Source organism: Mustela nigripes, chromosome 7, assembly GCF_022355385.1.
Source record: "Mustela nigripes isolate SB6536 chromosome 7, MUSNIG.SB6536, whole genome shotgun sequence".
NCBI classification, from domain to species: Eukaryota; Metazoa; Chordata; class Mammalia; order Carnivora; family Mustelidae; genus Mustela; species Mustela nigripes.
This window is the reverse complement of record NC_081563.1, coordinates 43,838,148-43,910,236: the sequence shown is the minus strand read 5'-3', so window position 1 is coordinate 43,910,236 and position 72,089 is coordinate 43,838,148. Positions and strand designations below refer to the sequence as shown.

General features: G+C 34.5%; 1 pseudogene; it reads right to left on the bottom strand.

Moving 5' to 3' along the window:
• Window positions 1–33,444: 33,444 nt before the first annotated feature.
• On the bottom strand, window positions 33,445–36,506 carry LOC132022339 (WASH complex subunit 3-like; annotated as a pseudogene).
• Between the last annotated feature and the right edge of the window lie 35,583 nt (window positions 36,507–72,089).

Below are 72,089 nucleotides of genomic sequence, written 5' to 3'. Positions count from 1 at the left end.
ATTTTCTCTTATGTCTTGATTTAACATTTTTGTAACAGTATCTTTCAGGGTGAAGTATTTTAACCTCAAGGAAAAGTCTAAGACTTTTCTTGTATATTTTCTGAGTGCTTTCTGTTCATTTTAATTTTTGTGTATCATGTGAAGTAACACTTGAGGTTCTTCTTCCTTCCAATATACATATCTCTTGTTCTGGCAACATTTGTTGAAAAGAATATTTTTTTCTCGAGTTTAGTTAAAATTAATTATTCACATAATGTGTGTGTATTTCTGTTTCATTGGTTTGTCTTCATGCCAATGCCATGCTGTGTTGATTATTGTAGTTTTATAGCAAATCTTGAAATCAGGGAGACAAACTTCATTCTTTTTTCTCAAAACTGATGTGGCTCTTTTAGGTTTTGCATTTTCATACATATTTGATATTCAGCTTCTCAATTTCTTCAACATGCTGCTAGAAATTTGGATTACATCCTAATTTATACATCAATTTGAGAACTGCCATTTTAGCATGCAAGTCAGTCTTTAATGTTTCTTAGCAAAGTTTTCTGTTCTGTAGGTTTTGTATTTCTATGTATATTTCATGCTTTTGGTATAAATGTAAAAGATATTTTGAAAATTTAATTTACAATTTCCTTGCTAATATATAGAAACACTATTACTACATATTGATTGTAAATCTTGTAAGTATACTAAACTCCTATCAGTTCTGGTAGCATTGTTATAAACACTAGGATTTTCTATTTATATTTGCAAGTAAAGAAGGTTTTACTTGCTGTACTCTTTTCATTTTTCTTTTTTTGCATGTGTCTTATTGATTAAAACTCCCATACAATCTTGAATAGAAATGTTAAGAAGGCAACTTCCTGCTTTGTTCCAGTAAGCTCTGTAGTAAAGTCCTCTATTTCATTTCTGATATCAACTATTTGTTTCTTCTTCTTTTTTTTAAAAATCAGTCTATCTAAAGATTTTTCAGTTTTTACTGATCTTTTCAAATGAGTCCCTGATTTCATAGATACCCTACATTACTCTGTTCTCTATTTAATTAATTTCTACTTTTAATCTTCAATATTTTCTTTCTGCTTCATTTGGGATGAAGTTATTCATCTTTTTCTTTGTTCTTTATTTCTTTCTTCTTTTTTAATTTATTCTTTTTTTTTTTTTTTTTTTTTTTTGAGAGACAGAGAAAGAGCAAGAAGGTTTGAGCAGGGGCAGAGGGAGAGAGAGAGAGAGAGAATCTTGAGCAGACTCTACACCCAGTGTGGAGCCTGACATGATGCTTTATCTCAAAATCCTAAGATCATGACCTTGAGCCTAAATCAAGACTCAGACACTTAACCAACTAAGCCATCAAGGTGCCCCTTTTTCTACGTTCTTAAGTTAAAATCTTAAATAATTGATTTTAGATCTTTATTTTTTTTCTAATATACTGTGGATATAAATTTTCCTCTAAGCACCACTTAAGTTGCATCATACATATTTTCCTATTTTGTGTTATCATTTATTTTTTAATTTCAAATTATTTTATGATTTTCCTCATGAATTTGTCTTTTAATCATAGATTAGGTAGCTATGTGCTGTTTAATTTTGAAATTTTAGGAATTTTACAGATTCTTTCTATGATTAATTCTAGTTTAATCCCATTGTAGTAAAGGAAAATGTTTTTTAAAGAATATTTTTAAACTTAAGACATTTTTATGGCATAGGCTATGTCTTTCTTGATGAGTTTTTCATGTGAACTAAAAAAGAATGTGCCCTATGTTATTATCTTTAAATGGCAATTAAGTAAAATTGTTCAATAGTGTTGTTCCAGTCTTTTAGATACATACTGATTTTCTGTCCACTTGTTCAATCAATAACTACAAGAGTAGTGTTTAAATTTTAAACTATACTTGTGGTTTGGTCATTTTCCTCTGTTATATTAGTGTTTTTGTGCTGTGATGATAAATGCATAAACATTTAAGATTGGTATATATTTTAGATTAATTGCCCCTTTATCATTACAAAATATTCTTTGTCTTTCCTGAACCTTTCCTTATTGTCAAGTCTACTCTGACTCATAGTAATATAGTCACTCATATTTTCCTTAGGATACAGCTTTTAGGTTATAAATTTTCCAATTATTTTAATATTAAGAAAGCTATATTTTTATATTTTAGTGTATTCCTTGGTGAATACCGTATATTCTGGTCTTGCTATTTTTATGTTAAGTCTGTATTTTTTAAATGTATTTAAGTAATTTACATTTAATGAAATTTTTTATATGGTTGGGTTTTTATTTTACATCTTGCTTCTAGATTCTTATTTGTCCCAAATACTCTTTGTTGCTTTTTTTCCTGAAAACTTTTGAATGACATATATTTTATATTTCCATCTTTACTATTGGCTAGTTGGTTAAAGTCTTATTTTTAGGGGATGTTATGGGGTTTCTGGCTACATTTTAAGCTTATAACTATCTTAATATTATACCACTACCTATATTATATAAAAACCTGGAAACAATATATTTCTAGCTCTTCCTTCTAACACTTTTCTTAATATCTGAATCAAAAGGCTACAACCTCTTACCTTCTTAGTTACCAGGTAGTCTACTTTTTTTTTCCAAAGTTTCCCACCTTACCTCTTCTTGATACCTTCTGGGGTTACCTACATTAATCCTGAGTCCCTTATTCTTGTTATTAAACAGGTATGCTGTTTGGAGTCCACGATAACTATTGGGACTTTGGGAGAAAAATTACTTATTTGCTGTTTTTTAACCTGTGATGGTACCTCAAGTTTTACAAGTCAGTGAAGTTCTGATAATGCAAACAGGTGTGTCATATCCTAGTATTTTCATTGCATCAGTCCTTTATCCTGTTGCTATTAGTTTAATTTTTATTTAATAAGTAATTTTTAAATTTGAGAAATAACTCACACATTATAAAATTGACCATTTTCAAGTGCACAGTGGGTTTTAGTATATTTAAAATGTTGTTCGCTGATGGCCATTTGCTAATCCTTGAATATTTTGATTACTCTTCTCCCCCATAAGGCCTCATACCTATTAGCAGTAATTATCCTTACCCATCTCCATTCAGGCCTTGACAACCACGAATCCACCTTCTGTCTCTATGGATTCTGTACAGTTTGTATAAATGAAATCATACCATGTGTGGCATTTTTTAACTAGCTCATATCATGTAGCATGATGTTTTCGAGGTTTGTTCATGTTGTAGCATGTAAGAGTACTTAATTCCTTTTTATGGCTGAAAAATATTCCATTATATAAGCAATCAGAGGATAGATTGTGGAAGAATCCATGGTCACCTGTTTGTCAGGTCATCACAACCTATACAATACAGAAGACATTACGCTACATGAATTTTGCAGCTAGATTATAAGTATGCTATTAAGTTTTGCCTTTGCTTAAAAATCAGCCACCATCCTTTGGAGAAGCCGAGAGTCCACAAGAGAAATATTCATTTCCAGTGTGGTAGCACTGAGAGGTCACGTATAGGAATTCTGGACAACAACTCAGCTAAGACTTTAGCTGATGTCTAGAATCAACTGCTAGACAAGACAATAAAGATATATCCAGATAATTACAATAAAGGCTGAGTAATCACCAGCCTTTGAGTTTTCCCAAATGAGGTTCCAGACTTTGTGGAACAGAAGTAAGCCATTTCTACTGTTCTCTCTCTGATTTCTGATTTGGGAATGCAACAAAATGCAATAAATGTAATGTAATATAATAAAATAATTGTTTATATTTCTAAGCTTGCTGTAACAAAAAACCAGCTAGAAATAAGGAAGGTGGAAATTGACCTTCCAGGAGATTCTACCTTCCTCAGCAACTTTTAAAACATTTTTAAACTCTTCAGTGTTCACTGGAATAGTATAGATAACAATACATTGCTTAATTTTATCTATTTATATCACAGTACAACTTTTGTCCAGCTGAACTTTTGTATTTCATATATACATGCACACACATCCCCTCTTTTTAAACTCCATTATTCTGACCATTACCTCTATTACATACACAATATCCCATTCAAAAAAGGCAAAGGCAATCTAAAAACTTCAGATATTTTTGAGTATGCCCCCAAAAGGCTAGCAATATTGTTGAGAATCTATGAATGGAAATATAACTTCATATTAAAAATGGGGTGGGAAAAAAGGACAGGAGACTGGATGGGTGGAATTTAGAAATATTTCTGTAACAAAATCTTTAAAAAGTGCAAAAGAAACCCAGACTATTAAAAACATAAACAAACCCGAGATACCTTGACCTAAGTGTAGATGGACATGTATGAAACCATGGGTCAGTTGTCTCATACATATTCTGGTAGATCTAGGAGTAATCTGTTCAAAAACCAAAACCACTGAGTTAATCTATACAGGCCTATCTGGCTCTAATAGTCTCTTTGTGGTCAATGGGCAATTACTAATACATAGGAGAATGGGATGAAATATATATGAACTTGGTTGAACTCTGGCAAATGAGCAGAATAATCATCAGTATGCTTAATGAATACTCTTACTATTCAAGTAAGAGAAGAATTCTAAGTTCCAAAATGTGTAGCCATCTGCCCTATAACATCTGTCAGTGACGAATACTGCCTGATAGAAATGGTACAACTGATACTAAATCTAGCAGGGATTACAGAGAACAAGTCTTTTTTAACCAATCTCCATTTCTTCTCTAACAGTCTTAACCTTCTACTGTGACACAGATTCAATTATACAGTGCTGAGTTCCAGTGAGGCAGTTGTCACAGTCCCTTGTGATAGTCTAGTCTGTAACAAGGACTGGCTGGAATGGTGGTAATGTGGAACATAATCCAGTCCAATAACCATTCAAATGGTCCTGGCTAACAGAGCACTCACTATCAATCTGAGTGATGTTTCTGAACATTTGTCTCAGGGTTGTGACCTCCACCCTGTCCTGTCCACATCAATGATTTAGATGACCATATATAAATGTGTCAAAGGACAAATATGTTAGATAACAGAAAAAGGATTCCAAAAGTCCCTGACAAGTTGGGATAAGATGTAATTTCAGTAATATACATTTTAACAAAAATTTACTTGATCTATTGAATCCAATTACTATAAAGACTAAAGAAGATATATCTTAGCAGATAAAATTCACTACAGATTTTTAGGAATAGTAAATACAGTGTAAATCAGCATGGTGATATGGCCACTCCAAAACCATTTTTGGTGTCCACATCCCAATTGGACCAATTCTTAAGGATGCAGCAAAGGATAAAGGAATAAATAGGGCTTTGTAATAAAGTTGTGTAATGGTATTTACATAATAAATAGTATCTATGAAATGGAATTCCAAACAGCACTGAAAATTCATGAAAAAGCTACATGCAACAGAATTAATGAATCTCAAGAATATAATATTTAGTGAAACATTTTCAGATTATAGAAAAATGGAATATAATTCAATTTATATGACTCTTCAAAATTGTCAAAACTGTAATATATTGCTTAAGATAAATATATAGTTATTTATATTTTAAAAAGAATGGTAATCACATACTAAAGACCAGGAGATGTTTCTGAGTGAGGATAGAGTGAATAATATTACAGAACCATAAACTAAATGTAAAAATATATTTTTAAAAACTGTCTGATAAATGAGTTTCACTGAAATGTTATCCTTTATTTCTTACAGATATTTAATGGTATAGTTTTGCCCCTTTTATATGGTAAAACAATTATAAAAAATAATTGGTAAAATCTTAGGACATCTAAAAACCTCTTATATGATTAATGATTAAACACTCTTTTGGGGTAAGAATTTTGTTAGGATTATTTCACCTCAGTTAATGGTAAATTATGTTAAGTAACTTATTTTTGTAAAACATGAGTTACCAAAAAACACTGTAAAATCCTCCAAAATCTTAGAGAAACACAATATGACTCAGGATGTTGCACAGGTCTAGGGACCCAGGGAACTCAGTATCCTTGAAGCACTGAGGATATATTGTACCTGCTCAAGATTTCCTCCATTGCAGGCCCAGCTGATCTTTGGCTCTGCTTATTTACCTTACACTACTACATACCTGGCTCTGCATGTCCTCTCATCCCAAGATAGACACTCCCAGAGAAAAGCTTCTGATTGTTTGGAAGGACACTGTCCAATATGGATGGTCCCTGAAAAAAGGCTACTTCCTAGAATTTGGGTAATCAGCAGAACTTTTTTCAAGTCAAGCCTTGTCCTTATTCTACTTAGTAATACACAGTCATTTTTTTTTCCACAAAAGGGGATTGCAAATTTACTGTCATTAAAGGTCATATGCTGACATAGAAATACATATATTAGTTATTAGAAAAAAATGGTCTATATTCAACTTAGGGCTTGGTAAATGCAAGAGTTAATAGATGAACATTTAATCAAATAAATAATTCATTTAATTAAGGAAGACTATTATAGCTAGAAGACATTAGTAATTAATACATCAGCCCTTTTTTTTTGTTTTTGAAGAATGGTCCATTTCATAACCACAAGCAACTCTACATACAGCTGCCTGGACAAGCTCAGTTTTAGTACAGGGACACAGTATCAGGGAAAGTCCAAGATATATTGGAATCAAGGAAGGAAAAACCATATTCTGCAGGTCAGCCTGAAAACATCATGAGTTCTGTTTTCACAAGACATTTTTTCATCCTGAACCAAAAAATTATACTAATAGGAAAGCTCATCCCATCTGCAGGTCAAGTTCAGATAGCACAGCTAAAATACTAAGTAGTGGGGAGATGTCAAGATGGATGAAAAGTAGCAGGCTGAGACAACACAGGTAGCAGGAGATCAGCTAGATAGCTTATCAAACCACTCCAAACACCTACAAATCCAACAGGGGATCAAAGAGAAGAAGAGCAACAATTCTAGAAACAGAAAATTGGCCACTTTCTGAAAGGTAGGCCCAGCAGAGAAGTGAATCCAAAGTGACAGGAAGATAGACCACGGTGGGAGGGGTTGGCTCACGGTAAGCAGTGGAGCAATGGAGCACAAAATCAGGACTTTTAAAAGTCTGCTCCACTGGGGGACATCGCTCCAGAGGCTAAACTGGGGTGAAGCCTGTGTGGGAACAGCATGGCCTCAGGTCCCATGGGGTCACAGAAGGATCGGGGGTGTCTGAGTGTCGCAGAGCTTGCAGGTATTAGAGCGGGGAAGCTGGCTACAGAGATAGAGCCGAGGAATGAGCTCTCAACTCGGGGTTACCTTGAACAGTAATCTGTGGCACAGGCTGGTGCTCTGTAAGTGGGGTCCCCACAAGATCCAGGGAGACCCTGACCCGGAAGAACTCAGGGATCTGTGGGGTTTGGAGACTCCAGGTGGAGCTAAGTGCCAGAGACAGAGATGCTTGGTCACAGGCTGAGTGAGCTCGGAGCTCAACAGGAGGCCAGGGAGACGGGAGTGATTAAATGCTTTTCTCAAAGCACAGTTGGAGGCCAGGGAAAACAGGAGTAATTGAGCAATTTTCTCTGAGGGTGCACTGAAGAGTGGGGCCCCAAGTTCTTGGCTCCGCCAGGGCTGAGCTAGGGAGACCGCCATTTTCATTCTCATCCTCCAGAACTCTATAGAAAGCATTCAAGGAACAAAAGCTCCCAAAAGCAAACCGGAGGGGATTACTTAGCCTGGCCCCTGGTAAGGGCGGTGCAATTCCGCCTTGGGCAAAGACACTTGAGAATCACTACAACAGGCCCCACCCACAGAAGATCAACAAGAAAACCAGCCAAGACCAAGGTCACTTACCAAGGAGAACAGCGGAATTCCAAGGGGGAGAAAGCAAAGCATGGAATTCATGCCTTTCTCCCCATGAATCTTTAGTCACGCAAAGTTAATTAATTTTTAATTTTTTTCTTCTGCTAATTTTTTTAAACTTTTACCCTTTCCTCTTTTAACATTTTTAAACTAGTTTATCTTAATACCTTTCAAAAAACTATTTTTTGAATTTTTATTATTATAGTCATATTTTATCCTTCATTGTATCTAACTTTATTTTTTGTAAACACATAGAGTTTTTTCTTCTAAAAAAATTTGGGGTACAACTTCTTCTAATAGATCAAAATCTATTATAAATCTAGAACCAGGTTGGATCTAGACTCCAGCTTGAGAAAATTCTCTCCACTTTCTTTTTCTTTTTTCTCCCAACCAACTTCCTTATCAATTCCTTTATTAGAAATTAAAGAAAAAATTTTTTTTCATCTTTATAATCATATTCCATCCCTTCATTGTGTATCCCCTTCTATTTTCATTCTTTAAAATTTTGGGAGGTAGTTTTTTTTAAGAGACCAAATACGTCCAAAATTAAGTGGATTAAACATAGATAGTCACCAGTCTAATTAATATATATATATATATATATATATATATATATACTTTTTTATATTTTTTATTTATTTTCTTTTTTTAAATTTTTTTTCTGAACTTCCTTTTACCCTCTTTCCCCCCATCACCACCACGATTTGGGGTCTCTTCTGATTTGGTTAAAGCATATTTTCCTGGGGTCTTTGCCACCCTTTTAGTATTTCATTTACTCCTTCATATATTCTTATCTGGACAAAATGACAAGGCTGAAAAACTCACCACAAAAAAAAAAAAAAAAAAAAAGAACAAGAGGCAGTAAAGAAGGCTAGGGACCTAATCAATACACATATTGGTAATATGTCAGATCTAGAGTTCAGAATGATGATTCTCAAGGTTCTAGCCGGGCTCGAAAGAGTCATGGAAGATATTAGAGAAACTCAGTCCGGAGAAATAAAAGCCCTTTCTGGAGAAATAAAATAACTAAAATCTAATCAAGTTGAAATAAAAAAAAGATATTAATGAGGTGCAATAAAAAATGGAGGCTCTTACTGCTAGGATAAATGAGGCAGAAGAAAGAATTAGGGATACAGAAGACCAGATGACAGAGAATGAAGAAGCTGAGCTAAAGAGAGACAAACAACTACTGGACCATGAGGGGAGAATTCGAGAGATAAGGGATACCATAAGACAAAACAACATTAGAATAATTGGGATTACAGAAGAAGAAGAAAGAGACAGGGGAGCGGAAGGTGTATTGGAGAGAATTATTGTAGAGAATTTCCCTAATATGGCAAAGGGAACAAGTATCAAACTCCAGGAGGTGCAAAGAACCCTCCTCAAAATCAAAAAGAATAGGTCCACATCCCATCACCTAATAGTAAAATTTACAAGTTTTAGTGACAAAGAGAAAATCCTGAAAGCAGCCCGGGACAAGCCCGGTAACATACAATGGTAAAAATATTAGACTGGCAGCAGACTTAACCATAGAGACCTGGAAGGCCTGAAAGAACTGGCATGATATATTCAGAGCACTAAACGAGAAAAACATGCAGCCAAGAATGCTATATTCAGCTAGGTTATCACTGAAAATAGAAGGAGATATAAAAAGCTTCCAGGACAAACAAAAACTGAAAGAATTTCCAACACCAAACCAGCTTTACAGGAAATATTGAAAAGGGTCCTCTAAGCAAAGAGAGACCCTAAAAGTAGTTGATCAGAAAGGAATAGAGGCAATATATAGTCTCCTTACAGACAATATATCTCCTTACTCCAAACAGTCACCTTACAGGCAATACAATGGCACTAAATTCATATCATTCAATAGTTACCCTGAAGGTAAATGGGCTAAATACACCAATCAAGAGACACAGGGTATCAGAATGGATAAAAAAACAAAACAAAACAAAACACATCAACATGCTGCCTACAAGAAACTCATTTTAGATCTGAACACACCTCCAGATTTAAAGTGAGGGTGTGGAAAACAATTTACCGTGCCAATGAACATCAGAAGAAAGCTGGGGTGGCAATCCATCTATCAGATCAATTAGATTTTAAGCCAAAGACTATAAAAAGAGATGAGGAAGGACACTATATCATACTCAAAGGGTCTGTCCAACAAGAAGATCTAACAATTTTAAATATCTATGCCCCTAACATGGGAACAGCCAACTATATAAACCAATTAATAACAAAATCAAAGAAACACATAGACAATGATACAATAATGATTGGGTACTTTAACACTCCCCTCTTTGAAATGGACAGATCATCCAAGCAAAAGATCAACAAGGAAATAAAGGCCTTAAATGACACACTGGATATATTCAGAACATTCCAGCCCAAAGCAACAGAATACACATGCTTCTCTAGTGCACATGGAACATTCTCAGGAATAGATCACATCCTCGGTCATAAATCAGGTCTCATCTGGTGTCAAAAGATTGGGATCATTCCCTGCATATTTTCAGACTACAATGCTCTGAAGCTAGAACTCAATCACAAGAGGAAAGGAGAAGGGAGTTGAGGGAAATTGGAAGGGGAAGTGAACCATGAGAGACTGTGGACTCTGAAAAACAATCTGAGGGTTTTGAAGGGGTGGGGGTGGGAGGTTGGGGGAACCAGGTGGTGGGTATTGGAAAGGGCACGGATTGCATGGAGCACTGGGTGTGGTGCAAAAACAATGAATACTATTACACTGAAAATGAATTTTAAAAATTAAAAAAAAAAGAAAAAAATGAGAACGATATGTGTATACTTGCCTAATAAAGTAGAAAATTACTGTAATAAAATACTGTGGTGTTGGGAGAGAAAACCTAAGTAATGGAACAAAAAAAAAGAGTCCAACATTGGAAAAAAAATACATAAATAAACTCAATAATGTTAAAAAAAAAAAGAGGAAAGTTTAAAAGAACCCAAATACATGGAGACTAAACAGCATCCTTCTAAAGAATGAATGGGTCAACCAGGAAATTAAAGAAGAATTGAAGAACTGAAAAAATTCATGGAAACAAATGATAATGAATACACAATGGTTCAAAATCTGTGGGACACAGCAAAGGCAGTCCTGAGAGGAAAATATATAGTGATACAACCCTTCCTCAAGAAACAAGAAAGGTCTCAAATATACAACCTAACCCTACACCTAAAGGATCTGGAGAAAGAACAACAAAGAAAGCCTAAACCCAGCGGGAGAAGAGAAATCATAAAGATCAGAGCAGAAATCAATGAAATAGAAACAAACAAACAAAAACAAAAAACAAAACAAAACAAAAACCAATAGAACAAATCAACAAAACTAGAAGCTGGTTCTTTGAAAGAATTAGTAAGATTGATAAACCCCCAGCAAGACTTATCAAAAAGAAAAGAGAAAGGACCCAAATCAATACAATCATGAATGAAAGAGGAGAGATCACAACCAACACCAAAGAAATACAAACAATTATAAGAACATACTATGAGCAACTCTACGCCAACACATTTGACAATCTGGAAGAAATGGATGTATTCCTAGAGACATATAAACTACCACAACTGAATCAGGAAGAAATAGAAAACCTGAACAGACCCATAACCAGTAAGGAGATTGAAAGTCATCAAAAATCTACCAACAAACAAAAGCCCAGGGCCAGATGGCTTCCCAGGGGAATTCTACCAAACTTTTAAAGAAGAATTAATTCCTATTCTCCTAAAACTGTTCCATAAAATAGAAATGGAAGGAAAATTTCCAAACTCATTTTATGAGGCCACATACCTCAATATTATCAAAGCCATCTATGAAAACCCACCACAAATATCATTCTCAATGTGGAAAAAATGAAAAAAAAAAAAAAAAAAGCTTTTCCTCTAAGGTCAGGAACACGGCAGGGATGTCCATTATCACCACTGCTATTCAACATAGCAACTAGGAGTCCTAGTCTCAGCAATCAGACAACAAAAGGAAATTAAAGGCATCCAAATGGGCAAAAAAGAAGTCAAACTATCACTCTTTGCAGATGATATGGTACTATATGTGGAAAACCCAAAAGACTCCACTCCAGATCTGCTAGAACTTGTACAGGAATTCAATAAAGTGTCAGGATATAAAATCAATGCCCAGAAATCAGTTGCATTTCTTTACACCAACAATAAGACAGAAGAAAGAGAAATTAAGGAGTCAATCCCATTTACAATTGCACCCAAAACTGTAAGATACCTAGGAATAAACCTAACCAATGAGACAAAGAATCTGTACTCAGAAAACTATAAAGTACTCATGAAAGAAATAGAGCAAGACATAAAGAAATGGAAAAATGTTCCATGCTCATGGATTGGAAGAAAAATATTGGGAAAATGTCTATACTACCTAAAGCTATCTACACATTTAATGCAATCCCTATCAAAATCCCATCCATTTTTTCAAAGAAATGGAACAAATAATCCTAAAATTTATATGGAACCAGAAAAGACCTCGAATAGCCAAAGGAATGTTGAAAAAGAAACCCAAAGTTGGTGGCATCACAAGTCCAGATTTGAAGCTCTATTACAAAATGTAATCATCAAAATAGTATGGTACAGGCACAAAACAGACACATTTGTCAATGGAACGGAATAGAGTGCCCAGAACCACATGATACTCTCAATAGTTGCTTAACGGCATTTGACAAAGTACAGCACCCTTTCTTGACCAAAACTCTTCAAAGTGTAGGAATAGGGGATACGTACCTCAATATCATCAAAGTCATGTATGAAAAACCCACAGCGAATATCATTCGCAATGGAGAAAAACTGAGAGCTTTTCTGCTGAGGTCAGGAACACGGCAGGGATGTCCATTATCACCACTGCTATTCAACATAGTAACTAGGAGTCCTAGCCTCAGCAATTAGGCAATGAAAAGAAATTAAAGGCATCCAAATCAGCAAAGAAGAAGTCAAACTATCCCTCTTTGCAGATGTTATGATACTTTATGTGGAAAACCAAGAAGACCCCACTCCAAAACTGCTAGAACTTATACAGGAATTCAGTAAAGTGTCAGGATATAAAATCAATGCACAGAAATCAGTTGCATTTCTCTACACCAACAGCAAGACAGAAGAAAGAGAAATTAAGGAGTCAATCCCATTTACAATTGCACCCAAAATCACAAGATACCTAGGAATAAACCTAACCAAAGAGGCACAGAATCTGTACTCATAAAACTATAAAGTACTCATGAAAGAAACTGAGGAAGAAACAAAGAAATGGAAAAATGTTCCATGCTCATTGACTGGAAGAACAAATATTGTGAAACTGTCTATGTCAACTAAAGCAATCTACAAGTTTTATGCCATCCTTATCAAAATACCATCCATTTTTTTCAAAGAAATGGAACAAATAATCCTAAAATTTATATGGAACAAGAAAAGACCTCGAATAGCCAGGAGAGTGTTGAAAAAGAAAGCCAAAGTTGGTGGCATCACAATTCCAGACTTCAAGCTCTATTACAAAGCTGTTATCATCAAGATAGTATGGTACTGGCACAAAAACAGACACATTGATCAGTGGAACAAAATAGAAAGCAGAGAAATAGACCCTTAACTCTATGCTCAACTAATCTTCGACAAAGCAGGAAAGAATGTCCAATGGAAAAAAGACAGCCTCTTCAACAAATGGTGTTGGGAAAAATGGACAGCCACATGCAGAAAAATGAAATTCGACCATTTCCTTACACCATACACAAAAATAGACTCAAAATGGATTAAGGACCTCAATGTGAGAAAGGAATCCATCAAAATCCTTGAGGAGAACACAGGCAGCAACCTCTTCGACCTCAGCCGCAGCAACTTATTCCTAGGAACATCGCCAAAAGCAAGGGAAGCAAGGGCAAAAATGAACTATTGGGACTTCATCAAGATCAAAAGCTTTTGCACAGCAAAGGAAACAGTTAACAATACAAAAACACAACTGACAGAATGGGAGAAGATATTTGCAAATGACATATCAGATAAAGGGCTAGTATACAAAATTGATAAATAGCTTAGCAAACTCAACACCCAAAGAACAAATAATCCAATCAAGAAATGGGCAGAAGACATGAACAGACATTTCTGCAAAGAAGACATCCAGATGGCCAACAGGCACATAAAAAAGTGCTCCACATCACTTGGCATCAGGGAAATACAAATCAAAACCACAATGAGATACCACCTCACACCAATCATAATGGCTAAAATTACCAAGTCAGGAAATGACAGATGCTGGCGAGGATTCGGAAAAAGGAGAACCCTCCTACATGGTTGGTGGGAATGCAAGCAACCACTCTGGAAAACAGCATGGAGGTTCCTCAAAAAGTTGAAAATAGATCTACCTTATCACCCAGCAATTGCACTACTGGGTATTTACCCTAAAGATACAAACATAGTGATCCGAAGGGACACGTGCACCCGAATGTTTATAGCAGCAATGTCCACAATAGCCAAACTATGGAAAGAACCTAGATGTCCATCAACAGATGAATGGATAAAGAAGAGGTGGTATATATACACAATGGAATACTATGCAACCATCAGAAGAAATGAAGTCTTGCCATTTGCGACGACGTGGATGGAGCTAGAGGGTACTATGCTTAGTAAAATAAGTCAATAAGAGAAAGACAACTGTCATATGATCTCCCTGATATGAGGAAGTGGAGATGCAATGGTGGGAGGTGGATTAGGAAGGTAGGAAAGGAATCAATGAAACAAGATAGGATTGGGAGGGAGACAAACCAAAAGAGACTCATAATGTCACAAAACAAACTGAGGATTGCTGGGGGCAGGAGTGTAGGGAATAGGGCTATGGACATTGGTGAGGGTTGTGCTATGGTGAGTGCTGTGAAGTGTGTAAACCTGGTGGCTCACAGACCTGTACCCCTGGGGCTAATAATACATTATAGGTTTATTAAAAAATTTAAAAAATTAACAAAATAAAATAATGTGTAGTTTGGTGATAACAATACAAAAGTATGTTTATGTTCCTATCTTATTTTAAATTTTAATTCTCATAAATTTTATTGTGTTACATGTTTAATTATGTATGTGTTTTCAGGGTCCTAGGATTTTAAGTAATCTTGCATCATAAGAAATTGGACCAAATTTCTCTTCTTTTTGGTCTTTCTTCAGTTCATACTTTTAAAAAATATCAGAATGAATATTTTCCAATGGATTATAACTAGTGAACAGAACTCCTGTCAGTTAGTTTCTAAGCCATGGCTGTCAGAGAAATACCTCAAATTTTACATTGTCAAAATTGATTTTGTTTTGCCTGTCACAACCTCCTCTACTGAAATACCATTCAATTTAACAACTTCAGGGTTCAGATGTAGTAATGGAAGACTATTATCACATTGCTCTAATTCCTCAGTAAAAGATCAATCTTAAATATGCACACTGGTTTCAATGAGATGGCACAGTGTCTAGTACAGAGTAAGAGATTAACTTCATGGAAACTATTCAGAAATGCAGATCCTGATACTTGGTATTAGTGAGATATATATTAGTGTAATGGGTGAAATTAATTTTTAATTTTTTTGTACTGTGGATGGATGTTATTGCCTGGAAGGGAGCTGGATCTACAGGCAGAAGTCATGATATTTCAGTTCTGGGACAAGAGATGAACAGGTAGGAGCTCAAAAATAAGCAATGCTTTAGTAACAGTTTCTCAAAAATTTGAGTATCAAATGAAGCTATCTAAAGAAAAAAACTTTCATTTCATGAACCTAGTTTATATATAATAATTTTCAAGTTATTACTGTTACAATTATAGGAAAATTTTTTTGCATGGTGTTAAGTACCACCCCTTTTTCCATTTGATATCTATGTATCACTATGATAAACTGAAAGTAAGTAGAGGAAGATTTAAATATCTTATAGATGTTGACAGACAGATAAGCAAACACATGGTAGACAGAGATTTGAATAATGTGGTAATGTGGCATGTTGATGAGACCAAAAGGGACCCTACTGCTCTAAAAATTATAGGTACATATTGAGGAGCCAATTTGAATGGACTCCCACTGACCAGATTTATATCATATATATGATATTTATCAGTGTCATTTAAGTATAGTTATATATCAATTTATATATCAATATATACCTAAGAATATCTAAGAATATATATCTATATATACAAATATGTATCTAAGAATATATGTGTGTTTATGTGTGTGTGTGCGTGTGTGTGTGAAGACAGAGAGAGAGAAGAAAAATATACAAGAAAAGATGCTCAACATCATTCATTATCAGGGAATTGCACATCAAAACTACAATGAAATATCACCCCACACCTGTCAGAATGTCTAAAATCAAAAACTCAGGAAACAGATGTTGTTATGTATTGGATCTGTATGAAATAGCTGAGGATGGTAGATATAAGATCTTCATTTTGAGGAAGTCAAAAAATATTTACTATGTTTGTATGATACACAATTTTATACGGTTTGTGTGTTTGGGCTCTCTGGCCCATTTCAAATGTACTTGCCTGATTTCACAACATATTACAATAACCCAATTTAAAATAATATGTGGAGATTATGGGGCTTTTCCATTTTGTTTGCAGAGAAATCCATATAGTAATTCTCTATGGGGTGAGGGAGAAATTCAAGTGGAATAATTTAATCAAGAAATACCATGTCTAGTACTAGCTAAGTAGTAATTAAGTACTCTAATCCTCATCTCCTTCACCTATCAAATGGAGATAATATCTACTTGCCTTCATCAAGTGAACATTCCATAAGCAAAGAAGAAAGATGGACTGAACATGTAATATCATGACAGTGAGAAGCCTAGTGTATTTGACAGGAAGTGAACATACCAAGTATTATTCATTATCCTTTTGATCACTCAGCAAATAATTACTAAGTTGAACTTGTCCCCCATAATATGCTAGAGTCTGGTGTTACACAAAACAGATACAATCATTGCTGTCATTGAGCTTACTATCTTCCTGGCCAGCGAGAGAAAATAGTAACACTAAAAACAAGGGAAATTTGAGGTAAATGAGTATGTTGTCAAAAATTATGAATGTGATAAATGTCATGAAAATAAAAGAACTTTATGGGAATAAAGACAATATTGTCAGGGAGATAAGGTGTAACTACAGAGTGTTTTGCATGCTAGCTAGAGAACTTCAGATTTAATGGACATGTAATTAGGGTCCTCTTAGATTCCTAAGTAGGATACCAAGTTTCATGGGTTTAAATGTCTTCTCTAAATTAAGAGATTTGAGGTAATTTCTGAAAGTATATTGAGCTCTGGCATCCTATGGTTTTAACACAGATAACCATGCATGAAAGACTTTGGAGGCAGAGGTGGATCAGGTGCGTGTTTTGCTGACAGGTGGTAGTGGCAAGGACAGTGCAGCATATGCCAAAATGCTGGAGAATTAGTTGTCTGTGAAGAGGATGCTGGGAGACTGAATGAGGAGCTATGAGAGGATCAAATGAGATCATGTATGTAAACGTTCTTTGAAAAAGAAAACATAACGGCCTGTACAAGTGTATCATCATTTGCAAACCTGACCCTCTTGCAGTACATATGTACACATGACCATCTTAGAGTTTTCTGACTATAAAGGCCCTTATAAAATGAAGGAGTTATTTTTAGAGTGAACAAAAATAGTACCTGTCCGTGCTTTGGAATCTGCAAGCTAAGTGGGATAGAAGTAGGCTTGATCTTCCCGACTAAAATTCTCAAGGACCAGAGGTGGAACAGACTCTCCAGCAAAGTAGAAAGACACAGTTTGCAAAAACATATTCTATTCTATTATGTTTATATTATTTATAATGACTATATTATTACGCATTGTTTTAGAATAATTCTAATATCAGTAAACATAATTATCTTTTTTACGAGTTTTATATGCCTTTAAAAAATAGCATCAGGATAAAACAGCACATATTTAAAGTATAAAATTTCATACATTTAAGTTCTGACATATACAGGTACTTATAAAACCATCACGACAAAAAAATAATGAACATATTCATGACTTCCTAAAGTTTACCTGTGTCTCCTCGTAATGTCTCTTGGTTGCTTTCCCTCCCCTCAACCCCAGACGATCACTAGCATGCTTTCCCTCAATACACATTCGTTTGGATTTTTCAGACATTTTAACAGATGAAGTCATACAGTATGACTTCTTATATTATCTGGCTTATTTCTGCATAACTATTTTGAGATTTATCTGTGTTGTTTTAGATATTAATAATTCATTCCTTATATAGTGCTGAGTAGTTTTCCATTGTATGGATATACTACAATTTGTTTATCCATTTATCTGTTGATGGAGAATTTGAGTTGTTCTACAGTTTAGCTATTACAAATAATGCTGCTCTATGTGTACAAGTTTTTGTTCGGACATATGTTTTCACTTAGGCAACTATACAGGTGTGGAAAGTCTGGATCATATAGTAGGTGTATGTTTAATTTTTTATGCCACTGACAAATTGTTTGTCAAACAGTTGTACCATTTTACATTCCCCTCTAGAAGTATACAAGAGCAGTGCCTCCTCACCAGCACGTGGTTATGGTATTTAAAACTTTAGTCATTCTAATAGGTATGTTGTTCTATCTTTGTGGTTTTAGTTTTTGAATTTTATTTCCCCAGTAACTAATTATGTTGATCACCTTTTCATATCTGCATTTTCTATCCAAACATCGTATTTGGTGAAGTATCTACTCAAGTCTTTTGTCTATTTTCTTATTGGGCTATTTATTATTACTGTATTCTGAGACTTTATATATTCAGGATATAAGTTATCTTCTGTATGACTTTCAAGTCATTTCTCCCAATCTATTGGTTCTATTTTCATTCTCTCTGCAGCATCTTTCAGAGAATAAATGTCTTAAATTTTGATTAAGTCCAATTTACCAACATATTCTTTTAGGGTTCATGTGTTCCATATCTAGAAATCATTGTCTAAGTTTATAGAGTTTTTCTCCAAATTTTCTTCTAGAAATGTATACTTCTAAGTGTTACATTTACAACTATAATCCATTTTGAGATAATTTTTTGAACATGGGGCAAAGTAAGAATCAGCAATATAGATATCTAATTTTCCCAGTTCCATTTGCTGATAATAATCTAATTTGAAATTTTAAGTAATAGTAAAGAAGGTCATTGATTTTTTTTAATCAAAGTGAGGACAGAGTAGAAAGTGCTGAAATACACTAGTCTAGTTTATGGAATAAATGTTTAGTGGCATGTAAATATTTAATAACATTCACATCTAAATGAAAAAGTAGCCACTATTTTAATTATTTTTAATATTCCTTCTTTCTCAGTCTGTAGCTTAGATAGTCTATTTGTTTAAAATGGACTTTTTTATAATTGCCCATATCTAACACACTATTAATTATATAAATTTTATATATTTTTTTAAATTTGGTAACCTTCATAGCAAAAGTAATCACTTCATTTATTAGTTCTTTTTGCTAATTCATTCATTCAACTAAAAAACAAAAACATCATTATACATTTACTAAGTACTGGGTTTTAAAAAAGGATATTGTTTCAAATAGCACAACTGCCAGGAGTACAGGTAGGAGTGACAGATGTGACTCAAATCATTCAACCTTTCTAGAAAGTGGAGATGATACTGCCATCATTGTACAGATATGAGATTTAAACTAGACAGTATATATAGGGCTTAATGCATTACCTGACACAGTTAGGACTCAACCAGGAGGAACTATATTTATTTCCATTAATGATAATAGCAAAGCTTCTTATAATTTTTAATAGATTTCAAAGACATTGGATATCTTAGCAGAGTCCCTGAGACCTTTAATGTGTTCACGCGGTCAGTAGGTATCCATTCATACATCACTGATGTTCTAGAAGCAGTCTTTTAGATACATCATAGATTGATACTTGAATATGAAGAACTGAATAGAAGACTACAGGAGTCTCAATACTGGATAGTAAAGAAGAACAAATCTTTGTTTTAATAATTCCGTTCTCCAAATAGCCTTTAAGACATGGGAGTAGAGGGCCTTCTTAGTTCCCTTTAACTCTAAGACACACTGGAAAAATTCAAAACTCAGTAGTGTATTCAATTCAAAGAATTTCTACATTTTCTTAAGTTTCATAAGAAATAACTTATATATGGATTATAATAATACCTCTTTTTGAACCGGTATATATATATATATCAGTCTTACCACTGTAAAGAACAGTAGAAATATCTACCCCTTGGACTCTTAGGTCTATTTTTAACATTTCTAGTGTCAAAAGAAATAATTTGGGAGCAAAAATGTTCCAAGTACAGAAATTTCCCTTCATAAAGTATTTCTGGAGTCACCAGACTCATCATCATCATCATCATCAACAACTTTAAATGCGTTTGTATTTAAACATCACAAGAACGCTGATCTATAGGTACTATTTTTATCATTTTCCATGAGAATAAATTCAAAAATCAGAGTTTCATTTACTTATTCAAGATTACAAAGTAACAAAACCAGTAATCAGACTTAAGAAATGTGATTACAGAATATTTATGTTCAACCATCCTGCTAGGCAACAGATATTAGTTAAGAACTGCTTGAAGTTTGAATAAAGGTTAAATGGAGAAAAATCAAAGCAGAACTGGGGAGATGTTTACATTAAACATATTATGCTATGGTATCTGATTGAAAATCCATAATTTTTCATATATTCCTATAAGAAGCATGGTTGATCTCCATGATATAAATTGAATACTATTTTTTAAAAATTATTATCATTCTGAGGCCTTGGAGTCAAAATAGTAACTGCGACTATTGCCCTTTTCTCAGCATTGACATTTTAAAACATTGATGGAGAGGAAAGGGAGTTAAGTCCTAATCCCAGTAAGTCCCCAGGAGTTTTTGTCTTTTCCCCAAAACATACCATCTGATATTGTGGAGGCATCTGCTGGCACATTCTTGGGTTAGCCAGAAACACACATTTTTACCAAGAGGCTGGTAATTCTCTAGGTTCTAGAAGTGAAGCCAGTGTCCTCACCTGAAAGTTAGTAGAAGCTTTTAGGCACATTTCAAAATCAGTTCTTCACATGGTCTTCAGGTTTCTGTTCGCCTTGGTTCTACAGCATTATGCAAAATTTGCCTTTCAAGCTTCATTCTTGGCAATTTTTCTGGGTCAGTTTCAAAGGTAATATCCTCTACAACTTACATGATTCCATGGCCTTAAACATCTCATTACTGACATCTATGTTGATTTTGTAACTTTGGCCTTTAGCAATAGATGGGAAGAAGACTCACTTCTAGTCTTTGTGAATCACATTATATAAGAGGCTGATGCTGCCAAACACAATACATAGTACCTTAGTGTGATGGGGCAATAGGGACTACTTCTTCCCAAAGCTAGATAATAAACAAAAATTCAACCTTAGTGTTTGCAATTCAAATAGCCCATTCACCACCATCTGGACAACACTCTATAATGTTCTCTGAGGTAAAATATTCTTACAAAATTATTTGTGCAAAATAGCACAACCCACCTTTTCTGTTAAGAAAAGACTGTCTTAGCAATGTGCTGCTCTAGATAAAAACTAAGTATAACTAGATAAAAGCATTTTTTGTCCCTTCCTTTCTCAATTCATCTTCCCCCATCCCTTTCTATTTTTTTCATCTTTAGAAAGCATACATACAGCCTGAAGCCTAAATCTCCCTGTGTCGTGGGTACATGCAAAACTAGACTCATTGCCCTATATGACTGACTGTGGATGGAAATGACATGTGTCACTTCCAGACTGAAGCACTGAAAAACCCTTTTTTTCAGGGTTCCTCTTTTTTCCTTTGCATTGGGGGCTATGGAAAGAAACACTGTGCTGAGATGGATGAACCTACAGACCAAGGTGGCTTGGAGTGTTTTGTTATTGCCTGGAGGAGAGCAGCCACAGAGATTGACTTGGTTGCAAACTGGACTCTGCATGAGAAAAACAGACATGGTTGTGTTGAGCCCCTGAGGTACAGCTGTATGTAAATACTACAGAATATTCCAACCTATCCTAAGTAATAAAAGTGGTAAGCATAAGGGTAAAGGTTTATGTGCTAAAGATAGCATAGCAAAACTATAAAAATAACCCTGCTCCCAAAACATTACAAATTTTGGTAGCAGCCATGAACGTGGAGTGCCTACTTGAAGATTTCTTACTGAGTGAAAACAAAACACTCTTATTAGTGAAGTGACTTAGGTGTTTTTGTTTTAATTTGTTTTATCTTGTATTTTGTAATTGAAAGCACTGCAAACTAACATAGATAGATAATAGATAGATAGATAGATGGATGGATGGATGGATGGATGGATGGTAGGTAGGTAGATAGATCTCCTACTTCTTCATGTTACTACATACCGGGATGTAACACATAAACGTTTACCTCATTACTCACTTGCTCTTTCACGCTTGACAGTGTGTTAACCCCAACAATGACCCAGACAATTAACCCCAGTCTGTATTAGAGGATACACTAAGCTACATGATGGTGACACATCACTAAAATTCATGAAATCTCTGCTTATGGCATAGTGTAATCTTTCCTGCTTTAAAACAGCCTCGCTGGGACGCCTGGGTGGCTCAGTTGGTTGGACGACTGCCTTCGGCTCAGGTCATGATCCCGGGGTCCTGGGATCGAGTCCCACATCGGGCTCTCAGCTCCATGGGGAGTCTGCTTCTCCCTCTGACCTTCTCCTCGCTCATGCTCTCTCTCACTGTCTCTCTCTCAAATAAATAAATAAAATCTTTTAAAAATAAATAAATAAATAAAACGGCCTCGCTTATTTTTTTTTTTCACTACGCTGAAAGCATGGAGAACAACTGCTCAACATCTGAAAACTATGCATACTTGAGTAATAATATTCTGTAATGTGGGAGAAAAATCCACATCTACTTTCTTTTATGCCAGACTGATGTGTGCTTTGTTATTTTCACTGGATAAATGTAAGAACTATCAAAGGACAAACTTGCAAAACAAAATAGACTGCTTGTTCCTTTCTTTTTCTGCCTCAGATCTAACAGCTTTTCAGATTTAGTTTCCATTTATCAGAACAGATTGAAATTACTTATTGGAATTTCTTAGCATTCTTTTATGAGCCCAATGAACAGGTGTAATTGTATTAGGTAGATCAATTAATCCATTGCACCATGCCCTGAAAATATACTAGTTACCAAAACACAGCAAATAGCCTGGTTATTTAATTATATCAAGTAAATCTATGCCTTTGATGGAAGTAATCAATTCAAAATGAAATAATAAATCTCACAAGTTGGACAATATATCCAATTAGTTAGATTTTCCCCCCAAACTCACATTTCAAATTAATGGGCATAAATTCACCACCTATACAACCTACTGATAGAATCTTATCAACATAATGCATGTCAGTGTCTGCATTATTAAAATTCTACCAAAGTCTAAAATGGAGAGGACAGGCATGAAAAATCATTCAACATTAATTTGAATGACAAACTTTTCCATTGCAATAGGGAAGTTTTCCTAGTATTTTATTTTCACTTCTACAGACAAGAAGTACTTTGAAGTATTCTAATCAATCATATGTACATAAGTGTAATACTTCAAAATGTCTTCATTACTGAGATGCAAGCATGTACACTTATCTTTCTCTTGACTATTAATCTCTTATAGTAAAAAAGTATTGCACAAAATGCAAAACACATGACTCAATTCAACAAGTATATGTTAAGAACTGATTAATGACCACTACTGGAATTTTTAATGTTCCCAGGTAATCCTGATACTGTCATCACACATCGAGGTCCATTAAACCCTTCAACTTAATCAAATCAATCAGATCAGTTTTATGAGAGTATATTCTACTTCTTTACTACTGCTACTCTGTGGACTTTCCATGAACAGATATGCTTGCTTCACAGACATGATGTCTTATGTCCCTTTTCTGTGGTAGGCATCTCAAAAATGTTTGCTGAAAAAATGAATTGATGTCTTTTTATGTTAATACCTGAACAATTAGAAAGAATTTTTAAAAGAGAAATGGGGTTATGAATAAAAATCCCAACTTTCAGGGACAGCTGTTTAGACTGAAGAAGTAAATTGAGGAGATAAAGCTAGAAGAAAAGTATTCTTAACATGATTCTTTAAGATTAGCACCCACATTATTTTATGTGTTAAGCAAAACTTCTAGCCAGGAATTATTTAATATTCTTCTACCCAAATAAGCTCTAAAACATGAGCTAATGTTCATTCATTTACATTAAGTACAGATGAAAGAATCATCAGATATAAGATTATATGTTCATTTTGTTTATAAGAGTTAACTTTTGGTAGAATAAATCAAAGAAGAAACGTAAATGTCCCATAGATGGGTGAATGGATAAAGAAAATGTGGTGTGTGTGGTGTGTGTGTGTGTGTGTGTGCATGCAAGAGAGAGAGAGAGATGGAATATTACCTAGCTATAAAGAAAAGGAAATTGTCATTTTCAATTTATGGATGGAACTTGAAAACATGCTAAGTGACATAAGTCAGAGAAAGACAAATCTGTATGAGCTCATATATATGAAATTATAAAAATGTCAAACTCATGAAAACAGATAATAGAATGGTGGTTGCCAGGGATTGAGAAATGTGAGAACTAGGGAAAATGTTGGTCAAAGGATACAAATTTTCAATTTTAAGATGAATAAATGCTGGACATATAAAGTACAGCATGGTGACTATAGTTAACAGTACTGTATCAAATACTTGAAAGTGGCTAAGAAAGTAGATGTCAAATGTTCTTATCAGAAAAAAAAAAAAAACAAATGGTAATTATGTGAGGTGATGGATTTGTAAACTAACCTAATTGTGGGTATCATTTCACAATACATATGTGTATCATATCAGCATATTGTACACCATATGCAACATTATATGCAATTATATCTCAATAAAACTGGAGAAAATGAACACAAAAGAGGGAAAGAAAAGAAAAAGCCTAAAATCATGATAATGGTTACCTCTGGAGAAAAAGTAGACATAAATAAAGGTTTCTATTGTCCTCAGAGTGTTTTATTTCTTGACCTAGGTGGCACTTAATGGGTTGTTCAATTCCTTATAATTTCTCTGTGCAATCATTATTTGCATATTTTTCTCTATGAATGAACAATTTAATATCAAATTTTATTTTTAAAAAGAATATAGAGAAGTAAATATTTTTAAGATGAAAAACAATGAGTTCATTTTAGATATGTTTAATTTGAAATACTAGTCATGGAGATGTCCAGTAAATAATTAGATATATATCCTTGGAGCTCAGGGAAACACACTGGGCTAGAGATGGATATTATTACAGTTATCATGATATAGTTCCACTGTAACTGATAAAAGTTGAGGAATTTATGATTAGAAAATGACCAGAACAAAGCCTTTGGAATGCAGTCAGACAACAATTAGTAAAAAGGGCTTTTTTGTTTGGCATTCTCTTCTGTGCATCTCTCCTGGAATCACCAGAAGGCAGTTGAGGAGCCAGCCAGTTGAGAATAATTCAACATAATTTTTAATAATTAACTCTTCTTGACAAGTCTTGTAGGTGTAGTTGTAAACCATATGGAAAGAGAAATTTATTAACAAGCCGGATTGGTAAACATTGCTGATCTGGATGTAATGATGTGCTACTTAGATCCCCTTCATTAGTAAAGAATGTATTTCTCTAATAGCTGGCAATGCTGTGGGCAGAAAGCCTTGAGCTTTTAAACCCTCTAAAAGGATTTCCCTAGTTGAAGAGAACGGTCTCACCCAAGTCCATATCTCCTTCTCAACATCCACAAACAACTGTTCATTATAAAGCTCCACTCTTTACATTCTCACTCGGGAAAATTCCGAAGTCATCTCAATGTCACAACTGCCCATAGGGTTGGCTTAGGCCTCCAATGAGACTGGATCATATTTCAACTTTTCCTTCTGACCAATCCTGCCTCCTTCTCTCAATAGATGTTGATCCCAAAGAACTTTTGCATGTTAATGTACATATCAGAGACCTCTTCTTAAGGAAGCTAAACTGTGGCAATTGCCTGATGGCTTCAGAAATAAGGAATATAAATATATATTTTAACTTAGCTACAACATGGTCTTCAATGACGATTTTGATATGGCTTCAGTGGTACAATGATGCAAAAACAAGTCTTATCCTACCAAACAGTAAGTGGGATTTCAAGAAACTCGTTCTTCAAGTATAGGCAGTTTTTAGAAGAATATTTTTTCTGTAAATACAATGAAATAACAATAATGTTCCATTGGATGTACGATAAATGCTTTTTTTGTTTATTTGGTGATGGTTTGGATGTATTTATGTTTGAAGTACAGAGGCTAAGAAAACCTAAGTGGAAACAGTTGAGAAACAGGATAAATAAAAGAATAATGCAATTTTATCCTTAAAAAGGCATAATGTTATGGAATCTAGAGAACAGTGTAAGGTTATAAATTAGGAGAGAATGAAGTAACTGTTATATTACATAAAGAAGAAATGGAGATAAAGATAGATATAGTTACAGTTCAGTTTACATAAGAGGTAGGTAGTTTAGAAAGTTCTTATCAAACTATTTTCTCTGTGGTGGAAAAAATAATAATAATAAAGGCAAAAGCTCCCTGAGGGAAGTTGGGAGTTAGGGAAGAGGTTATGGTAGGCTTACTGTTTTTTAGCCACCCAAATAAAGAATAGAATAAGGCAAATATTTATATTGATCCAAGGGTGCAGTTTAGTGCAGGGTTAGCAATGGAATTGCAAGTGGGCAAAAGGGTTGAAATTGTTTGTAAATATGAGTTTAAAACTATGGAAAAAGAATTATATACTGAATAAACGAAGATACCAAGAAAGAAGGGTTCGCTAAGCTGAGGCAAAGGGAGGGAGTTAGGCACTATAAATAAAAGCATTAATAAAGCAGAATAAAGGCAGTAAGAGTCCCTGAAAATAGGATACAGTCAGAAAATGAGTTATTGTAGGAAGCAAAGAACAAGAGAACTTGGGCTTAAAAAGCTATCATCGGAATGCGGTATAGTAATTAGGTATTACAGAAGCACAGTGATTCCCAGTAACAACAAGATCCAGGGTATTATATGTTTATTGCATGAAGGTCACAAAAAACGTGTATGTTAAACAACTGAAAGACTTGGATAGGTCACCTTCAAAAATATTGAAACTATTGCAGGATGGGATAAGATATCTGTTAAAGTTCCTGAGTTTAATGTCAATATTTTTAACAAAAATATGGGAGAGAGCAGAAGGTTGATAGATGGTAGTGATGAAATGAGGAGTAGCCATAGTCTGTGGTACAGCAGGATGGAAACATTAACTTTCAGGATATATTCATTTCTAGCATGAATTCGAAACACACTGATTTGTGTTCTGATCCAGGGGTAGTGGAAGAATGGGTAGTATTCTACCATTCCAATTTTAGTATTCTTTTTTTTTCTTTTTTTGAGATTTTACTTATTTATTTGACAGACAGAGATCACAAGTAGGCAGAGAGGCAGGCAGAGAGAGAGAGGAGGAAGCAGGCTCCCTGCTGAGCAGACAGCCCGATGTGGGGCTCGATCCCAGGACCCTGGGATCATGACCAGAGCTGAAGGCAGAGGCTTTAACCCACTGAGCCACCCAGGCGCCCCACAAATGAGCAGTATTCTATTAAAATTAACTGAAGTTAAAACAAAACGATAAAATAAGAACAATCAATAAACAATTCAAAAATATACAGAAATTTGTGTGTTGTGGAATAGCGGTCCAGAGCTCAAGGAGAGCAGCAGAGACTTGGGACATGGGGGATGGAAGCACTGAACAATTTGGGAATGAGAGTCCAGAGAAGATATATAACCATAATAATTGGAACTTGAGCAATAAAAAAGATGACAGATCTGTAACAGGCAACTGGGTTAACTGGCTTCACGGACTCTGAACAGACACCTGGTATATTTATTCAGTGTTGGCATAAGTCCTATCAGGGTTATGGTAACACCAGCAGCCACTAAGTATCCACATATTTATTGAATTAGGTTTGCTGTATTTGTAAAATGATTGTACCATCTTAATCTAATCATCACAGGGCTCTACATTAGGATAAAAAGAGGTAACACAAATCAATCACTTTAGCTGTTTTGATACATTTCTCTATGATTTATCTATGTATCTATCTAGCTATCTAAAGACTTAAGGTACTCTGTTTTAATAGATCATCTTTATAGCTTAAATCAGTTAATTCGCCTTTAATATAATTGCTGACACATTCAAGCTTAAATCTACTACCTTCTACCATTTTTTTATTTGTCTCATGTTCTATATTCACAAATCTCTTTCTTAATTTGTCTTAGGTAAATTAATCATTAATGTATTCTTCCATTTTCTCCCTCAATTATTATTTACACATTCTCATTTTTCTTTTAGGATTTACCTTAACTATAACAAAATATATATTTTATTCAAGATTAATATGAATTGGTCCTTTACCTACTATTCAAAAATATGAGTTCTAAGAATACTTAAGTTGTTTATTCCCTTTCTGCCTTATTTCCATTATCACCATGCATCTTAATTCTCTAGATGTTTAGGACCCCATACTAAAAAATAACTAACTTATAGTGTAAATGTTCTATCAGATGTACCCACACACATACCTCTTTATCCACTTGATTCTACCCTCTCTAGTTTTAATGTCATGAGTCATCTTCCCTCTGCTTGAAGTACATTTTATTAGGGTGTGTGTGTATGAGTGAGAGAGGAAACAGACTCACTAAAATTTCATAGTTATTGCTTATCTAAAAAGCTCTCTAATTTAAATTCAATTAGCTGACATATAGTACTTCATTAGTTTTTTGATGTAGTGTTCAATGATTTCTAAAAAGCTCTACCTGTAATCTTCATTTCGTAATTTTTTTTTTTTAAAGATTTTATTTATTTGACAGAGAGAGATCACAAGTAGGCAGAGAGGCAGGCAGAGAGAGAGAGAGAGGAGGAAGCAGGCTCCCTGCTAAGCAGAGAGCCCGATGCGGGACTCGATCCCAACACCCTGAGATCATGACCCGAGCCAAAGGCAGCGGCCTAACCCACTGAGCCACCCAGGCGCCCCTTCATTTCGTAATTTTTAAGAATTAAAAAATTCTTTTGGTTTCTGTATTTGTGCTGAAAATTTGGCAGTACATCCTTGTATTGGTCTTTTAAAGATGCATTTGTCCTTACTTTGGCTGCTTTTAAGATTTTATGGTTTTCTTTATATTTTTCTTGAATATATTGCACGTCTTGGATCTGTAGCTTGATGCAATTTTTTTGTTTTGAAAAATTCTCTTCCACTTTTATTCTATTATCTATCTCGTTCTCATTCTCCTACTACTCTGGGATTATATATGTATATATATATTTTTTAATTAATTTTTTTAACATAAAGACCTTTTAGTTTCTCCCTATTTTTTTACATTCTTTTCTGTATTTTCCATTATTTTTTATTCTCATTCTTCAGCTAGCAGACTTTCTTCTGTCTCATCATTCAATCCACTAATTCTCTTCAACTGTTTTTAATCTGCTGTGAAATTCACATATTGAGTTAATTTCATTTTACTTTTTTTAGTACTAGAATTTTTCAATTTATTTATTTTTTTAGAGATGTTATTTATTTATTTGAGAGAGACAAAGACAGAGATGTTGAGAGAGAGAGCAAGGGTGAGGAGGAGAGGGAGAAGCAGGCTTCCCTCCGAGAAAGAATCCTGCCACAGGGCCCAATCCTGGGACCCTGGGATCGTGACCTGTGCCAAAGGCAGATGCTCAACAGACTGAGGCACCCAGGAGCCCATCAATTTATTTTTATTGTATCCAGTTCTTTGCAATATTTTTGCATTGTTTCTTTCATTTATATAATATTTCATTCAGCTGTTTTGAAATTTCATGTCAGATAACTTGGCAAGTCTCCTTTCTTTCTCCTTTGGTTCAGTGCTTATCCAGTCTTTATCTTGGTTATTACTAAATAATAGCTGAATATTAGAGAAAAATTGTAGAGATTATCTAAGGCTCAAGATGACTTTGAGGAGGATATATTTTTGTTGTTAGTCTCAGGTTAAGGACAGATCTCCTTTAGGTAATTAGGGTTGAAACAATTCAAAACTGGGATTCACTCCTAGTATGGTTTATTTTCAGTTCATATTTACTCCTAGGCAGCAGCTGTTTTAGATGCTTGGTGAATGAATGCCTGAGGTTTTCATCAGAGAACTTCCCTGGTAGGTCCTGAAATCATTTTTTATTCCCCCAGATCTGTAAGTCCACTAGAGTTCAGCTTCATTTCTATGGTTCTCAGATCTAGATTTTCTCCCCCTCATCTCCTTATTTCAACCATGGCTCTCTAATAGATCAAGAACAAATCAACATCAACAACTAGGCTACTTTCTCTTTCCTTCTTCATGTCTTGATTCTGCAAATCCCAGCTTCCTTGATGACCATGTGATGCCTTCAGATACTAGATTTTCTAGCTGTTCTCAGCAAGTGGGTTGGTGCAAATTGCTAGCTATTTTCACAGAAAGCTGTTTTCTTATTTCTCTCAACAAATGTCACTGCATTGAACTTACTTCCCCAAATCAGAAATATCAGTAAACATGTACACATTGCTTTGTCCTGCTCTTTATTTTTACAATAAATAAATGAATTCTATCAAGTTCATTTCCTTGAAATCTTTCAGTTCCATTTCTTACCTCCATTTGTCAGCATTCCCATGACCACTGGTTAGCACACTTAATTTTTCAACTGGATTAAGAATTCAGCCTTCTAAATGTTCTCCCTGTCTTGATTCTTATTGCTTGATTTATTGTTTGATTTTTATTCTACTTTCATTCTGCCATTCAGAATGTTTGTCTTAAAAGTCAATTCTTATTAATTAACTCCCCTGCTTAAATTCCTTCAAACTATCCTTATATTTAAAATTAAAACCCTTTGGCATGATATTATAGTATTCGTCACATATGTGTTTCTCCCAACTATGCAGCTCTCACGCTTCTATGCTTACTCTATATGCTTTTGCCACGTTTGACAAGTTTAAGTTCCTGAAAACACAATATACTCTCTCCCACTCTTTTTGGAGGAGAAATTTTCGTACTGGCTTCTCAAGAACGGTTCCTCTGGTCAAGAGCCTCACTTATTCTGACTCCCATGTATATCTGGGAGTCCTGTCTGGGTTCTTTTTCAAGCTACTTAAACATATGAGAGAATAACATGTGCAAAAATCTATTTGTTCATAAACAGATATATAATACATGTAGCTGAGGTACAGTGAGCAAGGGAAAGACAAGTATAACAAGGGCCCAACTGGTAGAAATAAATAAATATATATATATATAAGATGTCTGAAGAACTTTCAAAGTGCCATGGGACTATTTGGAAGGTTTATGTGTGGCATATTAATGTGGCATATCAACCCCCAAATTAGGCCTATATCTAACATATAGTATAATTCAGTATGTTTGAATTAAATAATTTGACCAATTATTCCGGGGTTGAATATATGTCATATTCAAATACTCTATCAGATACTGATAAAGGCATAAAAATGAGTGAAGTACTGACTTTGTCCTTAAGGCCCTTGCGTTCTACTAGTTAGACTGTAAATAAACACAAATATATGTTATACAAATCAAATGCAAAGGTGAAATAAATGAAAAAGTCCATGGCTTCTATTTTTTTAGGTTTTTAATCCCAGTTAGTTGATGTACAATGCTATATTAGTTTCAGGTGTACAATATAGTGATTCAATACTTCCATACATCCCCAGTGCTCATCACAAGTGCCCTCTTTCAACGCCATCACCTCCTTCACCCACCATCCCCCACCTACCTCCCCTCTGGGAACCATCAATTTGTTCTCTATGGTTAAGAGTATGTTTCTTGGTTTGCCTCTCTGTCCCTCTTTTTGCCCTTTGCTCATTTGTTTTGTTTCTTAAATTCGACAGATGAGCAAATCATATGGTATTTTTCTTTCTCTGATTTATTTCACTAGCATTATACTCTCTAGCTCCATCCATGCTGCAAATAGCAAGATTTCATTCTTTTTATGGCTGAATAATATTCCAATGTGCGTGTCTGTGTGTGTGTGTGTGTGTGTGTGTGCACACGTGCACGCACATGTGTGTGCATACACACCATATCTTCTTTATCCATTCATCAGTCAACAAATACTTGGGCTGTTTCCCTATCTTGGCTATTGTAAATAATGCTGCAATAAACATAGGGGATGCATGTATCCCTTTGAATTAGTGTTTCTGTATTTTGGGGGAAATACTCTGCAGTGTGATTGCTGGATTGTATGGTAGTTCTAGTTTTAACTTTTGGAGGAGGCTTCATTCTGTTTCCCACATTGGCTATACTAGTTTGCATTCCCACCAACAGTGCAAGAGGGTTCCTTTATCTCCACGGACTCAAAAAGGCCATGGTTTAAAAAAAAAAAAAAAAACCAAACAAACAAAAAAAACACTCATATTCTAATGAAAGAGATTTAAAAAGTGGTTAAACAGGTGCATTTTTTAAATATTTTATTTTGGAAAAAAAAGTCTCATATCTACAAATTTGTTTTGAAAAAAAAATATGATCTTCTGAAAAAACTTCACCTAAGTTCACCAATTGTTAATATTCTGGCATATTTTTGTTCTTTTTATAATTCTTATTATTTTACTGAACTTTTGAGAGTAAGCTGCACTCATTGAACCACTTGATCCTACGTACCTAAGCAAGTATATACTAAAAACAGGACATATTTCTACATGAATATAGCACAAGCATTACAGTTAGAAAATTTAGCATTAATATAATACTACTATCTAATACATAGTCCATTTTCATCTTTCAAATATTATTCCAGTTTTGTCTTTAATAGGATTTTTTTCTGTACAGAAACCAATCAAGAACCAGACATTTCATTTAGTTTTCACCTTTTTTTTAAATCATCTCTTTTAATTTGGGCCAGTTCTCAGCATTTCTCTTATCTTTAGTCATTTTTTTAAGAGTATAGGCTTGTGTATGTTCATGACCATATATGTGTGTATGTGAGTAGTATGCTGCATCATGATTATACTCAAGTTATACATTATTGGCAAAATTATCACACTCTGACAGGTGACATTTAATACAAGTTTTGAGATATAGAAAACATTTTATATAGAGAGATGAAATGAGGCAAAGAAAACAGAACTAGAAACTGAATTGAAGATTCTTAGCCCTAATGCAAGGCTTTTACCACTAACTATAGATGCTATGGATGACTGAAAGCCTGAGAATTTTTTTTGATCAACATGAAATTATCAAAAATTAGATATATTGAATAGAAGGTTTGAATCATGCTTTCAAAAGATATATTGTGGTACAATATAACCAGAACTGGTTGTCTAAAGAAAACTGCAACACTAGTCCTTAGTTAACTGCAGATGTTAGGAATCTCTAATTAGAAATTCAATTCTAGGGGCACATGGGTGGCTCGGTCAGTTAAGCCTCTGCCTTCAGCTCAGGTCATGATCCCAGGGTCCTGGGATCGAGCCCTGGATCAGGATCTCAGTTTAGTGAGGAATCTGCTTCTCCCTCTGCCTTTGCTCCTCCCCTCCTCTGCTCATGCTTTCTCTCTGACTCTCTCTCTCTCAAATAAATAAAATCTTAAAAAAAAAAAAAGAAATTCAATTTTAGTCTTTAAGTCTTTATGCTTTTTGATAGGAAAGAATGGAGAACTTTTGTTTTGGGGACAAAAAGCCCACATCCAGCATTAAAGTAGGCCTCAATAATCTGTTAACATCTGCAAATTCAGAACATTTTAAATGAGGAGAATATAGTACCTTTACTGGATATTATAGAATCACAGAGGCATAAAACAGTCACATTCCTGCAGACTGTCCCCTTATGTGGTAGATACAGAAAACCCAGAGAGAAGATTTGCCCAAATTTACAAAGCTACAAAGTGGTGTAGACTAATCACTTTCCTAGGAGTCTCAATTCATTGTCCTACTGACAGACTCCTAGAATATGCTTACAGAAATGGCAGAATTTCAACTTCATGGATAGCCTCTTGCTGTTGACTATCTCCTTTGTAGGTGAGGTCTTTCACAGTTGGGCCCCAGTCTCCCAGTGGTATTTTCATAGTAGAATGGGGGTATGCCAGAAAACATTCTCAACCACTTAATCAGACTTACTTTTAGTCTCATTTATTTTGACCTTCAAGCATTTACTTACAAAAGTGCATGAGGTTTCTTTTCAGATTAATGCCAACTTTCAATTGCCACAGACCACAAGAAAAATCATTTTTTATGTGATTCTCCAAAAATGAATTCAACAATACTTTTGTCAGCCATGTTTTTAATCCATTAGCAATATTGACTTTGCCATGATATGAGAGTAATTCAATTTTAGATTATATTATAAAGCTGAAATTATTATAGCTTTGCCTGCTAGTTTTACAGTAGTTAAGGCTATGTCAGGGTTTCATGCTGAAGCTTTATATTTCAAAGTTTTATAATCAGACATTAAAGAGGAAAAAAAATGCCAAATGGCTTTTGAGACTGCATTGGTGCCTGTGAGAAATCCATGTAAGGCTTTTTATTCAAAGAGATTCACATCGATGGGCAAGTCCCTCTGCTTAATAACTTTCATTATTAGATTGGTTATGGGTGCCACCAACACATTTTCCTAATGCTACAGTGGGGCTCATTTCTGGTTTGTTCAGCCTCAGTATCAGGTATGGAGCTCCATGTGATACTATAAACAGAAGACAGAAGATACAATACAAGTCACCCAGTCTCTTACTACCTGTCTTACTATGTGCAGGTTACTTAATATTGTTGAGACTCAAGTTATTTAAAATCAAGAATGAAGAAAAACCTATCCTATGTTTCTAAAAGCAAGGGACTGGACCTTTTGTAATCCTTTCCAATACTCATATCTGAATTTATGTTAAAATGAGGAAGCAACTAACATAACAGATCCTTCCTTAGGAATAGGAAAGTACTTGCTACCTCTATCTTAAACTTGCAAAATACTAGAAAAATATCATTCTCCAAAGTAGCCAATAAAAGAGAAAAGAAAATACTTACTTAAAATAATTAATGTTTGATTATATTATTTTATTTTCATTAATTTTATTATTTACACTTAACTAATTAATTCTTAATAATAAAAGACTTAAAATATATTTATTTAAGTCATCTCCCCAACAAATTGCAAGTGAACATGGCTAGCTATTAATAACTTGACATGAATATTCTAAGACAGATCTATATTCAACACACTTGATGGTCCATATATAGGAAATGGCCATAAATGAAGTTACTGTTCACTGATGGAAAGCACCCTGAAGTCAGAAAGAATAGTGAATTTAGAAGAGAATGGACAGCAGTGTTGATTAATTTGAAACTTCCTGCATAACTCTACTCAGGATCACTAGTCCTCATTTATATTTAGTTTGACTCCCCACAAATTTAAGAGCCTCTTACAGCATGGTAATGTTTAGAAATCTCGCTTTGCTTAAATAAATAAGATGGCCTTCATGTCTCCTGGAAATGCATGACTTTTAAGCTGAGGAAGCTATGTAAATTCTTAGTAACAGTAGCATGAAGTTACATAATTCATATACATCATCTAAGTTAATAATAACAACAATCTCATGAGGGAGTTATCTTCATTTCACCAAGAAATGGAGGCTTAGATATGAGAAATAACTTCATCAAGATCATCTGTGAGTTGCAAATTCAGTATTAGTATCTGTCTTTCATGAAGCCTGCATTCTTTCTTTCTTTCTTTATTTTTTTCCTTTTTTGGTTATAATGCTTTGTCTTTTTTTTAACATAAAGGAACTTGGTGGTGAATATATAGCCATTTGATATTTCTCTAAGAGTTCAAGTTCAGGCTTTCTTATAAAATGTGAACAAAGACCTACACATGTACATGTAACTGTTACCAAAACTAAATTTAGTCACTAAAATAAGATTCACTATCTAAACTTTCTCTTTTTTTTTTTTTTAAAAGATTTTATTTATTTATTTGACAGACAGAGATCACAAGCAGGTAGAGAGGCAGGCAGAGAGAGAGAGAGGAGGAAGCAGGCTCCCTGCTGAGCAGAGAGCCCAATGCGGGACTCGATCCCAGGACCCTGAGATCATGACCTGAGCCGAAGGCAGCGGCTTAACCCACTGAGCCACCCAGGTGCCCTAAACTTTCTCTTGTATTTTTTTCACCTTTGCTATAAAGCACTGTATCATCTGTATCATCCTCAAGAAGGTGTGGGTCCTTCCAATATCATTTTTTGTAATTTTATTGCCATCACTGGAATACCCACGTGAGCCATTTTGAGATATCTGGCATATCTTGGGTCCCTGGCTACACTAAAGCTATTTTCTGATGTTACTTCACTTTCCTGTGGTCCAGAGTCTTATATAGTATTCTGCTGTGATTGTTCTGAGGTGGTTTCAGAATGTGATTGATTCATTTGTGATATGAGTGTCACTTACAGGAGATACTTCAAATGTGACATCATAGGTCTGGAATAGATGACAATTTTGCAACTCAAATACTGAGGGTTGTTTCAATTTGTTAGATATGAACAGAAAGTCCTGCCAGGTTCTCATTAATAAACACAGAAAAGTGGTTGAGGAACTGTACAGTGTGCACCACAAACTGGGTTAGAAAATGCTACTGGTCTTTTCTGTTGAACAGTTGACACTTTGGTCAGGTCTCTGCCTAACCTCATGAGAAGAAGCCCATCCTCATCCATCTCCTTGGGCGGGAGACCCAGGGCTCACCTATAAACCCCTCACGGATGGGACCACCCAAAGCCTACATTCTTAAATTCTACTTTATATAATGTCTCATAAATTCCTAGGAGGACAGAACAACAGATGAACCTCCCAGCGAGGATGAGGGAAAAACTATGGAAGTGGAATCTCTAACACTCAACATTCCCTAAGTGAGACCAACTGGTACCATCTAATCAGTCTAAGAACCTTACAGTTTCTACTTCCAAGTATCTATAATCTTTCTGTTCCCAGAAATCCTATATTTGTCCAGACCATTCTTGTGTTTTATAGAAATCACTGAATAGTCTCAGAGTAACTATTCATGCTCCACCTGCCCCCCTATAGGCAACCCAGGTTCAGAGACCAGGATATTTGCACTGAGTTGTTTAAGTAACAAAACACTAACTGAAAGTTCCCACAACACCATGGTTGGCTGATTCTTAGTTTCTTTTAATGGAGAATGCTAAATAAAAGCACCTGCTCAGAATAGGAGAATCCTTTGGGAACTACTCAGCTAAATTTTCAGTGACATCAGCAGCTACTCTGTGCTCTATTAGCACCCACAATTTTGCCTTCCCTTAAATTCCTCAAACAGGTTGTGCTTCTTCCTGCCTTAGGATCACGAAACATGCTTTTCTCGTTCTCATTGTTTTTATATACAAGGCTCCCATGTGTAGCTAATTTCCTACTCCTCTTTCAGACTTCCACTCAAATACTATTTTCGTTAGTATGCCTCTCCTGTCATGACAGACTTAGCAAGGTTTTCCTACTGATAATCCCAGAGCATTTTATACTTGGCAACAATCACCATATAATCATAATTGCAATTCATTCTTTCACTCACTCACAAAATATTTTTGAACACTAATTATGTGCCAGGAACTATTCCAAATGTTTTCTTTAATGTATGGGAGGGGAAAGATAATAAAATTATGTGTGTATATGCACACATATTTATACATATATGTTACATGTATATGTATTTACATATTTCTATAAAATACATTTAATGAGAAAAAGTACAGCTGGGTTTGTATCAGTGATGCTTAATTACATAAGAGACATGGACACAGTCTGCAGAATAAAGTGGCAAGGGGTGATAAAGGTAGACTTCATTTAAAGACTAAGAATTTAGCTTGAAGAAGGTTGAAGATATGAGATGGAATTGGAAAGAGCAGCCCAGATGAAGGAAAATGCTTGAGGACTTTCTGTTGGGTATGAACGTGATTACCATGTTTGAAGGACAGTATGGAACCCTGTTGAGGGAACAGAGTGAATAATCCACAGGAGAAATCAAAGTAGTAATGGAGGACAAGAACAAGTAGGGCCTTAAGGTACTTCTGTTTTTATTGAATAAAAAGAGGGCCCATTAGCAAAGTTTAAAAAGAACATCTATGCAATCTTGTGTTTAAATAAATCCTTTTTGTAGCTGTTGTAAAAGACTATAGGAAGTCAAGGATGGGAACAAGGCAATATGATATGAGGCTATTGTAATAATCCAGATGAGAGATTATAATGGCTAGGACCACAGTGGTTGCAGTAGAGGTAGAGGGAAATGAACAGATATGAAACTATATTGAAAACACAATCAACTAGATTTTTATATATTTTTTTGAATATCAGATATAAGATATAAAAAAAAGCAGAATACTGAAGGATGATCCCAGGTGTTATTTCCTAGTGGTCAAGAGCACAGGTCAAATTTACATGCAAGTTATAGCTCTACCAATTTATAGTTGTGTGAGCTGGGGATTTACTTTATTTTCTGGTCCCAAAGCACCCAAACTGAAAACTGAAGAAAATAATAATATTTTATTATTGACCTGAGCAACTGATGAGTTTCCTAAAAAAATTACGAAAAACTGTGGGTACAAGTCAGGACTCTGTTCAGGAGATCACTGAAAAGCATATTGCTAAGTAACATTTACACTGGGAATTTTTTGGTTTTCAAAAAACACACAAATGTATTATATATAGCTAAAATATAGATGAAATTATACTTCTCGTGTAAAGCTACTAAACATGTCCCCTGACAGTGGCATGGTTGTGGTTCAACTAATGAACCAAGTAAAAGGTAGAATGAAAAGTGGTTGGAACTGAAAATATTTGATCAACAAATGAATCGATAAAACATGTAAGGATGGGAATCGTATATTCCAGTATGTGTATTTGCCATTGTAAGCATTATAAAGAGTAATGCAGGCATAATCCATGGGGATACATTTTTAATGGTGGAATTTGTGATGTCAGAATAGATACAATACAGATACATATCTTCTCCACCTATAATTAAGATCATCAGTAAACTTCTAGAACAAAAGTAGTAGAATAACAGGTCCACTACAAAACAGGCAAAATGCAAGTCTTTTGTTTCCTTTTATATTTGTTGTTTTGTTTTTGTTGGATACTCTATTTATTTTTAGCTTTCCATGTAATAAATATTATTATTTTCTTCAATTTTCAGTTTGGGTGCTTTGGGACCAGAAAATAAAGTAAATCCCCAGCTCACATAACTATAAATTGGTAGAGCTATAACTTGCATGTAAATTTGACCTGTGCTCTTGACCACTAGGAAATAATACCTTTGATCAGAGACCTCAAAACATAATGAAGCTTTGCAACCTCAGATTTTGGTAAATTCTCTGGTTGTAATCAAATCCCATTTTATTCTGTTGAGAAACAGCTCTCCTAGCTGAAGTATCTTTTTTTCCCTTTCAGAACACCTAAACTGTGGCCAATTACAACCCTACCTCCTGAATCCTTTCTAGCTTTTAGTATTTCCCCTCTCTGATTTCCTCTAACATTTACAGTGAGAAGTAAGCCACTTAACTCTAAATTATTGACTATTCTACACTGCATATTACTAGTTTTAGATTATTTCTTTCACACACTGGCACTAACTCAGAGCATAATATATTGACTATTGATTGAATAACTCTGAAGTAGGCTAAAATTAAGAAAAATTTAAAACAGTAAATAATTATAGCATTTTTCAATGTAGGATTCCTCTCTACCTACCACTCAGTCCAAAGGCAAGCCATCTCCTAATGTAAATCAAAAAGAATCATACTAATGTGGGCCTGGGGTTAATATCCCATGGGAGAAGCAGCCACATACAACTTTTATGAGATTATTTCATGGGTCTTTTTCTAATTTGAGCTTTCATTATGACAAACCCAGAAATTATGGGATACCAGAAATCTCAACAGATTTCAATATCCACTTGAATTCAGATTTTCAGATGACATTATTCACTAGAACCTTTCCAAATTTAACAGACAGATAAGCAATCTTTGTCAGGAAGAAACCTTGGAATGATTAATTAGGAATTATGCAGAGTATTACTCTGCATGTGTATTATTGTCAGACTCAGGTATGAAGACTTGTGCTCAACTATGAAGACAGAAAAATAAAACCCTTTTTTTTTTTTTTTTTTTTTAAAATATCACTCTAAGGCTTCAGTCTCTATCTCCTAATCAGATCCTCTCCCATGGATAAATGGTGATCTCTAAATATGTAGTTCCATTTAGGGCTGAATATGATATACAAGTACATTTTCTATTTCATTGTTTTCTTAAGTAACAAAATGTTTACATTTTAATAATTTTTATGCAGCATATATTTCTGTGTAAAATTAAATGAACATAATTAAGCAGACTTAGTTTCCAATCAAGAGAAATGCTATAACTTTATGTACAAACTGTAGTTGGTCAATATAAATAGATGATTACTCAGTCGTAGTGTTCATGGTGAGTAAATGTGGCAGCTTCTTTGAACCATACAACCCTTTCTTGATATTCTTTGATTTAATGTTCAGAGTAAAAATAATAATAAAAATAATGCAAGAGTTTAATCGAAAGGAGCCTCATTATCTAAAAAACATTGAAGCTTCTCAGTTATCTAGTTACTTAGCACATGCTAAAATTTCAAGATCATAGAATGCATGAGAAAAAAATTTGATGTTAGGGGGGAGAAGGTCCAAAGAAACTGTGTCTAGAGTTGGAAGTCCATGGACTAAGGCTGAGAGATGGGTCTGCAGAGCTGAATGGCTCCTGGAAGTCACTGTGAGAATAAGGATTGGGAAGCCTGATAAAAGATGTAGAAAGGACATCATATTCAAACATTCTTAGTTTTCAGTTATTCAGAGAGTTGGTCCTGTGCTTCGGGCTCTTGTGTGTTCAAGTTTAGCCTCTACACTATGTTTACCATTATGTCATGGCTCCAGAAATAGTGGTCCTGCCCAAAACACAGAATGGCAGCTCCAATTACTGCTGCAACTTACAGATGCCTGTACCATATGCTACCATTCTGTAGATCCTCCAGATATAAGTAGGGATGCCATTTTTCAAGGAAGGGGGTAAATTATTAGGTAAATTGATCAGAATTAATATTAGCCTGATTAAGTCTGAACTTAATCTACTTTTGACATTCTCATTTTAGTTCTTTTCAAAATCCAATTAACTTATACAGCTGATTAGCATTTGCTAGTTCTGATTTTACAGCCGGCAAATTTCTCTTACCATTGCCTTCTATTTCATTTTCATGACTTTAATCCAAATATTACTAAGAGATTTGACAAAGTGTTTGAACATTAGCCAGTTTAGAGGCTGAAAATTGCATGTAGAGATATCATTAGTTATGTTTTCAGAAGCCAAAATGACATCCCTAAAACAGACAAGCAGGAGGAGTGGTAGATGCAAAAAGAGGTGCCAAACCTGTAGAAATAGCATACTTATCACATCTGAATGCTTCCTTCTTTATTTTCTGATAATAAGCAACGAAACAACCAATAGTACAGGATAATTGTGCACCTCTCTGGAGAGAACCATGATAATAGACCGTTCCATGTATTAGGAAATTGACCTTATTTTTTGAAGGCCCTTAAAAGACTAAGTGATCTTTTTATCTCACACCCCAAACCAGTGTGAAGTTCATAGTATCTATAAGAACAAATGAAAGAATAAATGACATTTCCATGTACTTCCTATGAAGCTACCTATTATGAGAGCATGACATTCTTTTTAAAAATTACATAAAATGGTTTCCAGTTTCAGGTTAAATCCATAGCCTAAAATTCTTTTTCTAGTAGGATGACAGATGGAAGACCCTGAACCAAATTCCAAACTGAAACAACTAGACAACTAAGGAAACTGCACAGCTCCCAAATTTAGTGAAATTAGTAACTCTTGGAGGTAAGTGAAAGACAGCTCTCAGCCTAGGAGTTTATTTGGAGACCCTGAGTTTATACTTTCTGAAGTGCATGAGGCATGAGGAACAAGAGATACATCCTAGAATTTGCCAAAGTGGAAACACAAAGGAAGACTCCAGAAGAAAAAAATAAAAACCTAAGGATCCAAAGAATATATTCCTCTTCCAAGAAAGCATGCTTTTCTCGACCCATACACTCAGTGGAAGGGAAAAGTAATTTCCGCTGAGAATTCCTACTCACAAGACGATCTACATCTTTCCTATTTTGTTGCCTAAGAAAACTAGTCATTTCAGAATTTTTCCTTGACACAAAGTACAAATTAGTATAAATAGAAAAGAAAGAAGAAAAATAGTTTATACATACTGTCACAAGGCCATAAGATCTGTGGTGAACCAGGTATTCAATTGGTTTCTTCTGTTCTATTTGTATCAGCTCACATGACCCCGAACACTAGAGGACTGACCAAGTCACAGTTGACTGGATCGATGCCAGGCATCTGACTCCACTGAGTTTGTAATTAGAATACAAAGACTCTAGGTATCTTTATAGACACTTCCGACTGTAAGATCATATAAAACTGGAATCAGAGATGGTGAATAGAAGCACAGAAAAAATATGAAGTACATATGGAAAAAAATGCCTACATGAGGAAAAAGAAGAAGAGCTACAAGTGAATTTTCATCTCTTACTTTTGTTTTTTCAGGTTTATTGAGGTTCAATTCACTTCCTACATTTAGTTCCTCAAGAGAAACTCCCATCTTTCAAGCAAATTCCCCCTTACTAATTAAATCAAGTTTGACTGGTTTTCTGACCCTTGAAACTAAATGATCCCAATTATAATAGGACCTTAATGTTAAGTAAGGTCAGGCCTCTTACTTTACAGATGGAGAAACTTGAGATCTAACAAAGTAAAGGAAATCTTTAAGGCTAACACAATGAACTACCCGTGACTGAGTTCTAGGACTGCCACACCCAAAATGTTTTATCTATACTCTCTGACACTGCCTCGTTGCTTTGGTTATTTAACAAATTGAAAGAACTTGTTCTTCCATTCTTATTCTACCATTAGTAAAGATATAAAAAGTTCACTTTCTAATCAATATTGAATAAACTACTCATTTATGCAATCAGCAGAGGCTGCTTGAGAAATGCATCTTCCATTGCAGATGTGTAAAGAATGCACAAGGAAATATTAAACACTTTAGAAAGTACTACTCATAATATGGGAATTAAGAGTACGTTCTTGGTCAATGAACAATAACTTCATTATAGCCCATCTGTGGTTATGTGAATGTATCTCAGTTAATCCATTCATTGTACCCATCGTCACAATGGTTAGTGTAATGGCGTGCAAAACTGGCAAGAAAATATGAATGTTATTTGCTGAAAAAAAAAAAGACAAAAAGTAAAAACAGTGTTTATCAGCTGTAGCCCATTCGTTTTCCATGAGAGGATGAGAACAAAGAATCACTGACTTCAGCGAACCCAGTGGCATAGGAAATGAAATGATTACTACTTCACACAAAGAATTACCTACCCTCAGCTTCATTAATTGGATGCACTTATTAAATTCATCAGTTTAATGAATTTAAATGAAATATATTGTGTAACAGGTAACTCTTTTCTGAACTGACTAAATATTACTGCAGTAGAAATAAAATCTAGAGAATAAAAACATTAAGACTTAACTTTTCTTCTACCTAAATCTGACAGAAAGATCCTTACATGTGTTTTCAGTTTAATACCACATCAATTGACCCCATATTCCATACGACACAATGTTTGAGAGGCTTGGGAAATACCAATAAACAAAACGGACAAAAATTCTTACTCTCATGGAGCTTAAAATAAGCAGTTTATGTCTTCCGTTTGCTCAACACCTACCTTGGCTTCCCATCACATCTAAAATAATGTCCAAACTCCTTACTATGATTTATAAAGTCTGAAATGATCTGATTCTTGTCTATAGTTTGTTCACTCAACACACTCAATAGCACTGCCCTTGGTATTCCTGAGATGATCTGAGCCTTCCTCATTTCCTTTGTATTTAACTTCCTGTGCTAGAAGGTTCCTTGCTCTTATCAATGAAGGACTAACTCTTCCTGGTTTTAAAGGTCTCAGGATAAGTGTCACTGCTTTAAAGACAACTTTTCTAGGAGTGTCTGGGTGACTCAATTGGGTAAGCGGCCAACTCTTGGTTTGGCTCAGGTCAGAATCTCAAGGGTTGTAAGATCAAGCCCCACATTCAGCCCTATGTCAAGCCCTGAAGCAAGCTCTGCACTCATCACGGAGTCTGCTTGAGAGTCTCTTCCTCTGTCTCTCCCCTGCTCTCACTCTCTCTATAAAATAAAATGAATAAATCTTTAAAGAACTTTTCTAATCAGACCATTAGAACAAGAAAAACAACAAAAACCCATCTACTCCAAGTCTTTCTATCATGGCATGAATTTTTGCCTCAATACAACCAAAATTATTTTATTTGCTGAATTATTTGCTTGTTTATCCTATCTCTTCTCTCTTCATAGATTGTAAATTTTGTAAGAGTTCTTCTGTTCTTATTCAGTCTTATTTCTAGCCCCTAAAATAGCGTTTGGAATTTATTAATCTGTCAAAAAATACATTGTAAAAGGTATAAATAAGTAAATCAGTGAATTCATATTTATTTATGCTTTTCTTCATGTAAAAAATTAAACCAATTTTGTGAGGGAATTTAATTACTCATAAAACAGTAATGCATTGTGAAAGTATTCCAAGACAGGAATATACTTAATTTCTCTAATTGACAGACTGATGAAGAGGTGAAAAGTAAGAAAAAGGCTCATTTCTGAAAGCCTTGAGGTCATGTAATCTTTTCCCTTTTTTAAAACTTATAAACTGTATGATTATTAGAATTATGGCCACACATATAATAGACTTTCTTTGTATGTGGGTATTTTGAGATATATTTAAATCAGGATTATAAATCACACAGGGAAATGATTTATGTAAATTGAGAATTCATTAGCATGTATTGAATTATTTTCCCTACAATTCAAGCAAATGGAATAAGTCAAAGGGATCAAGTTGGTGAAAGAAAGAAAAGAAAAGAAAAGAAAAGAGCAATTTGCTAATAATCTCATTACTCTGTTGACACTGACCAGAAATGGTAAGTCCCAGGCTGCAGAAATCTGTTACCTTCATTGTAATTCAAATTGCACATAAGAGACCAGTCTTTCTTTGTTTATAATAAATAGATGACTTTACAGCTGAGCTTATTGGTGTTTTGCTGGTGACACTGGGCAAAATGCATTTGATCAACATAAAAACAATTTCCATTAACTACTTTAAAAGTCCTATTGTCATTTAATTATTCTAGTTATTGGAAATGACAAGTCACTTGATGGAAATGAGAGGCAAGTACTATAGTAAAGAATGAAACTAGCTTCAATCCGGATTCTGCCACTTAGTGACCTTAAGAGATCTTTTAATTTACCTAAACCCTTTGATGCTTGGTCTTTTATCACATATGAAAAGAAATAAATAATTCCCATGTGACATGGCTATAATGAAACTCAAGGTAATGCACAGAGTATGTCTGATACATTATAACACTGAGTAAATATTATTTTCATTCCTCCTCCAAATGTATCCACCTTTGAGGAGCATGGTAGACCTTTAAACTTTTTCTCTCACATACATTCCAACTTCCTTACTTGCTTTGAAATGTTTGTCATACACATGAAAAAATGCTCCATTATCACTTGGCATCAGGGAAATACAAATCAAAACATAAAGAATAGTGTTGAAAACCATAGGAGAAGGGCAGGAAAAGTAAATGGGAAGAAATAAGAGAGGGAGACAAAGAGACAAACCATGTGAGACTCCGGACTCCAGGAAACAAACTCAGGGTTACAGAAGGGAGGTGGGTGGGAGAATGGGGTAGCCAAGTGATGGGTATTAAGGAGGACACATGTGGTGATGGACACAAGGTGTTAGACACAGCTAATGAATTCTTGGACACAACATCAAAAACTAATGATGTACTACTATATGTTGCCTAACTGAACATCATCATAATAAACACACACACACAGTGAGATACTACCTCACACTGGCCAGAATAGTTAAAATTAATAAGACAGAAAAAAACAAATGTTAGCAAGGATGCAGAGAAAAGGGAACCCTCTTACAGTGTTGGTGGAAATGCAAGCTGGTACAGCCACTCTGGAAAACTACATAGGTGTCTCAGGAAGTTAAAGTAGAGGGGTGCTTGGGTGGCTCAGTGGGTTAAAGCCTCTGCCTTCGGCTCGGGTCATGATCCCAGGGTCCTGGGATGGAGCCCCACATCAGGCTCTCTGCTCTGTAGGGAGCAGAGTATCATATGATTTCACTCATATATGGAATATAAGAAACAGGGCAGAGGACTGTAAGGCAAGGAGGGAAAACTGAATGGGAAGTCATCAGAGAGGGAGAAAAACCATGAGACTCTTAACTATAAGACACAAACTGAGGGTTGCTGGAAGGGGAGGAATTGCATGATGGGCATTAAGGAGGGCCTGTGATGTGATGAGCACTGGGTATTATACAAATCATACAAATAATTATAAATTATTGAGCACTACACTACATCTGAAATTAATGATGTACTATAAGTTGGCTAATTGAATTTACAAGATATTTGTCATAAATTCATTTTTAACCAGTTAATTCTGCTGGTCAAAGAGGATCTAGATTCTCTCCTTTGCATATAACATTAGTTCACATTCTTTATAATATTTGAGCCTTTCATGCTGTGACCCTACCATTTATTTTCAGGCTCACATCATTCTCAGTTTCACATCATTATCAGTCTTCAAGGTTTATGGTTTCCCTTTTTCGAATCTGACCTTCACAGGCACATCTCCTATTTTCTTTTAGTCACCCATTTCATTGTTCACCTTCTACATGTTAGTTTCCAATAATGAATCAGAAATAAAAATTTTAAAGTTAGAGTTCAAATCTCTCTGGCCTACAGTCGTAGGGACAATGAAACCCACTGTTTGATGCAACACTCTTTAGCTTCTAATATCTCTGTGGTATAAAAAGAAGAAATTTTTCTCTCTGTTACTGTTATTTGCCTCATTAACACATTTACAGATATATTCTGAAAGGTGGGTTTATTCTCAATTTCTTTTCCCTGATCAATATTTTTAAAAATTTTTATGGTAAAATAGAATAGCTTTGGAAGTGGAGTTAATAAATCTGAATTTGGAAATAGTATCTGTAATTTATAGTTTATGTTGAGTTGGGCATGTTGACTTTTTTATACCAGTTTCATAATTTATAAACTAAAACTAGTGAAACAAATAAAATGGAGTGCATAAGTGGATAAAAAACACCTGTGTCAGTATCTTTTCCAATTAAGTAACTGATATATCATTCTTCAATTTTTGCATATCAGAGATTACATTTATTCTAGATGTATTCTTCTATTTTTATACCTGGCTTTATTTAAGTCTACATTACATATACACATATAACAAATAATCTCTTTTCCTCTTTTATAAACTTGACATTAGCATGATACTTTTCTCTTTAAGTCACCCATTACTTTTTCTTCATTGGGCAAGTCTTTCCTGTGAGTAAGCAAGTTTTCAGGTGGGCTATGGATTGACTGGAAAAATCTTCCTCCATCAGCATATGAACTACATAATTATATTAGATTCTCAATGTATTTTGCCCAAAATAAGCATATATTATGCTAATGTTGTCACTGTAAATAATATGACATCAAGGGGCAGTGGAATGCACAGTGCATTGCAGGATAGTTAGAAGAAGTTCCTAAATGAATAGCTAGTGTGCATTTCTCAAAGGGCTTTTCTAGATCTGAGACAATTATTATTGCACAGCAACCATTGATACTGCCTTGCTCTTTATAAAGACTTTATGTGTTTTTAGTACCTCCACTTAGGTAAATATTCATAAGTGTCAGGATCTTCTATTTCTTTAAGCATTATCAATGAGGTCAAAATCGTGGTCATTACCTGAGTATCTCTTCTGCCTCCCACCTTTCAAAATCCTGAAAACTAGCTTCCTGAAAGTCAGAATTAAGTCTCAGCAATTCTCCTCTCACATTTCTTCCTTTATTCATGAATAAATGAATTTATTTATTCTTTAGGTTAAGCCAGAAATGAAATAAAAGCAGTGCTTTTCAATTTCTTGATCATAAGCCACACACAGCCAAAAAATTTTTCCCTCTATAACATGGAAAAAGATTATACACATATCCTAAAATTAAAATTTAATAAAATTATACTTACTCATGTATCCTATCATCTTTATTTATAAATTTAATTTTTTAAATGATAATTGCAATCCACTAAGTTGGTTTTATAATGTACTAATGAGTGACAACAAGTACTCTGAAAAATACCAAAGTAAAGCAGATCAAAATAGTGAGGTCCTGGTTTTGCTGGTGAGTTGCAGTCTGCTGGTATTACAAAGTGACCATTTACAATGTTTGCCATGTAATCATGTCAAAAAGTTAGGGGGAAAAAGAGAGTTACTGGATGGATGTCGATGAGGAAGTCCAAAGCTAAGATTCAGAAGAGCCCTTTTTTTTTGGCCAAGCAGGCACTCACCTTAAGGTAGTGAGCAGCACAGGGTCAGGAAGATTTTTAGGTTTCTAAGTTCTAGGCATACTTTTAAGATAAACACTTTCTATTGTGTGGGAAAAAAAAAAAAGAATGGAATTAATTATTCATAAGCTATTTATTACTAATCTCTAATACCAACACCTAGGTAACAGCAATTATTGATTGTGAGGTGCTCTACAAAATATTCAGATGTATTTAATTCATTTAACTCTCATAAATATCTTATGAGATAGGTACAACTATTATCCCTAGTTTACAGATCAGGGAAATTAAGCCCAAAGCAGTTAAGTAACTTGCCCAAGTTACAGAGCTAATAAATGTCAGGAATTTTAGTCATTATGTGGAACATAACCCGAAGTATCTTGTAGGCAAAACTGCATTAATGATTAATAAAAAGAATAATACATTGTTCGTCGTCAGTGGATCATATCCTTCCAAGATGCTTCTTTTGCACAGAACATGATATGTTTGTATGGAAAAGTTTCACCAATTTGTTATGGTACTTAATTCTGCAAGCCCTCTACAATGGGTATCAGTCAGGAGTACTTATGATTAATCCAAAGAAAAATTTCAAGGAAATATCAACACAGAAATATATTCAGGTAATGATTTTGAAGTAAAAGGGAGGAGCATACAACACTTTTCTTCAATATGGAATAACCAATGGAATAACTGACATTATCAGTAAGAAATAGCCATTCAGTAGTAGAAAAGACAAAACTAATAGAAGGTATTTCTGTGCTGAAGTCTTATAAATAAAACAATATTATATATGTACATAAAATGTAAAATTATTTTTATATGGGTTTCTCCCTAACTGTTCATCATGGTATTTTTTTCAGGTTGTAGTCTTCCAAGAATACATCAATTTTGCTTTTAGGTGATGGAAAGAAGTTCAAAATCTTTCAGCCCCTTCATTGTTCAGCATCTTAAGAGAGTTCTTTCTTTAACAATAGCAATTGACTGACCACTTGCAAGTGATGAGGTAGTTTCTGACAACAGCATAGACCAAAGCTCCTACCTCACTCTCAGGATTGCCTCCGGTATAGGAACTGCAGCCATTAGAACTCTGTCATCCATAAATGCATAATGGACAATAAGAACATACCCAAAGGGACTTTAAGCCAGAAAAAAAAAAAAAAAGTGAACACTTAGATCACATGCTCCCAGAAAACTAAAACTTCTGGAGGAGAGAGATGATGATAAGAATAAAATTGTTATAATGATAGTGGTAATGGTGACAGTAATCAATCCTTTATGAGTGTGACTAAAGAAAAAGAGTAGAAGAGAGTAGGCTGAAGGCAGGGCATTCCAAGATGACAGTGTAGGAAGATCCTGAACTCACCACCTACCACAGACACATCAAACATATAACTATATATGGAACAATTCCTTGTGAAAAAGAACTGAAAACTAGCTGAATTGTTCCTCTACAACAAAGAGTGAAAGGACAGGATGGACAAGAGAGCTGGAGATACTGTCTAGGGGAAAAATTAAAATCCTGGGATGGTCATCAAAATAAGGAAGGATCTTACAAGTCTGTATATCCTCCCAGAGAAGAGAGGGGTTTGTGCCCCATATAAGGCACCCCAAACTTTGGGACCCACACCAGAGAAATGAGTTTCCAATGCTTTAGAAAACCAACAGGACTGGCCAAGATACCAAAGGACTATAGGGAACTGAGTCCTTTCAAAGGACTTGTGAATAGTCTCACCCATCCCAGGACCCAGTGCAAAAGCAGCAGTTTGGAAAGCACTAAACTATATGTGAAAAAGATGAATCTTAAAGCATCTCCTGAGGGGACAGGGAATAGTTGAAACAATTGTCTGGAGATGGAGGCATCAAGAAGCATCATTTTTGTACTTTCTCTCTATCTTGTCAGGGTATATTGGAACATATGTACATGGTACTCTTCTACTCTCTTGCTAAGGCTGGCAGAGGCAAGTAGTCATGGCATTTTCCTGCTGCTTTGCTGAAGCTGGTGGCCTGTGGAATTGCACCACACCTGCACTGCCTTATAAGGGCAAAAGAGTACAAAAAGTCACAGCATTCCCTTGCTGCCTAGATGCACCTGATGGATGCATTACAAAGTAAGTACTTATCCGCTGCCTCACTGAAGGCTGAGGGCACGCATGGGCAAGCTATTCTTCTGTTCCCTTGATAAAGCTGGCAGTGCTTCCTGCACTCCACAGCATCATCACTAAATTCAGCAGACACACACAATCAAGGCACATTCTTGCTGCCTTGCTAAAGACAGCAGGTATGACTTGCCACCTTTGGTCTGCAGCTACATTGCTAATGCTGACAGTTATGTGCAGTTCACGGAAGTGATGCCCCTTGATCACCTGGCCCAGGAAGCCATGGGGGCTTGAGTTACTGGGCTCCACAGGAGAAAGTTCCTAGTAGGTTACTACCTAGAGGACACTGTACAGACAATCGATTGAAACACACCTCTAGTCTTCCTGTGAAAAAGTCCTAGTTACTTGTCCTGCAGCTTCACCAGAGGGACAGGCTTCAGATTTTCCACATATCTGGAGACTATGGAGCAGTTCCCAAGGAACAAAAGCAGAGAACACTATCCTTGTTCTCTCCCCCGGCCTCAACATAGCTCAACAGTACCCCCCAGAACCCCTTGAAACTCCTACCCATGGGATACCAGCAGATCTGATCTGGAGGAAAGAGGGGTTTGTGACTGCAGCTCCACAGGACTATACAGACTTGCATAGTTTAAAAGCTGCTGCCTGAGGACTTGGCTTCCAATTGGCTTGAAACTAGGTGCTAAATGAAATCCCTCACCTTAGACCACTGACAGAACTTGTCATATCTGCAACAGGGACCTATCAACAACAAATTGAGCTGCTTGGATAACCATAAAGATTGAGAGACAACTAAGAACTAGGGCAAAGTTAAAAACAAGGTTCATCACCTACACAAAACCACTCCATCAAGACTGACAGAGGTAGCTCTTTAGCCTAATACACAGAAAAACAAACACAGAGTTAGTCAAAATGAGGAAACAAAGGAATATGTTCCAAACAAAGGAACAAGATAAAACTTCAGAAAAAGATCTTAATAAAATGGAGATAAGTAATCTACCTGATAAATAATTCAAAGGACTGGTCATAAGGATTCTCACCAAAGCAGGGAGAAGACTGGATGAACACAGTGAGAACTTAAACAGAAAGGGGAAATATAAGAAAGTACCAAACAGAAATCAGAGAACTAAAGAATAAAGTAACTGAACTAAAAAATACACAAGAGGGATTCGACAGTAGACTGGTGAAACAGAGCAACAGATCAATGATGTAAAAGACAGGGCAGTGGAACTCACCCAAACACAGTAAAAAGAAAAAAAAAAGTGAAGATAACAAAGGACCCATTGGAAAACCTTAAGTAAAATAACGTTTACATCATATGGATTCCAAAAGAGAAAAGACAGAGAATAGGGCACAAAACTTACTTGAAGAAATAATAGCTGAAAACTTCCTTAACTTGAAGAAGGAAATAGACAAACAGATCCAGGAAACCCAAAAAGTTCTGAGTAAGATGAACCCAAATAGATCCAAACCACAAATCATAATTAAAATGTGAAAAGTTAAAGCAAGAAGCTTAAAAGCAGCAAAAGAAAAACAATTTGTTACATATGAAGGAAACTTTCATAATACTCTCAGTACATTTTTTCAGCAAAAAACTTTGCAGGCCAGGAGGGAGTAGAAGGATACATTCAAAATGCTAAAAGTATGGGGCCCCTGGGTGGCTCAGTTGGTTAAACAGCTGCCTTTGGCTCACCAGGGTGCTAGGATCAAACCCTGAAGCAGGCTTCTGGAGGGAACCAGAACCTGAGGGAACCTGCATCTCCCTCTCCCTCTGCCACTACTCTGTTTCTGCTCTCTCTCAAATAAGTAAATAAATAAAATCTTTTTTTAAAATGCTAAAAGGAAACAACAACAACAACAACCAACTCCCAACCAAGAACACTCTAACCAGCAAGGTTATTATTTAGATTGAAGGAGAGATAAAAGAGGTTTGTAGACAATCAAAAGCTAAAGGAGTCCATTAGCACTAAACTAGCTTTACAAGAAATGTCTCAGAGCCTTTTTAAGCTAAAAATAAAATGCACTAATTCGTAATAATATATGAAAGTAAAAGTCTCTATGATAAAGTTAAATATATAGCAAAGATAGTGGATCACTTATAAAGTTACTATAAAGGTTAAAGACACAAGTAGTAAGATTAACTGTAAATACACTATTTGGTTAACAAATACACAAAATAAAAAGATGTGAAATAAGACAACAATAACAAAATGTGATGGAGGGAGATAAAAATGTAGTTTTAAAATGCATTCAAATATAAGTTGCTATCAACTTTAAATAGACTGTTATAAATATAGGGTGTTATATGTGAACCTCATGGTAATCACAAAGCAAAACTTATACCAGATACACACAAGATAATGAAAAAGGAATATAAACATAATAAAATAAAAAGTTATCAAAAACAGAAAAACAAAGCAAGAGAAGAAAGGGAAAGAGAAATTACAAAAATAGCCACAAAATAATGAATAAAATGCCAAATAAGTACAGATCTATCAATAATCACTTTAAACGTGAATGGACTAGATTCTCCAATCAAAAGATAGAGAGTAACTTAATGGATTAAAAAACAAACAAACAAACAAAAAACATGACTCATTTATATGCTACCTACAAGACATTTCAAATGTAAGGACACAGCCTGAAACTGGTGTTATGGAAAAACGTATTCTACGCAAATGGAAATTTTTTAAAAAGTTGAGGTAGTTATTATATGCATATCAGACAAAATAGACTTTAAAATAAAGGCTGTAATAAAAGCAAGAAAGGACATTATATAATGATAAAGGAATCAGTACAAAAAGAAGATATAACATTTGTAAATATATGTGCACTTAACATAGGAGTACCAAAATATATAAAGCAAATATTAACAGACCCAAAGGAGAAACTGACAGCAATACAATGACAGTAGGGACTTTAATACCCCATTTTTATCAATGAATAGATCATCCAAAGAGAAAATCAATAAGGAACCATTAACCTTAAAGAAAACACAAGACAATATGGACTTACTACATATCTACAGAACATCCCATCCAAAATTAGCAGAATACATACTCTTCCCAAGGGTACATAAAACATTCTCCAGGACAAATCACATGTTAGGTCACAGAACCAGTTTTAATAAATTTAAAAATACTGAAATCTTATCAAGCATCTTTTTTGACCAAAATGGTATGAAACAAGAAATTAATTATAAGGTAAAATCTGAAAAAATGTGAAGATAAAACAACATGTTACTGAATACTAGGTTAAAGAAATCAATGAAGAAATTAAATCTTAGTGATTCTAAGAGAGAAGTTTATAGCAACACAGGCAGACCTTAAGAAACAAGAAAACTCTCGAATAAATGAACTAACTTTATACCTAATGGAACTACAGAAAAGAATACAAAGCCCAAAGTTAGTAGAAGGAAGGAAATAATAACTATTGGAAATGAAATAGAGACTAAAAAGACAACAGGAAAGATTAATAAAACTAAGACCTCATTCTTTGAAAAGATAAACAAAACTGACAAAGTTTTAGCTAGATTCATCAAGAAAAAGAAAAAGAGAAAGGGTTGATATAAATAAAATCATGTGATGTTATGAGAACTGGGTGTTACATGAAACTGATGAATAAATGAACTCTACATCTGAAACTAAAGATGTATCATATGTTGGCTAATTGAATTTAAGTAAAAAATTAGAAATGAAAGAGAAGTTACAACTGATATTACAGAAATACAAAGTATCATAAGAAATGATGATGAACAATTACAGGTCAACAAACTGGACAATCTAGAAGAAATGCATAAATTCCTAGCAACAGACAAAAAATCTTCCAAAAATAAATGCTGACAAATTATAAAAGTTGAATAGACTAGGGGGTGCCTGGGTGTCTCAATCATTAAGTGTCTGTCTTCAGCTCAGGTCATGATCCCAGGGTCCTGGGACTGAGTCCCGCATCAGGCTCCCTGCTTGGCAGGAAGACTGCTTCTCCCTCTCCCACTCTGCCTGCTTGTGTTCCCTCTCTCACTGTGTCTCTCTCTCTGCCTCTGTGTCAAATAAATAAATAGAATCTTTAAAAATAAAAAGTTGAGTAGACTAATTACTAGTAAGGAGACTGAATCAGTAGTCAAAAACTTCCTAACAAACGAATCCAGGACAAGAAAACTTCACTGGTGAATTCTAACAAACATTCAAAGAAGATTTAAATCCTGTCTTTCTTAAACTCTGAAAACAAACAAACAAACAAACAAAAAACAAAACTGAAGAGAAAGAAACACTTCTAATCTTCTAAATGAGGCCAACATTACCCTGATACCAAAACCAGACAAAGACAAGACACAAAAAAAATTTACAAGCTGATATCCCTGATCAACATAGATGCAAAAATCCTCAACAAATACTAACAAACTGAATTCAATAATACCTTGAACGGATCATTAACCATGACCAAATAGAATTTATTCCATGGATACAAGGATGGTTCAACATCCTTAATATTAATATATTAATCAGTTTGATGAAGGATATCAACAAAATGAAGGATAAAAATCATCTGCATTATCTTGATAGATGCAGAAACAACATTTAACAAAATTCAGTAAGCATTCATGATAATAACTCTCAAAAAGTATGGGTACAAAGGAAACATACCTCAACAGAAAATATATAACAAGCCCACAGTTAACATCATACTCACTGGTGAAAAGCTGAAAACTTTCCCTGTAAGATCCAGCAAGACAAGGATGCCCACTCTCACCACTTTTATTCATCATATTATAGGAAGACCTAGCCAGAGCAATTATGCAAGAAAAAGAAATAAAAGGCCTCAAAATTGAAAAAGAAAATGAAACTTCCAGTAGTTTCAGATAATATGATTTAATATACAGAAAGCCCTAAAAACTCCTCCAAAAACTGTTAGAACAAATTCAATGAAGTCATAAGATACAAGATCAATATACAAAAATCAATTGTGTTTCTATATACTAATAAGAAACTGTTATAAAGAAAGATTAAGAAAATAATCCCATTTATAGCTGCATCGGAAATAATACCTAGGAATACATTTAATCAAGGAGGTAAAAGACCTGTACTTTGAAAACTATAAGACAATGATGAAAGAAACTGAAGAAGACATAAATAAATGGGAAGATATTCCATGTTCATACATTGGAAGAATTATTATTGTTAAAATGTCCATATTACCCTAAGCAATATATAAATTCAAGGCAATCCCCATCAAAAGTCCCACAGCATTTTTCACAGTAATAGGACAAGCAATCCTAAAATTTATGTGAAACTACAGAAGACTCCAAGTAGCCAAAGCAATCTTGAGAAAGAATAACAAATCTGGAGACATCATGTTCCCTGATTTCAAACTACATTACGCAGATATAGTTATTAAAATAATATGGTATCCACAAAAAAACAGGTACATAAATCGATGAAACAGAATAAAGAGCCCAGAAATAAACCCACACATAAGGACAATTAATTTATAACAAAAGAGGCAACAGATAACAATGGTGGAAGGACGGTCTCTTCAATAAATAGTGCTGGGTAAACTGGACAGTAAGATGCAAAAGAAAGACACTAAACTATAATTTTATACCACAAACAAAAATTAACTCAAAATGGATTGAAGGCTTGAATGTAAGATCTAAAACCATAAAACTCATAGAATCAAACACAAGCATTAAGCTACCTGACATCTGTCTTGATGATAAATTTTCTTGGATATGACTCCAAAAGAAAAGATAATAAAAGTAAAAATACACAAGTGGGACATCAACAAACTAAAAAGCTTTTCACAAGAAAGGAAACCATTAATACCTACTGAATGGGAATGTTTGCAAATCACATGAAGGGTTATTATCCAAAATATATAAAGAACTCATATAACTCAATAGCGAAAAAAAAATGCAATTAAAAAAAGGGCAAAGGAGCTGAGCTGACATTTTTCCAAAGAAATACAGATGGCCAAAAGGCACATGAAAAAATACTCAGTATCACTATTCATCAGGGAAATGCAAATCAAAACCAGAATGGGCGAACTCCTCACACCTGTTAGAATGACTATTATCAAAAAGAAAAGAAATATTGATAAGGTTGTAGAGAAAAACAAAATAGAGTGTACCACTGGTGGGAATGTAAACTGATGCAGCCACTATGGACAACAGCAGGGTGTAGCTTCTTCAAAAAATTAAAAATAAAACTACCACATAATCCAGTAATTCCACTTCTATATATTTAACTGAAGAAAATATACTCAAAAAGTAAATTTAAAAATACATGAATTCTTATGTTTACTACAACTTAACAATAACCAAGATATGGAAACAACCTAATTGTCCTTCGATGGGTGAATAAAGAAAATGTGATGTGTACGTACACGTACACACACACACACACAGAGGAATACTATTCAGCCATAAAAAGAACGCAAACTTGCTGCCTGCAAGAAGATGGATGAATCTAAGTGAACTAAGTCAGACAAATACTTTATGCTCTCCCTTTTACGAGGAATGTAAGAAAAAAAAAAGAAAAGAAAGAAAGAAAAGAAACAACACAAATCCTACATACAAGACAGAAAGGTGGTTGCCAGAGTGCAGGGGTGAGTTAGGAGATGGCTGAAATGCATACAGGGGTCAAGAGGTACATACTTCCAGTTACAAAATAAATAACTCATGGGGATGTTATGTACAGCATGGTGACTACAGTTAATAATACTGTAGTGCATACTTCAAAGTTGTCAAGAGAGTAAATCCTGAAAGTTAACTTTGTTTATGGATAGTAACTAGATTTATTGTGGTGATAACTTCACAATGTATACAATTATTGAATCATTATGTTGTACACTTAAAATCAATATAATGTCATATGTCAATTATACCTCAATAAAAACTCTTTAAAAGAAATGAAATATGAGACATAATTATCAGTAAAGAAGACATCAAAAATTGTAAAACAATACTAAGTACAACATGACTTCAATAAATTTAAAAAAATTCTACAGGAAATGTTTGAATTCCTTTAAAAATAAAAACTTGGGACACCTGGGTGGCTCAGTTGGTTAACTGCCTTCAGCTCAGGTCATGATCCCAAGGTCCTGGGACTGAGTCCCATATCAGGCTCCTTGATCAGGAGGGAGCCTGCTTCTCCCTCTACCTGCTGTTCCCCATGTTTGTGCGCGCTCTCTCTCTCTCTCTCTCTCTCTCTGACAAATAAACAAAATGCATATATGCATATTTATTTATTTAGTTAACATTCTCAACCCTGAATACTCATTATGATCACTGCATAGAATTTGGAACAAAAATTACCAATGCTTAGGCCCTACTACCACAGATCAATTAAATCACGGTATCAGATAATGGAGCCCGACTTTTTTTTTTTTAATATTTTATTTATTTATTTGAAGAGAGGGAGATCACAAGTAGGCAGAGCAGCAGGCAGAGACAGAGGGGAAGCAGGCTCCCTGCTGAGCAGAGAGCCTGATGCAGAGCTCTATCCCAGGACCCTGAGATCATGACCTGAGCCGAAGGCAGAGGCTTTAACCCACTGAGCCACCCAGGCACCCCCGAGCCTGACTTTTTAAAATCTCTTCAGTTGGTATTGATGGATGCTAAAAATTGAAAGCTTATACTTTCATCAGATGATTCATTTCCGGGGGGTGGGGTTATGGACATTGGGGAGGGTATGTGCTATGGTGAGTGCTGTGAAGTGTGTAAACCTGGCGATTCACAGACCTGTACCCCTGGGGATAAAAATACATTATATGTTTATAAAAAAAAAATAAGATTCATTTCCTCTGTTCTCATATCCCTTATCATTAATTTACTTAATATTCTCTTGCTGTAGAATATATTGAAAAGGAAGTTAAAATACACTAATTAAAAGATACCAGAATCACATGAAATCACAGGTGAACTCCATTTAACTTCTAGAAAGAGAGGTGGAAAGCAATTTTTAGTATTTCATTTCATAGCAAAAGATGAAAAGCCACCCAATTCATTCCATAATAACAGTGGAAATGAAAAACCAACATTGATTAAAATAATAATAACATCAAAATATACAGTTCCAGTATTCAAACATGAGACCCAAGACCTATGCAGACAAATTAAAAGAATTAAGCAGGAAGAAGGCATCTAACCTAATTGTAACTGCCCTATTCAGGATAAATTCCATCATGGCCTTTCTTTCATTAAAAGAGAAAGCAGCTGGGGAAAGCTGCACTTTGGAAATAACCTCATGTAAAGAAATCTAAAATACTCTCTCTCCTGGTAACATTGGAAGCTAGCCTGTGTAAAAGGCCTTAAAGTCATTTTTATCTAGTCCTACTTTTTTACATTTTGCCATTAAAATTATTTCTTGGTAACCTTAGTTCCTCTATTCATAATTATCCTGTGTTTTATTAAGATGGAATATTAATCATATGTCAATGAATAGAAGTTTGCATTATGAGACTTTACCAGATACCCAGATAGCTGGAGTCTCCTTATAAATTGTGTACAAAAGAACAAACAAAAACATGTACTTTTTCTTGTGTAAATAACTATTATTATTTTAAATCTATGCTCATTAATCATTACTCTGATTTTCTATCTGGTATTTCTTTTGTAAATCTACCAAAGTCAGTTTTGTTTCTTTCTCCTTTGATCTTCACCCAAATGGTTTCCATGAAAGGACCCTCAGATTGTGAATTTCTACATAATACACATATGTGTACAACATATTCTGGGCATAAGAAGATAAGATAGAAACAGTGCCAAAAAAAGATACTTTAGAAAGGTACCAAAGAAAGAACTTAATGCAAATTTGTCTTATTTAACAAATTACTCTAACCAGGCCTTGAATATAAACACACAACACTTATCTTTTCAGTGGGCTTCTATGATTTCCCAACATTTAGAAAATTCACAATTACTTAATTGATACCATCACTGAAACTTTTCAGTTTTTACTAAACCCTATTAGTAAGAAGGTCCTTTTGGTTAGAATCAGCAAAGTGAGCAGATTTATGAATACAGTTAACCAAGTTTTTTGTGTGTATTGTGTGTACGTCCAATCTCAATTCAATGATAAATGTATCATTCTCAAAATATTCTCCACCGTATTCAGTGTGTCAACATTTTATCTAACTAATAAATCAATTTCCTCTTCTCTTTTAGTAATAATTCTACAGGTAACCTTTTCACATGCCAAAACTGTGGTGGTATTCAAAGCAACCAGAAAGCAAAAACTGTAGCTAGGCCATGACATTCTCAATCCTCATTCCTATCAATGAGTATAAAGAGGGAAAAAGCTAACAAGTGTCATTATAGTAGAAGGTCGCATAAGTATGAAATTGAATGTCTAGAGGGTCACAGACGTAAACAGATTCCTAACTACAGATGAAAGGGAGACCAGGAAAAAAAGAAACTCTATTGAGGCAAATAATACTATGCAAACCTTTTTCTACGGCTTATCTCCTAACACTCCAGCATATTTTAAAATATATAAAAGCTGTGTTTTAGGAATGAAATTGAGTGAGTCAAAAACCAGTAAGTTCAACAATGTATGTTTGTATTATTCTTGGTTGTGTAGCCACAGATTGTGGTAAGCTAGAGAACAAATATGCATGGGTTCACAAATATCTTCTTGATTTGAAGAGGGATAACACAGCATTGAGTTATTGAACAGTGATAAAGGAGCAGATTAGGATAAACTAGTCTAGAGTATTTGCATTTATGGATATTATTCTATTTGATCCACGCTTGTAAGGATTCATGCATTTCCCATTAGGTGCAAAGGGAAATAAAGAACCGAAGCACTTGTTTACCTTATGATTAAACATCACATCAACAGTATCTTTTAATCTCTGAGTGCATTTAGTGCCATTAGGTATGCTATCAAGCATCCTGTCTTGATTATTCCCTGGGCCCTCACAGGTGGCAGTGGCACTGTTGTCATAAGGTGGAACACAGGAAAAAGAGAGGACTGATACTGGAGGCTCATAAATGGAGAAATGATGAGGCTGTGCTTGCTGGAGTTGCAAAGAAATTGAGGAGTCGAGAAACTAGAATATTGGGAGGGAAGATCCACAAAGACAGAACTGGAAAAAACATGTGAAGTCACACAGATCAGTTCATCAACAAGTTTTTGAAGATAGATATAACAGGGGAATGGATCAGTAATGTCAATATCCCAGTAACAAGGCCCCAAATCATGAAAAATCAAGGCATAGATATATTGATTGAATGATTACAACTTATCAATAAGGAAAAAGAAAGACCCCAACGTTATAAGAGAAAGGAAAGATGAATTAGAAACACATTTAGTGTGTTTACACCCAGGAAGTGATATATACTATTACTTCAGAGTGGACTTAGCATAGTTGTAATATATATTACAAATAAACATTTAATTTGCACAAATTGTAAAGTATATTATATAATATTCATTATATAATATTTAATATATATACCACATATTATGTAAATGTGTATTGTAAAAATATACATTTTATAATTATATATGATTACATAGGTACACATTAATGTAAATATACATTTAATTTAGAGATGTTATAAATGCTTATTATATGGTTGTAAAATGTATACTACAAAATCTAGGGTAACCACTAAAATTTTTTTAGAAGTATAATCAATATGCTAACAAAGAGGAGAAAATTGAATCACATAAAATACACAATTAAAACTGGAGAAGGAATAATAAGGGGGCAAAAGATATTACTAGTACAATGAATAGAAAACAATTAGAAAAATGGTAAATATTAAACCAACTCTTATCAAAATCACTTAAATGTGAATGGTCTAAACATACCAATTAAAATGCATAGACTATCAGAGCTGATTTTAAAAAAGATCCAAGTATATGTTATCTATAAGAAACGCATTTTGAAATAAAGACATAAAGGGGCACCTGGGTAACTCAGTCAGTTAAGCAGCCACCTCTGGATTTCAGCTCAGGTCATGATCTCGGGGTTGTGGGATAGAGCCCCCAACTGGACTCTACACTCAGCACAAAGTCTGCTTGTCCCTCTTCCTCTGCTCCTCCCCCCCAGCCATGAGCTCTTTGTCTAGACTGCATGAATGAAATCTTTAAAAATATATGTTTATCAAAAATAAAAAATTAAAATAAAAATAAAAATAGATACATACATGTATACATACATACATAAAGACATAGTTATGTTAACAATAAACAGATGGGGAAATATGTACCATGATATCATTCATCAAGAGGAAACTGAACTGCCTATTAATTATAGACAAAGGAGGTTTTAAAATAAGGAAAATACTCAGGGATAAACAGAGGTATTACATAATGATAAAGAGTCAATTCTATAAAAATACGTAATAATCCTTAACATATATGCTCCTAAAATAAGAGCATCCAAATATGTGAGGCAAAATCTCATACAAATTCAAAGAGAAATAGATAAATCTATTCCTATAGTTGGAGATTTTAACAGTTCTCTTTATTATTGGCAGATGAAGCAAGCAGAAAATCATTAAGGATATAGGTGCCTTGTACAGTATCATTAATCAACTTGATTTATTTGACATTTATAGGATATCTAATCCAATGACATTACAATACACATTATTCTCAAGTTCATACAGAACATTCAGCTAGACAGACCACATTCTGGGTCATAAAACACACCTAAATTAATTCAAAAGAATAGAAATCATATAAAATATATGAGAGACCATAGTGGTATTACACTAGAAATCAATAAAAAGAAAGACAGGAGGTAAATCCAAAATATTTGGAGATTAAACCACATACTACTAAATCAAACATGGGTCAAAGGAGAAGTCTCAGGAGGAATTTTAAAATACTTTGATATAAATGAAAATAAAATTTGTTAATGCTTGGAAGGAATTTTATAGCACTACATGCATTAGTAAAAAAAAAAAAAAAAAGTCCTAAAATCAATAATCTAAGCCTCCAAAAAACTAGAAAAAGTATCTTCAACTTAAAGTTAGCAGAAGAATAAATAAAAATTAGAGCATAAGTCAATAAAGTTGAAAATAACACAGAAATCAATGCAGAAAATCAACAAAACAAAAAGTGGTTTTTTGAAAAGGTGGATATAATTGACAAGGTTGTATCTGGACTAAACGAGGGGAAAAAAGAGAAAATAAAAATTACTACTATTAGAAATGAGAGATCATCACTACTGATTCCATAGTCCTCAAAAATGTAATAAAGTTATAGTATGAACAACTCTATGTTTACAAATCTGATAATTGAGTTGAAATGGACCAATTTCTTGAATGACACAAATTCCTAAAACTTAGACAAGGAGAAACAGATCATCTGAGCATAACTACTGTCTATTAAAGATATTGAATCAGTAATTAATAACCTTACAAAAAAAAGATACTATTAAACTCCAGTGACTTCACTGGTGAATTCTATCCAGAGTCTAAGGAAGAATATATGATACCATGCATTTGTTAAAACCCAGGAAATTTTACAGCACAATGAGTGAACTTTCGTGTATGCATATTAAAAAAATGTATTTAGGAGTTTGGAAATCCCAGGAAGAAATGCAGACTGTGATAAGAGCACCTAACTGTATTACAAATGTATGAAACAATCTCACTGAACGGAATGGGAGGGAAAGGTGCTGACCTAAATAATATTGGAATGAGTGAACTCTGAAAGATGAAATGCAAAAGAACTGTACTTTAGCTGATAAAATGTTTTCCCAGGGGGTTATGGGTTAACAATGCTGCTGCTGCTATTCAAGTATTCTGAAATACAACAATTAAATGGATGGAAGAAGGTGGCAGCCAGACTTCACATTTCTGGAGTTTAAATTTAAAGATAAGCATGGGGAGGAAATAAGAATCATCCTTGGAAATAAATTAAAGTTGGCCACATCAGTATGGACCTATGTTTAGTTTACCATATATAGACTGTTACCTATAGGAATATTTATAGATATGTCTACATACACATAAAATCTTTGGTTACCTGGGAAATAAATGACACCGTTGTAGCAATGAGCATTCCTGGTACCTAGCTAGATATTGGTTTCTTTTTTTTTTCTTTTCTTTTCTTTTAAGATTTTATTTATTTATTTGACACAGAGGTAGGTCATAAGCAGGCAGAGAGGCAGGCAGAGAGAGAGGGGGAAGCAGGCTTCCTGCTGAATAGAGAGCCTGATGCGATGCGGGGCTGGATCCCAGGACCCTGAGATCATGACCTGAGCCCAAGACAGAGGCTTAACCCACTGAGCCACCCAGGCACCCCTAGATATTGGTTTCTGATGCCATTCTCCAACAGAAGAAACAAATATTCCTTGGAGAAATGGCTAATTCCAGGACTGGGGCCAGAAATATATAAGATGAGCCTGGAATATCTTACAGTGCCAGCATGTAAGGAAGTGTTCAAAAAACCAAAACCCCACTTTGATGAGGGCATGTCAAAGGTACACAGGAGCCAAGTGAATCAAGAGCTCCCATTCAACAATATAAAAATCTGACAAATAAAAGAATTCTATAAATAAATTCTATTTATTCTATACTTTCTATATTCTAGGGTGCCTGGGTGGCTCAGTGGGTTAAGCCGCTGCCTTCGGCTCAGGTCATGATCTCAGGGTCCTGGGATTGAGTCCCGCATCGGGCTCTCTGCTCAGCGGGGAGCCTGCTTCCTCCTCTCTCTCTCTCTGCCTGCCTCTCTGCCTACTTGTGATCTCTCTCTGTCAAATAAATAAAAAAAATCTTAAAAAAATTTCTATGTTCTATAAATATTCTATATTCTATAACTCTATAAATAACTTCTATATTATTTATAATATTCTATATTATTCTATAAATATTCTATATTTTATAAATTCTATAAATTTATTTCTATATTCTATAAATATTCTGTAATTCTATATCCTATATTCTATAAATAAATTACTCTCTTCTATATTCTATAATTAATTTATTCTATATTCTATATTCTATAAATATAGACATTCTATAAATAAATTACTGAATAGATTAATAAGTGAAGGAGAGATAAATTTCCCACATAGAAAAGTTCCAAATGGTCTACACAGATACTCTACCCTCAAGGAGGAGGAATATAATCCCACACTTTAGGTATGGGCTACACATAGAAATTCCCTTACAAAGAGTACAATATGGAAGGGGGGAAAATACACTGGAGAGGTCTCAGCCATGGTGATCAAGGCCAATATCAACAGTCATAAATCACACTGATAGTACATATATTTGGTAAAGTTACACTTTGTTTCTGTGGTCCTCCTCCCAATAACCCATAATACCAGTTTTACCATAAGAAAAACGTCAAACAAATTCTAATAATGGGCAATCTATAAAACACCAGAAACACTGTCCTCCAATCTGTCAAGGTCATCAAAATCAAACAAAGAAGACATGTCCTAAGAAGGTATGACAACTAAATGTCACATGGTATTCTAGATGGGATGCTATAACAGAAAAGGGACATTGGATAAAAACAAAGAAAATCTAAGTGAACCAGAGATATTATTTAACAATAATGTATCAATATTGTTTCATTAGTTGTTAATAAATATCCTAATCTAAGATGTTAATGATAATGATAGGGGAGAATGGAGTAGGATACAGAACTCTCCTCACAAGTTTTCCATAAATCTAAAACTGCTCTAAAAAATAAAAATTTATTAAAAAGCAAAAATAGAGTAAAAAATAAAAAAGGAAAAAGATGGTGGAAACAAAAGGAATGAAGTACTGATACATGCTACAACCTGTATGCACCTTGAAAATATGAAATAAACCAGTCACAGAAAGCCATGTAAGATATGATTCCTTTTATTTATTTATTTTTATTTTTATTTAAAGATTTTATTTATTCATTTGATAGACAGAGATTACAAGTGGTCAGAGAGGCAGGCAGGGAGAGAGGATGAAGCAGGTTCCCCGCTGAGCAGAGAGCCCCATGTGGGGCTCGATCCCAGGACCCTGAAACATGACCTGAGCCGAAGGCAGAGGTTTTAACCCACTGAGCCACCCAGGCACCCTATTTATTTATTTTTAAAGATTTTATCTATTTGAGAGAGAGAGTAAGCCAGAGAGATAGCACAAGCTGGGGGAAGGGCCGAAGGAGAGGGAGGAGACGCCCAGATGAGCAGTGAGCTGGGGAAGGGGCAGAAGGAGAAGCAGGCTCCCTGCTGAGCAGGGAGCCCAATGCCAGGGCTCAATCCCAGGACCCTGGGATCATGACCTGAGCCAAAGGCATACCCTTAACCCACTAGGACACCCAGGCACTGCTGGTATGATTCCATTTATATGAAATGTCAAGAATAGGCACATCCAAAGAGACAGAAAACAGACTAGTGATCACCAAAGTCTGGGTTTGGGGAGAATGTTAGCTACCTGTAAGAGTCACTGGTAAAGATTATAGGTCTCTTTGTGGGAGATTTAAATGTTCCAGAATTACATAATGATGATCAGCATAAAGTTTTGTAAATATATCAAAAACCATTGGATTTGCACTTTAAAAAGATAAACCTTACCGTATGTGAATGATACCTTGAGAAAGCTGTTGATTTTAAAAAATCACTGCAAGCCGGTGCCTGGGTGGCTCAGTTGGTCAAGCATTTGCCTTCATTTAAGGCCATGATCCAAAGACCTTGGATCTTATGGATCCAAGCCCCGCATCAGTCTCCTTGCTTCAGCTGGGAGCCTGCTTCTCTCTCTCTTCCCTGCCTGTGCTTTCGCTATCTCTTTCTCTCTCTCAAATTAAAAAAAAAAAAAGCAAAAACAACAATAAAAATTACTGCAATGATTTGTGTTTCCAAAATAGGTTTGATGCTGGGTCCAGACTGTACTCTTGATACTGTCAAAAATCTTATGACCAATAAAACTACCTGAAAGCTATCAGCTAGGAAAAAAAATTTATGTCACTAAACCTTATCAGATAATTAAATATATGAAAGTGTGTGTATACATAAAATAGTGTAATTATATACTATATTTTATTAATAAGAAAACTAAGGCCTAGAGAAGTGAAAGTACCTGTTTAAGATCATGAAACTAATAATAATAACGAAGACCAATTCCAGACCACATGACTTTCTAGTAACCATAATTTCTCCTTGACCATAGTACTGAACTCTCCTGATTTTGCTTCTTATCCTTTCCTTGAAATAATAATTTGGCAAAACTTTTCCCTTGTTTGTGTGTGCAGTCTATAATGTGGCCCAAGGTTGTCATTGCTCGTTCGCCTCCTTTAACTATATTTGCCTGTATTTGTGTAGCCTGATCCAAGTCTCTAAAGTGAATGTGTGTCCTTTGGATATTATCTATATTATTAACTCATTTGCCTTGCATAACACTGTTAAATAAAATAGTGCTAATAAAAATAGGAATTTGATTTTATGTGAAACAAGAAAATGAGATCTGACAATGACTTATCATCATAGTGTATTTGGCAAAGATACAGAGAGGGTCAACAACGAAACTTAACTACTTTACAACTTTGTATGGTAGTATATATCCTGGTATGTTTTAACATGATAAAGAACACAAATCATTCTACATTCTGGGTTTTTCATTTAAAAAAATTCTTGTTCATTTCTTACAAAATTAATAATAATCATCATTACTTCAGTAATCTATCTTAAAATATGAAAGCATACTGATGGATTAATCTATACAGACACTATAGTATAGCATGTGCTAAGGAGGTGGTGTATAAAATTAAAAAATTACTTTCTAATATTTAAAAAGTGAATAAATTACTGAAGTGTACAGATATTTTACTAGGAACTGAGGATAATATATTTAGTTAAGTGACTCTTAAATTTAAAATGAGTGAAAAAAATATTCAGAACAAAGAAAGCAAATTATTTTAATGTAATGCCTTTAAACCATTAAAGTAGATTATATTGTATAAACCAGGCTAAAATTTAAATCCAGCATAAAACAACCAAAAAAATGAAGTCTTAAAAGGAGATATAGTAAAATCAATATTGTTCTTTTGGAGTGAAAGCATTCTCTTGGAAATGGTCAGTAAACCATTAAGGCATCAGAACAAAAAATTTCAAGTAAAACTCCTGTAGATTTCAAGATTTTAATTACTAATGAATTACTAAAATGCTACTCTTAATTCTGGAATCTTCCCAACCAATTTGGGAAGTAGTTTAATGGAGAAAAATATCTCTACATCAATGACTATTCAAAATGTATATGTGTAAATCATGTCATGAAGACAAAAAAATGCATATATAAGCTATCTCCACCTAGAAACAACTGCACTATTCAGGCCTCATAGCTCACCATTACTCCTGTGGAGGCTTGGCTCTTCCTCACTATTCAGGCTAGTAGGACCCCCAACTGTCCTTTTAGCCTTGTGTTAGCACAAGCAAATTATTTCAATTAAAAGAAGAGAAATAATTGGTTCAACTTGAAGAGATAGTTTTTAAAAACAGTTTTGAGGTTTCTGAATCTGAAAAGTGAGAGTCAGAAGATATGAGACTTACAAACATGAGAGGTCACAGAAACTATCTTCTGAGTGCATCGTATCATATATCATGGGTAAGACCTAACTTCATGTTTTTTATTTTCTTTGTGTCCTTCTCTAACTAAACTTACAAATAGCTTTTGTAGCCAGACCAAATTATGTGGTTAATTAGAGGTGCATGATCATTATTTATTCTTCATTTATTGAAAGAATAAATGCAGTAGTGAAAGTTTGGATAGATGACTGTCATGAGTTAAAACTAAGCATGGTTATAATAATGGTTATGGGTATTGTGTTTAAATATTTGTACAAATGGATAAGGAAGATATGGTCCATATATACAATGGAGTATTATGCCTCCATCGGAAAGGATGAATACCCAACTTTTGTAGCAACATGGACAGGACTGGAGGGGATTATGCTGAGTGAACTAAGTCAAGCAGAGAGAGTCAATTACCATATGGTTTCACTTACTTGTGGAGGATGAGGAATAACATGGAGGACATTGGAAGAAGGAGAGGAGAAGTGAGTTGGGGATATCAGAAGGGGAGATGAATCATGAGAGACTGTGGACTCTGAGAAACAAACTGAGGGAGGGAGGTGGGGGGTTGGGTGAGCCTGGTGGTGGGTATTAAGGAGGGCACTATTGCATGGAGCACAGGGTGTTATGCATAAAGAATGAATCTTGGAACACTGAAAAAAATAAAATTCAAAAAAATATATATAGCAAAAAAATAAATAAATAAGTATTATTTTCACAAAATCAGCAGGTAGAAGTCTATCAGCTAGTCAACTTCCATATGCTTCACCAGCCTTACCTAGCAAGTGGTGACGATGGTGACGATGACACATGTAACGGTCATAATAACTCTATTATTAAGCTTATTACGAAGATTAAATAATACTTAAAAGCTGCTTGTCACAGTGACAAATTAAATAGGATAAATTAAGCCTCTTCACCAGACTCACAGCAAGTATTTTAATAATTTAATAAGGTATACATTGTTGCAGGTTGCATTAGTTAATTAATAAGAATTTACCCACAGAATTAAGCACATCAGCAATTCATTTACTAGGATAGCTAGATACATGACAATAAGTCTATAAACATTTTATGAACTTTATTTGAAAAAACTGAAATGATTTGTGATGGCATGATAGACTATTCAATTTATTTCTAGGCAGTGATAAATGAAAAAACAGTTGCAAAGGATAAGAGGCCTAGAGTGGCAGGGACATTTGTATGAGTCCCTCTATCAATTCAAAATTCAAGAAGGACCTTTGGCTTGAGCATTACACCCACACCTCCAAGTCTCTGAGACTAGCTCAGTTACTATCTACCATGAGGGATTGAGGGATCTCAGATTCATTTAATTCAGGCTCATGACTAATTCTTATAAAATAATTAGCTTTTGACTTCTGGCCAATATTACAATGATGTTTTGTGCAATTTCACAGGGAAAAGAAATCTGCCTCTGCATTCTCACCTCCAAAATCATAAAATTGCATCAGAAGAAGAAAGAATCAGAGTCTCAAAGTCTGAGACACAACTTTTGCATAGATAACCAGGAAAACAATACAACATTTTGGAAGATTTCTTCTCAAATACTCCTGGGATTGAGTTTTTAAAAAGAAAAAGGCTGGCGTAAGGGAAGAAAGGACAAAGAGTTTGGCTCTGTTACAACCTGACCAATATCTTTTGTAGAATTTTTACATACCAACAGTGAAAGTGGAGTTATTCCAATTAAGACATTTAGGGTCTTGGCCACTTAGCCTCAAGACCATACATAGTGGGAACTAAGTAACTGCCACAGAATACTGTTTCCCTGATAAACTTATTTGTAAACCACTGGATAAAGAGTCTAGGATCTGCTTTAATTCTAACATTTTGTGATTATAAAATTTGATTTGAAAAGAATCTTAGAGATCCTCTAGATCCACTGTAAGACATGTATTTTAAATAGTAAGACTGGAATTATTAATGTTTTATAGATTTATGGGTCATCGCATTCATTTAGGAGAGTATTAAATAAACAAATTAAACAAACAACACTCTCCAAGTTGTGATGCAGTGAGGGTGGTTTAAGCAACCAGAACCCAAATGTTTTTAAACATATCAAGGGAGTCTAAAAATCACCAAAATGTGGAACAAAAAGCAACAACAATAACAAAAGAAAACCTTCCTCCATTTTCAGTACTAAAAGACACTAAAGCATAAATAAAAGACTATCTACTTGACTTTCAAAGAAAAAGCTACAGAAAAAACAACTGTGTATGAAAAAAATGGAATTTTGTTGGCTGAAGGAAAAAGAAAATAATAAAATAAAAAATGCACAGAGAACATCAGATGGACTATACCCCTCTGTATTTTTTACTCAATTATTGCCATGGTATAATACGGTAAAGCCTAGAATCCAATGATCATCTTTATAAATTATGGGATTTAGAGTCAGAACATCCACTGCAAAATGTTGGCTCTACTATTTGTTTATAAGTAAACAAATAATAATGAACAATTCGTCTCTTGAACTTTATCTCTAAGATAGGAATAGTAATAGACTCATGAAAATGCTTTGTAAAATGTTAAACTAAAAAATGAACATTTCTAAATAATTAAAAGAAGGACCTGGAATAAAGTACTTATGCTGAGTAGTATTTCAGATTTAATTTCATTCTTAGTACTATATACTGAGCTTCACACATCAGAAAACTGAAGCTTAGCAAAGTTCAATGAGTGTCAAGGTTAAACGGTAGAGTTAGAATTTGAACACAGGTCTCTAAATTTTCAGAGTCCAGGCTTTTACAATCTGTGTTGCTTTATAATTTAGCAGTGTTTTCAAGAATATACAAAAAATAGATTTCCTCCAGCTTCATATAATTTGCATTTACTATGATGTATCAATAACAGAATATTAATAAGCGCTAAAAACACTCTGAAAGACTTCACAGAATATATGTACCTGGACAAAAAACTATCCACAGAAAACTTACTAAACACAGGGAAAAGTTAAGATTCATGCCATAATACATATACATGATCTATACCTTGATTTTATGTTGTTATGATTGTTACTGTAACAATAATGACTGAAAACTCTACTTACATTATAGATTGACAAGCTTTATAAAAGTAAAAATTGATCACAATTTTTAAGAGTATTTATATTCGTGTACTTTAATACTTTGTCTTTGGTACTCATTAGCCCCTAAAAGATGCCATTAATTAGTAATCCCTATGTTCAATATAAGACTATGCCCTTCAAACTCCTTTTTTCCTCTATTATTAGGCCTGCCGTTCAGCTGTCACGAAATCCCTGACCACCATGCATGTTACCTGCATATGAAATTGGTGTGCTCTGTTACCTGATGCTCACATTATATATTATATAGGCTTTCAGGGTCTTTCTCTCATTCTTCACTACAGGTATATGATTGATTTGCTTAAACTGTTTGTGCAAACAAAACGGTTGATACCAAAAATCTGCTTTCCTTCTGGACTTTAGGAACTTTGGCAACACAAAGAGCCCCTATATGACCAGCCCTTATCAAAATTTTAGGCGGTGAGCCTCTAGTGAGTTTCTCTAGTAAATACGCATTTCACTAAAAACTTATAACACTTGCATCTTTTCTAATTTAGTAAGCCTATTGTTTCAAAGTTCAAACATGTTGTAAATGAAGGTCTAGCTTTTTCACATTAATTGCTCCACAGAATTTTATTATTTGTGTCAATTTTTTCATTTTCTATCAATGGACATTTAGGCATCTACATGTTTGTTTTTTTTTCATTTTATATTTTTCACCTGTATGGTCACAACATGTTGCTAGAGAAAGTAAGCATGGAGTTTGTGACTCAACTGTGAAACATTCCCCCAGTTTTCTCCAATCTTCACCCCACGCAATAGTTTGCTTTTGCTGATATTGATTTGTACCCTTTCACTGTAATAATTCATAGCCATAAATACGACTATATGCTGAGTCCTGTGCATATTCTTAGAAAATTATCAAACTTGCTGGTGGTCTTAAGGATGCAGAAATATAAAATGGTTTAAGATATATCAAGAAATAAATATTAATGAGTAATCAGAATGTGTAGTAAGAAAGTATCTTCCTCATAGATAAGGAAGGTTTGATAAGGAAGAATAAGGAAGATTTGAAATAGAACTTTAAGAAA